The 72,089-nt window shown below is 45.4% G+C and overlaps 2 protein-coding genes across 2 annotated transcripts; one reads left to right on the plus strand and one right to left on the minus strand.

The window, feature by feature from the left end:
- Window positions 1–38,284: 38,284 nt before the first annotated feature.
- LOC109767009 (uncharacterized) lies at window positions 38,285–39,355 on the plus strand. The gene has a single exon (XM_020325761.4). The coding sequence runs from the start codon at window positions 38,412–38,414 to the stop codon at window positions 39,060–39,062; it is 651 nt and encodes a 216-aa protein (XP_020181350.1). The 5' UTR covers window positions 38,285–38,411; the 3' UTR covers window positions 39,063–39,355.
- A 12,810-nt stretch (window positions 39,356–52,165) lies between these two features.
- On the minus strand, window positions 52,166–53,877 carry LOC109767018 (uncharacterized). Its single transcript, XM_040402618.3, has 3 exons — window positions 53,432–53,877; window positions 52,962–53,267; window positions 52,166–52,881 (listed from the first exon to the last, which is right to left on the minus strand). Exons 1-3 carry the CDS (start codon window positions 53,786–53,788, stop codon window positions 52,519–52,521), a joined length of 1,026 nt encoding a protein of 341 aa, XP_040258552.2. The 5' UTR covers window positions 53,789–53,877; the 3' UTR covers window positions 52,166–52,518.
- Between the last annotated feature and the right edge of the window lie 18,212 nt (window positions 53,878–72,089).

Genomic DNA, 72,089 nt, shown 5'->3' on the forward strand with positions numbered 1-72,089 from the left:
CTTGTATTGCTTCTGGATGTCGACAAGCTTGTTGCACCAGATGGCCGAATCGTCGCGCTCTTCCTTCTCTCCACCGTAGCGAAGGTGCAGTCGGCGCTGCCGATGAAACGGGCGAATGCTCCAGAACCTCTCATGGCCCTACAGAAGTGGTAGATGAGAACCTCGTCCCGCACACATACCTGGGCGACGGTGATCCGCTAGACCCTGTCAGGAGATGAATGGATGGGCACAAGGTCTAGTCCTGCAACCTTGTGCTTTCTCGTCCTGTAGGTACTGCTTGAACTCAGCGAGGCAGAGCTTCACCGAGTCTGGATCGTTGGTGTACATCACATTCAACTTGGTGCAGCCATAGGACTGAACGGCGAACTCAAAGGGGAACTCCTTGCTGAAGTCCATATCTAGCAGGCTCACCCCTCGGATCGCCATTGGAGTCTCTTCAAGTGAACGAGTGTGTAGGCGGCGGCAGCAGTTCGTTTTTCAGCTCTTGGGGAACTGGATTCAATAGTAAACTGAGTGTGTACAGGCGACAACAGTTACTACCCCTCCCTCGTCCGCTGCACGCCCGGCAGAAGATGCACCCTCGACGCATTCAAATGCCTCCATTAAGAAACCTACTCCGGCCACACGTCGGTTCACGAGCGGGTCTGTATTGGTACTATAATAACAGGAGTTAGTGGTCACTTTAGTTAAATTTAATTAGCTTTAATAGAAATTTATACTTAAAACAAGCAATGCATTGGCTCGTTCTATCAGTGCCATAGGATCAACATGCACAACAATTAGAATTATTATTCTCAGGACGCACATGATCAGCACATTTGTCGCACTTTCACAAAGATAATACTACCAAGTTTGAACTGTTTGTTATGGTTGTTGTCCTCTGCATCATCATGTCGTGTTTCCCAGCTTGCAAGATTCAGGACCAACAATTAAGATCCAAATAATAAGTACAACAAAGATGCCTACACATCTCATTAATTCCCAGCTTGCAAGATTCAGAATCAACAAATAAGATCCAAATAATAAGTACAACAAAGATGCCTACACATCTCATTGATTCCCAACTTGCAAGATTCAGAACCAACAAATAAGATTCAAATAATAAGTACAACAAATATGTCTACACATCTCATTGATTCCCAGCTTGCAAGATTCAGAACCAACCCATTAGAGCCTTTTGATAAAGTGAATATCGGGATTAAATCCATCTTGGCTAGCCATGTCATACAATCAAAGAACTTGGCGAATGCTCTTGACCGTCACAACATCTGTAGTTGAGTATTACTGTTTGCACAGCACAAACCAGGAGAGCATGATTTCACTTTAATAGTGGCCTCCTTTACTCAACCTGCAGCTCCACTCAGATGAGGCCTGCCTAGACTTCCATGATTCAATTCATGCGCCTTTTTCTGCAGTTCACCTGAAATGAAGCAAAGATTGCATCATTCAGCTAGCAAGAAGTACTTGCTCTCGTGAGCTGGCAGATTCTTCTTTAGTAGTTGCACTAAAATTGAGGAACATTAATGTTGGCTGTCCGGCTCATGTAAGGTGCAACTATAATTTTCTTATCCTTTTCTGCAGTTCCACTAAAATAAAGTGACATTGTGGTGACAGTGACGGCTCATCTTGCAAAGGCTAATAAAATGTTGCACGAGATTACCAGCAGAACTTGACGGAGATTTTGGAAACTCCAATCACCATTTTGTGCAATTCCACCAAAATTGAGAGATGTTGCCCACGTGACATTTTAGTTGAACTGCACAAGACACTCATTCCAAAAAAAGTGTTTTGTGCAGTTCACCAAAAGGTCACAATAGCAACAAGGTGAAATGGATATCCCTATCTGCACAGAAAGATAGAAAGTAAACAGTTGCTGGTCAATAAGAATATACGAAACATATACGAAATGAAAAGAAGCATCTTAATTATGTTCATGGCAATCACGCAAGGACAGTAGAAATTTTAAAACGTCAGCAATGCTTCATGTTACCAGAAGCATTACGATCAACAATGAGATTCCTCAAATATGGGATTACTTTAATGGTGGCATTGCTTGTTTACCAGATACAGTAAATCAACAGCAGCTAAAGAGTTGGTTTAAGGGCATGGGACCGTGGGGACACCAGGACACTCACCAGCGTAAAGGAGCAACTTACTTATCATACTGGGGAAAACAGCAGGAGTGCCATTTGTAACACAGTTTAATTGCATCTTATCACTGGAGGCATTAGATTAACAATAACACTGGTTAGACATGTCCCTAAGGTAACAGTGTGATTGCTTCATTTTACATGCGCCCTTACATTAACAACAGCAAAAGGTTGGTATAAGGACATGCGACAGTGGACGCATCAGCACAATGTACCTACAAGGAGGCATAAAGTGGTGATGCAGAGTTTGTTCATGCTATGTGAGGGTAGCAAATCTAATCCTGGAGACCTTTTACTATGTGAGGGCAGCAAACCTAATCCTGGAGACCTTGTACTATGTGAGGGCAGCAATTCTAATCCTGGAGACCTTTTACTATGTGAGGGCAGCAAATCTAATCCTGGAGACCTTTTACTATGTGAGGGCAGCAAATCTAATCCTGAGACCTTTTACTATGTGAGGGCAACAATTCTAATCCTGGAGACCTTTTACTATGTGAGGGCAACAAATCTAATCCTGGACATACTCTTTTGACTTGTCCACCAGCCGCCACTTTCTATCCTTTTTTCAACTAATAATAGATCTGTTCCTTATCCAGTTTGTACTGCGTTTTCCCATTATTTCCCTTTTCAACCAAGAGACCGGTTTGGTATCCGGTCTCTACTACTTTCACCATATTATTTCCTCTTTGAATCAAGTCCTGCATTCATGCTACAACTTTCCCCCCTTTCTTCGTTGTTTGAACAAAGCCCTAGATTCGAATGCATGAAGTAGCTTTACCTCTAATAATACTAAAAATTTAGGTGGCTTTGGAAGAGCTGATGGGAGTAGAAAAAGATGCACATGCAGACATGTGGGGAGCTGGGGCAGTAGAGCAAGGCCGCATTTGAAGAACTTATACCTGAGGGTCGTCGGGATGTCGGCGGCGGTAGGTCGGATCTGTGGACAATACGGCAGGGAGGAACAAGGGTCGGAGGACCTCCCGAGCCAGCGCTGTGTCGGAGAGAACGACACGGGCAGAGGATTGGGCCCGTACGGCAGCTGTGGGTTTCCTCCCTCGCCGGCGATGACCGCGTGAACGATGCACCTAGTCCTCTACACACACCAGCCGAAGGGATCCGGCCGGATCTGTGACAGGCGGTGAGCAGAGAGAAAATGTCGCTACCGCTGTCTTGTTTATATCTAGAGAGGATGAGAGAATGAAGAGAGCAACCCTAGTAAAGCAAGCGCTCAGGCCCCTGCATACATATATAGTGGAGTGATTATCTTTTTCTCTCCACAACAAGCGTTTCAATTTGTGTACGTGGCATTAAAGAAAAGAAACTCTCTATTTAAGGTGACTACCTGTACGACTCCTACTTACTACTACTAGTGGTAGTATTGTTCACTTGTGCTCCCCGGCCCTCCATTCATTGAACAACCCCACGGGTGAATAAACATACAGCACTAGTATTTATATAGAACGAACAAGCTCGAACTATTTTCGCGTAGTTAAAAGTTGAGGGCGGGGCTTTTCCCGGGCAGTATGCGCGACAGTTTTCACGTAGGCGGTTTGACAGAGAGGCGAGGAGGGTGAGGGAGTAGCGGATTCAACTTACTTACTGCTTGAAAGGTGGGGCTATGCGATTTGATGGCGCGTTACTGTTTGGATCCATGTGTTAGAGTTAGTTTGGGTTAGTTTGAACTCAACTAACCCAAAAATATCCAAACAGGAGGGTTAGTTTGGGTTACTGTTTGGATCCACGTGTTAGAGTTAGTTTGGGTTAGTTTGAACTCAACTAACCCAAAAAAAATCTAACCCACCCAACAGGTGCTTATTTGGGTTAGTTCTTCTCGGGACACTAAAAAACACATTTTTCTCTCGCTCTCCCCGTAGCAGATCCCTCCCCACTTCCTCGAAGCTTCTCGTCCTCTCCCTCCCTCCCTCCCTCTCGCACCGCCCATGAAGGCACCTCGCCGTATCCGCGCTCCATCTAACCCTGTCATCCAAACACCTCTTTCGCTAGAGTTACTTCATGGTTAGTTCAGGATTAGAATCTAACTCTAACCTTTAACTGAGTTAGAGTATCCAAACAGGGCCTTTGAGAGAGACGAGGAGGGAGAAGCGATACGGGCAGCTGGATTACTAGAGATAGGTGTCGCACGGAAGCCAAGAAATATGGTGATAGCGTGGGTTAGCCATGTACTAGTATGATGTAACTACACTGGGTTGTCGTGTTTTGTACTCTTCCAGTCCACTGTGGAGATGATTGGTTGACTTTATATCGCTGAATAATATAAAATATTATGAGTGCAGATGCTCCACCTCGAGGTTCCTTGCTCCTTCTCGGTCGTCGGGAATCTATGTTCTTCCACTCTATTTTTTTACGTGAGCTTTGTTCATCCTTTTGCCAACACGCGACACATCTAGCATCAAGGTGCACGTGTCATGCAAGGATCGTTCCATCTATATGAAGAACACGTGGGACTGGAACTACGAGATGGACATGTACCCAGGAGTGGACGTGCGAACCTGTGTAACGTAGCGCAGTAAGTGAAGTAGAAAGGCACAAATAGTATGAACATGCGTGGCATATAGGCATTTGTCTCTTACTACCACTAAATGTTGTACGTGCAATGCCCGGTGATGTTATGGAGTACGTGACTAAGTACTCTACTACTACTATATTAATTGGAGGCACATATTAGGTTTTATATTTGTTTACGTGTATGCCTCGAGACCTTCCAACTAGATGTGTCTTTCTCTCCGGGTCGCACTTTGTATCGTTCATACCACTAGTACAGTAGTACTACTACGTGTGGTCTCCGACCCAGAAGTGGAGACGCTCTACCACGCTGTTCATGTCCCACTCCTTTCGCTGACGTGTGCGACATCTAGCACATGCCGTGTGTTTGGCACTCCTTCGTCGTAAGAGTTGAAACGCTAGCATTCATTAGAAATAAAAAATAAAGTGATACTATACCACGCGGTTTCCTTGCTCCTCGATATCGGAAAGAATACTTCCTCTCGCCGACATGTGGGACGTCGACCATCCTGGTCCACTTGCCATGCCCGCAGAACTCCAAGGGAGAGTCACCCCGGTCGTCGCGCCACAGTAATTACTAATGAGTCGTCAAATCACAGGCCCAACCTTACCCACTGTGAAGTCGCTCGGACGAAGGAACCATCATGACTTTGAATTCCACTTCTTGAAGAAAACTACAGTACCGGCAGTACTGCTAGCTACAGTAGTTACTCCAGCACAGGCCTCCTTTGGTTCATAGGATAGGAATTTTATAGGAATATGAAAATCATAGGAAGTGAGATGACATGCATCTCAATTCCTATAGAGAAAGATATGCCATTTGATGCATAGGATAGGAATTTTTCCATTGAGTCTAGGCTAATGTACTGGTAATTTTCTCTAAAAACTATAGTAGTAACTAGTAGTACTGTTACATGCTCGTAATTAATTAAACAAATGTACGGGCGACACAGACACACACACTAACTACTAGTACTACTACTTCTCACATGCTGGCCAGACGCCGTCGTTCTCCTTCCCGGCTTTGTCGGCGACACCCCACCGTACTTGGATCTCCGCCGACCTCTCCGCAGCCGCGCGTGCGTCCTCTTCTTTCTTGCGGCGGCGGGCCTCTCTTTTCTTGAGTGCTTTCTGACTTTTTCGCTCCCTCTGTGCGGCTTTGGCCGCCTCTTGCTCTACCGCCCATTCGGCCTTGGCAGCTTCAAATTCCGCCCACATAGGTGTGAGGTCGCGAGCGGCGATGAACTCGGCACGATGGGATGCCACCGCTTGCCTACCATTCTGTGTGCGGTCGTGTGCGGCGAGGAACTCCGCGCGGCGGGATGCCATCGCTTCCTTACCGGTTAGTGTGCGGCGCGATGGCATGAACGACGCTTGGTGACAGCTCTGGGGTGGAGTGGCCGGACAACCGTAAAGTGCATTGGTTTGTCAAGAGCTCAAGGACAGAAGACGAAGGAAATTTGGATTCCCCTTCAATCCTGGTCATTTATTACCGAGTAAAATGCATTGGCGGTCATTGAACTTGTCTTGATAGCTCACTTTGATCATTGTATACGAGATATGGTGATTATACGGTCACTGGCTCAGCGTATAGCTCCGTATTTGTCTGGTTGACCAGTCAAACAGTACGCATGCGCCTCATCAGCTCGTGTTCTTTATCTATCTATCTATGCGGGCCTACCTGTCAGTGGAGAAAGAAATAAAAACCAAAATTATGCGTATGTGACATTACTGTTTAGACGTTTGCTGGAGGCCTCCGTGAACACCGAGCATGTATTCACCTGGCTCAACACCAACGGTCATACTCGTGACTCGGCGCCTTGCTCATGTATATCGTCCATCACAACGACAATCTATAAAACAACCTAGCTAGAGAGGATACTATGGTGCGGAGTATGTACTATCGTGAGCAACCGATCATAGTGCCACTGCACACGAGTGTGTGTCTGATCGATTCGTCCATTATTCGTAAGTTATGTATGGTTGTGTGGTGTCTAATGGTGGTCATCGAATGCTAGCTGGCGACAAGAGTGGTTGCATGGACGTCTGGTTGTCAATACGTGCCGCATACGCTTCAAAGGCTCATCATCCATGAGTTCACATTTTACCACCACGCCAGCGTCTGACCGCCTTGGCCTACCAAAACCCCTTCCATCGCTAGCGCGCGCTTCCCGCCTGAAACGATCACCGTCTCTCCAGAACGTCAATGCTGCATTCACCGGCCTTAACTGCATATGCAGTTGGTGTGTCACTGACATGCGGGCCTAATGCCCGTTGGGCCCACATGTCAGTGAGACAACGCACCTGCGGTTAAGTCACTGAAGTAGCGTCCGCATTCACGCCCGACGCGACCTCTCACTAGCGCCGGCATTGCAGCAGCGCGACGGCCGAGAGAGCGCCACCCGCGCTGCATCCCGGTGCAAGCGACTTCTCCGCGTTAATGACACCACGGCTACCGACGAACCTACTCCGGTGCCAGCAGTCCATCCGTTTGTCACAGCTCATTGCCATTCGACCGCTATATTAACTTGAGCCAAAGCTCCCAGCCATAGCCAAAGACCCACACTCATTCTCCTCCGGTCCCTTCCTTCTGTTGGCACCACTCCAACCATGGCCTCCGGGCACTCCAGAGTTCTCTTGGACGTACTGTCGCAGGAGCAGATGAAGGCATCGGTGGCTCCGCTCCGGACGCGCTCCAAAGCTCTCTTGGACGTACTCTCGTAGGAGAAGACGAAGGAGATCGCTGGCTCCCCCCCCCCCGGCCGCCCTCCGCCGCCACGACCACTAAGCTGGCGCGCGTGCGCGGGCGCAGCCGGCAACGAGGAAGAGTAGTACACGGTAGGTCGCCACCGCTCTGGTCCCAGGAAGGCCACCGCTCCTCCACTCAGTCGATGCCAAGCTTGGTAGGATAAAAATCGGCGGCCGATTAGCTGCTTGACGGCGACGTGGAGGCGGAAATCTACATAACCTTGTGCTCCGGAGGAGGAGATTATCGAGGCGGATAAGGAGGAGGCAAAGGCAATGGCCGGCTTTCTCGGTTCATGGCCGGACATGGTGGTCGGGGCCCGACGATCATTTAGATTAGGTTTACAGTAGGTTTTAGTACGGTTTGTGTGAAATATGTAATGAATTTCGTCCAGTTTATAGGAAAAGTTCTCGAAATGTAATGAATTTCATCCGGTCAATTTGAAATTTGCTTTGTTTGCACGAATTTCGTCCGGTTAGTTCATATAGTTGTCGAAAGGTATGTGGGCAGCATTGGATGGCATCCACCAGTGTCCTCGGACAGATGCCGGTGTAAATTTGAGGGCCAGCGCTGGAGATGCCCTAACTATCATGCTATAATCGCTAACAGTGTTCCATTATTTCGCAGGGAACAGTTATCACTCGATCAAAATCAGATCCGCCGTGTTTCGCACTCCTCCCACGTAAGAGTGTAGACTCTTGCTTACATAAAAATGGAGCAAGTGGACGGCACTATAGCACATCATATCACTCAAACTAGCCCGCCTAACGTGCGGGAAAGCACCGCCCTTGTCATTTTGTTCTGGATCTCTATCAATCGATCGCACAAAAATGTTACGCTTTGCAAGTTCAAAAGGAAAAGGTAGCACACTTACAACTCGTACGCATCACGTTCACGTCGCACCCCCGACAGTCCGGCTCGCACGCCGCTCACCAGAGGGGACACGCGTTGTCCTGCATTTTCACTGACATGTGGGACTGCAATTGAATAAACCATTGATAGCCGAAATCTAATCACTCGGCGGGCGTCGGCTGAGAGGAGAGAGATGGGGGAGGGAGAAGAGATCGCCCGCCCGCCGTGCACGGACTCCAAGAAATATGTGGTGATAATGTGAGGTGGGCCATGCGGGAGTCCGCACCCCTTCCAAGCCCGCTTCTTACCGCCCTGGCCCACCAGAACCCCTCCCCCACCCCACCACCTCCCCGCGCGCGCTCCCCCTCAGAGGCCAGTTGCCCGCATTCATAGCAAGTACTACCAGTAAAATTCTGGGCTATAAAGGGCATGTACAATGGTTGATGAGATAGTCTTATCATAAGTCTTGCATGTAATTTAGAGATGACAAAAAAACATGTGTACAATGGATCATCTCTTAGCCTTATCTTCAATAACTAGTTATTCCTAAAAACATGGTGAAACATATTGTGCTAAGAGATCATCTCTTGTCTTCTCGACAAGCCCACTTATGTGGAGGAGAGAGAGGCATTGACAAAGTCAAGGAGTGGGATCTGCAGGAGCTCGTCTCTACACGTGCTCCTAGGTATAAAAAACTAATTCTAAAAAAAGAGGCATAAAAACAATTGTGTCTAAAAAAGAAAGGTAAAAACATTTGAGAGGAAATAGATAGAGAGAAAGTGAGAAAAAGTTGTAACCTTATAGTCAACACTATGGTAGTATTACATGAGGAAGGAGGGGGTGGTGCACATGCCAAGTTCACTGGGCTGCCGTGTTTCACACTCCTCCGTCGTAACAGTGGAGACAATAGGTTTCATCCAAAATAAACAATGAATACTCGTTGCTCGTCCACTATATCGGAAAGAATACTTTCATTCACCGACATGTGGGACGTCGACCATCCCGGTCCGCCTGCCATGCACAAAATTATCCTGGTCGTAGCGCAGGCTCAACCTTTCCCACAGTAAGTTAGTCGGACGAAGGAACCATCATGACTTTGTTGAATTCCGCTTCTTCAAGAAAACTTACTCTACCCGCAGTACTGCTACCACACGCGAAGACTGGACGGCAATGTACCACGTCATATCACTAAAACCCACTAGGCCAAACTAGCCCGCCTAGGATCTGTACTCCCTCCATTTCGAAGTTAGTAGTACAAAGTTGACTCATCTATTTTGAAACGGAGGGACGTCTCTGTACTGCTATGATTTTGTGTTGTAGGTCTCTGTACTTTTGCTACGATTTTCCTAACCTATGAACCAAATGAGGCCTGAATGTATCCGTGTCAACTATTGTCTGAACGATCGCTAAGCCTACAATTTTAGGAGCTTGGGCTATTGGCCGATCGACGACGGATCAGTATAAGCGTACCATGAGCTCATCAGCCCCAACATTTCTCTTCGGTGAGTGTTTTGCAAGTACTATAGCTCGCACAGTAGCTAGCCTACTAACACCAAGAATCATCAAATAAGCCCTGCTGATATGATAAGCAGTTCAAACTTACATCTAAGCATGCCATATATTACATCAAAAGCTGGTGAGGATACATCTGTTTCCATAACTCGGAGAGGGTTCGCATGATTCACTATCAAACAAAAGTAGCAAGTACCGCCCACACAAGACAGTGCACTAGCCCTACGATGGTTTGATAACACGCATTGTTCTGGTAATTAAACATAGGGCAATGCAAACTACCCTGAAGGATTAGCGCGACCAACTATTTCTTGTCATCGATCTCTCGGGCAATGACCACGGCACGGACAGCGGCATGGGAATCGATCTCTGGGGCGATGTCCACAGGACTGACCGTGACATCGGAATCGATCTCTGGGGCGATGTCCACGGGATGGACAGCGGCATCGGAATCGATCTCCGGGGCGATGCCAACAGGACGGACCGCGACATCGAAAACGATCTCTGGGGCGTTGTCCACAGGACGGGCCGCGACATCGGAATCATCAAGGACGTCCACCGGCACCTGCACAACCCTAACATATTAGCAAGCACATTGCAAATAATCAAAAACCACAACTTTCGGTAATAAGCCATTATTTTTTTACCTTGTGCAGCTCATCGGGGGATCCCATCCCTCCGGGGGCTATCTCCTCATCCTCGATGGGGGGCCATCACCTTGCCAGGGGAATACTGCTTCTCAACGGCGACTATCTCCTCAAACTCGGCCTTGAGCCTCGCAAAGGTGGCCATCAGAGTTTCTGGGGTAGGCACGGTGGGGCCCTTGCTGTTCTTCCAACTTTCTTTGAGGAGTTCGTCCGCCAACATCGTCAACTCTTTGGGCAGTGCTTGTTTCTTGGAGTTCTTCGTCTCCATGGGTTGGCCCACCAACATGGTCAACTCGTTGGTCGGTGCTCGCTTCCTGGAGATCGCTGTCTCCAGTGGGTTGTCCGCAGGCAACTCTTTGCCTAGTGCTCCAGGATCCATCAATGAACTGATAAACAAAAAGCAATCGAAAGGAAACCACAGTCGCAATGAAAACGGGAAAAGAATAGGCTATGAGAATCGGTCGGTGCTTCGCAAAAAGGAGATTCTTGGAATGAAAATATAGCAGCATCACTGATTCGCCCACCTTTCCTTCGTCGGTACAGAAGAAAAATGGCAGAAGTGAGTAGCCTGGAGTGAGGTTTTCTTCAAGAAAGGGGAGAAAGGGCTTCAACGAGCGTTCCAGTGAAATGATGGTTACTTCGTCCAGTCCAACTTTGAGGCCACTTTACCACTGCTGGTAAAGGTGTGGGTTTTGTGATATGACGGGTCATGACGGCCACACCGGGGTGACCAGTGAGTTTCGACTGTAGCACCTCGTTGTGATTTGGTGGATGGCATGCGGGCCCGGATGCTTTGATGTCCCGCATGTAGATAGAGCGGCTAGTCATATAGGAGTGGTCAATATTGTGCACCGCGACCAAGGCGGAGAGGAAAACGAGAGAACTACGTAATTAATGCATGAGTTTAATTAGGGTAGTTTTGTAAAGTATGAGATACATTCCTCCAATCGCAAAATGCCTTGGTTGATGAGATTTGAGATTTGAGCCCTATAAACCGGAAGGGAGATTTGAGATTTGAGATACTGCACGCGGTGTAGTCTAGTCACCTGTTGGAATCTCTAGAAAGACTTATACCGCATGATTCTTTGCTTCTTCTTACTACTACGTACTACTTCGCCGACATGTGGGACAGCCAGCAGCATCCGGGTCGACGTAATACGTGTCATGCACCAGATTAGAGTGCGGAATGGAAGGGGGCATCACCCCGGTCGATGGCCAGCCTCAATGCGGAGCAGTCGGTGCACCGGGAAGCGGCGCTCTCTCGGCCGTCGTGCCGCTTCAAAGCCGGCGCCAGTGAGAGGTCGCCTCCGCTCTGGCCGGGCATTAATGAGGCACTGACGCTCCAGGGCGACGCTGACCGTTTCACGCGGGAAGCGCGCGCTGGCAAGGGAGTATAGGTTTTGAACCGTTTCATTTGTAGTACTGGTAGTTTGCAAAACTACTCAATTATTGCACTCAGTTTCCTAAGAAATTGTGGTAAAAAACGTTACTCCACAGCCTACTTCCCTTCTCCTTCCTCTTCAACCGCCCGCGCACGTCCGCGGGAAGCGACCGGTCAACCCTTATATAGGAGTGCTAGCACAAAAAGATGCATGCATGACCACTAAAATTTCCAGATTAAACAGCCGCTCCGGCGGGAGTATGGCGTATGTTGTTACCTTCGGCCGGGCCGGGCGACGGCGACCAGAGAAGAGGCGGCGGGAGGGGAATGAATGCAGCTACTGTTTGGGTTCGCCGTCCGGCTTAAATAAATGTGCAGCACCACATGTACCCGCGGGTGCACAAATTGTAACATACGTGTCTGCTTAAGTGGGCGTCACGTAACTGGTGTGTGTGTGTGAGAGAGATTCTGAGAGACAGAGTGCATGTGTGTGACTCTACTCTTCGGACATGTACTCGACCTTTTGCATCGGGATATAAGTATAATGGTATTTACTTTAGCTAGTGATTTACGTGGCCATGTTAACGTGGTTGTGTAAAAAAATGTCACTTCCTGCTCGTGATTTGCGTTATATAATTACAAGCAAGATGCTCGTGCATTGCACGGAACATCAATATGCATTTTTTTACAAAACACATGTTGTGATTTACCCATGCAGGAGTAATCCCATGTGTAAAAACTAATGATATTTCGAGAATTTTAACGGAAAACGGGTATCTCGAGAATGTAATCGAAAAAATGAAAGATGAGAGATAAGGTGAGGAGGAGTGGAGCATGGTGGTGACTGGTGGTCTGAATGGGTGGAGGCATGGGGATGGACGGCGCCGGCAGGCGGCAGCGGCCACCATGCTTAATTGTTCCGGAGACTTACTTTTTTAATTGCTCAGCAATGAGGTGTGGGAGATAAGGATGTGGAGAGAGGTGTGGCTATCTTTTGTAAAATTATCATAGTTTGCTTTCTATCCGTCAGATATAGATCAGACGATCTATATTACAAGATGGCAGTCACACCATCATCGCCAACTCGGTTTTTTATAAGGGTACAAATGATAAGTTTGCTAACTACTAAAGTAAAGTGGAATTTGTCCATGTTATACAAGTAAATTAAGGTGATTGTTTATCATACGGGTAAGGGTGGATGAAGAGTGGTAGGAACAAATGCTCCGCCTAGAGCATGTGTGTGTGAGATGGAGTCTCAGTGTGTGTGTGTGGGGGAGAGAGAGAGATGGAGTCTTAGTGTGTGTGTGTGTGATGGAGTCTTACTGTGTGTATGTGTGTGGGTGGGTGGGGGGGTGCGTGCGTGCGTGCGTGCATGTGTGTGTGTGTGTCGCGGGGTCCTCGGTGGCGGATGTAATTTAAGTGTGCATGGCTTCATCATAGAGAGGTGATGTGTATGGCAGAGGCCACCAACGATGGGGTGCGAGAGAGAAAATGCCCGTAGAGAGGGAAGAGAAGGTGTGTGCGCGTGAGAGTAGTCTACATCGAGAGAACGTGTTTGTTCGAGAGACAGCAATGAAGACTACTATATATCGATGGTGCATGTAGGCGGGAATTAAACGAAGGGATGGTCTTATTGGTTTCGGGGATATAGGGGAAGAGTGAGATGGGGGGTAGCTACAAGGAGATTGTTAAGTGTGAGTGTGTGGTTTACCCATCCAGGCGGAAGTTATGTGCACACAAGAAGAGAACGATTCGATGTGGCGTTAGGGTTGAGGGTAATTAACTACGTATGGGGATATAGAGACCTTCAACGTGCATGTGTGAGAGGTATACATGTATACGTGGGATGTGTGTGTGTGCGCGCGCGCATGATCGACATAAAAGAAAGAAGACATAAGTCATAAGCTAAGATCAACGACATGGGAGAGACGGATCGGTATGACAATATGCATGCATGCGAGAATGTAGGGAAGAAGGCCCGATAATTGAGCATGTGTTTTTGTCTTTAAGAGATAGTGGCGTGGGCTGGAGCATGCATCTATGGCGAGCAGAGGGAGTGAGGCACAACGACTGTGCAAAAGAGATCAACCTATAAATGAAATAAGGTTGGTGGAGAAACAGATAAATAGAAAGATAAAGATGCTAGCTAGTGTGCGTTAAAGATAGGAGTCGAGTGGATCAGAAGGCTGAGTTATGGGTGTGGGTGTGAGAGAGATGAAGAAAGGGTGCATGTGACTCATATACAAACAAATATCAAAGAGAAATGAGATCCCGAGAGACGGAGTTTTGTGTCTGCGAGAGAGAAAGATATTCCAAAACGAGAGTGATAGCTAGAGAAACATATGAGGGAACGCAAGATATCTCTAGGGAGAGACAGTGTGTGTGAGCGACATGCAAGAGAACAGTGGAGAAATATGAGACCCTGGGAGACAGAGTTTGTGTTTGTGTGTGAGAAAGAGATATTTAAGAGGAAGAGTTGTAGGTTCTCATACCTAAGGAGCGAAAGACATCTCTGTATTAGGGGTGTGCGAGTGGCACACAGGGGAATAGTAGAGAGAAATGAGACCCCGGAAGACAAAGTTTTGTGTTTGTGTGAGAGAAAGAGATTCCACATGGAGAATCATAGTTAGAGACACATAGCAGGGAGCGAGATATACTTAGAGAGAGATAGAGTGATGAAGGTCGAGGGAGAGAGTATCGTCAGTGTGTTACGAAGATAAAAGATCATTGTCGACATATAGGTCTAGAGAGATAGTCCTATATAAGCATGAGTGATAGTTATATGAGACGAATATCTGGATTAAATGGGATTCAAATATTTAAACTGGAGATCACGACATCGATAATATCATAACGCAAATTGGTGTATCAAACATGCATATTCATTTGAATTTGGGGACACGTGTAATGTTATATAGTTTATCAATATTGGTGATCCATAGATTCTTTAATTAGAAACAATGCATGGTTTATATGCAATTAATGTCTAAACGGGATACACTATATGTTGCGTGTGTGAAACACATTATACATGTTTGAGAAGTAAAAAAAACCCGCATGAAACACACATTAATTGGAGACAGTTAGCGAGGAATGCATACATTGGATTTCAACATAAAGTGGTTTCAAATATTTGAAAATCCAAATTGATGGATACAACCTTATGAATCTGAGATCATGCCATTTGTAAACCATATTTATGTATAAAGGGTGTTGTGCTTTTGAAAGTATATATAAAAATGATGTATATAGAATTTTATTCCAATCGAAAATGGATCCCGCCCGAAAAAAATAGAATACAAACGGGATTCGAATTGAGTTGGCACGGTAAACGTGCACTCTGCAAAATTTGAACGAAGCGGGGAAAGTCGCAGTAACCGCCCGAAACCAAAATCTGCGAGATGGAAATTACAACTGCCTATCCCTGCCACGCAAAGCCTATCTGCTCGATTTCTGTAGGTTTCAATAGGGGTAGGTTTGTAATTTCACTCAAACGTGACATAACCGCCTCTCACCCGGATTCATACACGGTGGGCGCCAAAACACAGTGTGCCCTCGGCCGAAATCGACTCCCTCCCCAATTCATACACGGTGGGCGCCAAAAACAAACTCTCGTCGGCAAATATTCGGTGTATGCGAGATTACCGTCCTATCCCCAACCGACTAATATTGCTGTGATGTAGGAAATTTGAAATGGGGGCTAAGTTTGTAAATTTCCTCGCATTTGAGACAAGCGCACCCCGAAGACATGGTTCCCCCCTTCTTCTCCACCCCCATTTCCCCATTCGTACTCCATGGACGCCAAAACACCCTCTCCACCCCAGCCTCCTCCGTCCGCCACCCCATCCACCGCCGTCGTCCTCCACCATGCCGGAGCTGATACCCCAACGCCGCCGTCCATTACAAGAGATCGACCTCTCTCATCCACGGCTTCGGACCGGGATCCTTGCATCCCGTCCTCTCGCTTCATCCCCGCCGTCGTCGACCTTGCCGGCGCCGCTCCTACGACCATCTCGTCCACCGCGCCCCGCCGCCATCGTCTACCCTCCTAGATCCGCTTCCACGCTGCCGACAGCCATCACTACCGTAGCACCGATAATTCTCAGCAGATACATACACGGCGCCGCACCAGAGGCAGTACTCTTTCGTATCTGCTCAACTTATTTATCGCAGCAAGAAAATAAATCGCCACTGCTTTACTTTGATTTCTTGTCCATCACTTACTTGCTAGTTGAGAGCAAACATTGGTTGTGAAGTTGCCTTTGTCCGGTTTGCATCTTTAGATCCGCCATGGCACGCTCAACACTATACTCCCAATGCTTATGGTTTTCTCCTTTTATATTCCCAAGTAGTTAAATCACAGTAGACTAAATTTCAAAATTGGGTCAGTCGATTTTTCAGAGCTCGCCGGAGTTCGTCAGTGCGAACGAAGGGGCTCGGGTGGGGACTTTGGTTGTTGGGGGGGCGGTGGTGGGGCCTCATCGAACGAAGAAAACTCGACGCGGGTGGGGGCGGGGGGGGTGCGGGTGGCGGAGGAATACAGGCGGTGGGGGCCGATGGTCCGGCCGGCGGCTCGTGCGGTGTTCTGTATGGGAAGAATCGGAGACGAGGAAGAAGAAGGGTTAGGAGACGTAGGATCTTCATCCAACCGCCTGAAATGGTCGACTGACCCAAATGCAGACATGCCTTTATATTGAGTACCATCATCGTACCTGCTTAGCACTGCTCCTGAATCCATCAAGCTAAACAATGTGCCACTCATAATTCCAAACTTGTTGCTCAAGTACGAATCTGATATGATGCTGATATTACTAAAACAGATAACATTTAATTGGTCAGCTAATGTTCCTAATTTACTTTCGAAAAGCACGTGCACCACATATAGAGAGACAGCAGGGAGTTGCTTTCTTAATGCGCTCTGGTTCATCATGTGTTGGCACTGCGCAACGAACATTTTATTATCCAAAATCTGCTTGCTCTTCTTTAGCATGTTCCTCTTCCGTTCTTCTTTAATAAGTACTCTCTCCGTTCCTATATACAAGTCTTTGTACAGATTCCACCATGGACTACATATGGAGCAAAATGAGTGAATCTACACTCTAAAATGTATCTGGATACATCTGTATGTGATCCATAGTGGAAATCTCTACCAAGACTTATATTTTGGAATGGAGGGAGTATGATAGTAGTACAGTATGTTCCTTGTAGTGAAGATGAGCAGGGACATTTGTAGTGTAGAGGTCTATGAGGTTGGTTGGTATGGACACTTTGAACTCGTCGGGCATCTTTGATTCGTAGGATTTTGTAAACATGGGAATAGGATTTGTAGTGGCCTTCCCACTTGAATCCTATAAGAATAGCAAGGAAATGCGGGGAGCTGTGTCGCCTTTGAGAGTTACACTGATATTAACAGTACCGCACCTTCAGTTGAAGAGAGCTGGTGTACCGGCAATACTAGCACATATATTCCAGCAAGTTCCACTTTGCTGATTTTACTCTGATGCTTACGTTTTCCCCGTTATATCTACACTATGATCTGTGTAGCTGCTTTGTGTCGCACTAGCAGCAGTCCACTCTTGAAGCTAAACACCGCAATGACTTACAAAATTGGCACCAAGGAATTGAGTGCCATTCTGGATGCAATGAAACTCATACGCTCACCACCTGTTGATTCTTGTTCAGAATATGATCCTAATGACTATTCTAACCTCGAGGAGTCAAAGGCAGATGGCCTGCCCTGTTCACCCATCAAGGTGCATGTTCTAATTTGGCAAGGTTTTATTGATTGCTCGTATCTTGCATATGTTGTCTTGCATTTCTTCTACTTTGTTGCACCGCCATCTGCTTAGTTTACTCATCATATATGTGGAGATGCCATGCCCATCCATTATCAATACATATTCCATCTGTCATCATACCATGTTTTTCCACTCAAATGTTGTTCTTGTGCATCAGACATCAAAAAGGAACAGGGTGATTGCCGAACCTGAAGGAGCACCAGCAAAGTCCTTGAAAAACATGGTTGTGCCGGAGAAATCAGACATCACCCACTTATATTGGTTGTACAACCAGTGACACAAAACGTAGGACCGACTCCAGCAGACTGTGCCCATACTTCACTGGGCACACCACTAGCCGCACCACACAGGACCTGCACTCCAGCAAAAGGTATGCCAATTTCAGTTGCCATAGCACCAGCCGTACCATAGAAAAATCCCACTCCAGAAAAAAGTACAGCAAGTCCACTGGCCGAAGACCTATCCCAACTGCAGAGACGGCCAATTCCTGCATATTGGAACCCCATTCCAGTTATTCCCAGTTTAAAAGACAATGCTTTCAATGTTGTTAGGGACTACGTGCATATATTCCCATCATGGGAAGATTATAGTGAAGACAAACACCATTTTCACATCTTCCTGTCCCACTTACCTGTAAGTGCTATTATTCATGATGATTATTTTCCTGTTTTCTGCTGATTGAACACATCAATGATTTACATTACATTGTTGTAAGTAGGCGAGGGTCAATCTGGATAGTCATGACGAGCAAAGCTTGCTTGCGCTTTTCAAGGAAGCATTGCAGCAGTATCGGTGTTACCTGAGGAAATCACACTTTGATGGCAAGTCTATAAACGAATTTCTGGTGAAGTCTCCTGTGCTAAATTTAGAAGACATTGAATGGAAAAACCTTGTTATGCACTAGTCTCGTTCCGAGGATGAGGTAGTGTCTATGATATCGCATGACAATTTGAACTTCTACTTTTCCGCATGTGCCTTACGGATCTTTTTTGCAGGAAATCTGCTCGAAAAAGAATTCCGGTTTGAAAAGAATGGCAGGATATCGCAAATATGTTGCCCGCTGCTTTGCTCTTGTTAGTACCTGTTGTCATGTATCACTGTACTTGCATACATACCTGGTTCATTATGTGACAGCAGTATGCATGATAGCTTGCTTATCAATAGTTCGCTCCAAATTATCTGATCTATCTGAATGGTTACATTAGTGTAGAATATATCCAATGCCAATGAAATTTTTTAGCTCTGCATTGTTCTTGTAAGTACCTGCTGTCCTTTATCAGTGTACTTATATTGACAGGTAGTTGTTCATGTACCATCACTCTGCAGCTTATTTTCCTTTGCCCTCCATTTTCTACACATAAGATCTATATTTACTCTTACCATAAGGTTGGATAACACCGATGGTACTGAAGAAGTTTAGCTCTGTATTGCTCTTGGTTGTACCTTTTGCCTGTATCGCTGTACTTACATTTATAGCTACTTGGTTATGTAGCATCACTCTTCATCTTATCTTAAATATTCTCCATTTTTTCTTATATTGTCACATCTATATTTACTCTTAACAAAATGTAGAATAAAGGCAATGCTTATGAAGAAGATTCTGTGGTAAACTTCTTGAATTGCCCCCCCATCAGCATGGACAAGGGCTTTATAGAGCCTGCCTTCACCAATAATGTAAGTTTGTCCTTCTCAAGCCTTCAAACTTTGTTGTGTATATTTAGTTAGGCATGACTGCAACAGCTGTTTATTTTTGGTGTTTGCATCAAATTGCATGTTTAAAGTTTATTATGTACTCCAGTTCATCAACAAAAGTTTGTCCTTCTCAATTTAAGTTTTCAGTTGTACAACCAAGTTCCTTCTTCATACCATGTAAATTAAACTATACAGAGCAAGTGATCTTATTTTGCCAATCTGAAATGGGATAAATTGACAGCACACTAACCATTGTTACTTATGAGTTCTTGATCTGTAATCCAGTGGTGTCGTGAAGCTGCCAACTCCTTCACAATGTCATTTCCTGCCATGTCTTGACCTGAACAATACCATATTGTGTTAATGCTATTTTAAACTGTGTCACTTTATTCGTCGGTAAGAAATGTGATGAATTGTCAACACTGATACTTATATGTGCAAAACCTGTCATCTGTCTGCTTGTTTATCTTTCAGAGTGAGGAGGATATAAGTGTCAAACAAGTGCAATCTCACCAGCTTGCTCAGCTGCTTGCGTTGCAGCTCCCGAGCAGGGCTAACATTTCTTGAAGTCTATTGAAGTGCTGTTGGTTTTGTATATTATTTTGTCGGCGTGTTTAGTTGCACTGGTGGCGATTTCTGATGCCCAGTGTATGTAATCTGCTGTCTGCTTGTGCTTTATTATCATAGTGGCGAACTTTGATGCCCAGTGGATGTAATATGCCGTAATTTCTTTATTGTATAGTCTAGGTTTTTTTCTTATTCACGATGCTGCAGTTATTTTACTGTATATATATCCTGTCTTCGCAGTAAACTGGCCAAACCGTAAAATTACGGTACATAATTGGGCCGTCATGCAAATCACCATGTATGATCCGCACCATGGGCCCTGTCATCTTGGTCCGTTAACAGGCCTAAATGTAAACTGGACCACTAGTAGATTCGGGCCTTTAATAGGCCGAGTAAACCGCCGGCCCTATTTTCCCAAGAAAACTCAATGGGCCTTTAGGAGGCTGAAAAGTAGGTTGGGCCTGAAACGTGCCGAACAGCTCACGGGCCGGCAGCAGGCCGAAATAGACCCCGGCCCATGAATGTGCCAATCAAATCATGGGCTTATAACAGGCCCAAATTGTCTCGGTCCTTGTTTGGCCCAATCAGATTATCGGCTGCGAGCAGGCCAGATGCAAACCGGGCCGCAGTTAGGCCCAACTTTATGACGGGCTTTTAACAGGCCGAAATTAATATAGGGCCGAAATGTTAAACGGGCCCTTAACAGGCAGAAAGTAATATCAGGCCGAATTACTAAATGGGCCTTTAGCAAATGGGCCCAAAATCGTAGCGTCCAGTTGACGGGCCGAATCTGATATGGGCCATAATTTAGCCCAAGCCTCTTAAAGGGCCGGACCTGATCTGGGCCGTAATTTGGCCCAGAACATGGTAGGCTTTTAACGGGCCGGATCTCATATGGGCCATTATTAGGCCCAGAACGTGGCAGACCATTAATGGACCGAATCAAATATGGGCCGACATTTGGCCCAAAACATGGCAGCCAGTTAATGGGCCGGCCTACTAGGGTCCTCAAAATCTTGTGGGCCTACAGCTGGGCCGGCCCATTAATGTCAGTGAAATCTCATGGGCCTTTAGCTGGGCTGGCCCATTATGGTCCACAAAAATCTTGTGGGCCTTCAACTTGGCTGGCCCATTATGGCCCGCAAAAATCTTGTGGGCCTTTACCTGGGCCGGCCCGTTATGGCCCGCAAAAATCTTTGGGCCTTTAGTTGGGCCGTCCCATTATGGTCCGCAAAATCTTGTGGGCCTTTAGTTGGGCCAGCCCATTTAAACTTTATGGGCCACTTTTGGGCCGGTCCACGTGTTAACATATCATAGGCGCATCTCGCCCATTGGATGAGTGACACCTGTGCCAACACGGAGCTGACACGTGTTTCCTCCAGCCAGTGATGATTTTACATGTGGAAAATCCCCATTGGTCGGGGCTGTTAACGGGTTATCGGATCCAAAACCGGACCCGATAGCTTAACGGCGTTCCGTTACGGTGGATGCCACGTGTCGGTCACCCTTGACGAAAGCACTTCTGTGACGCGCAATTTATCATCATGGAAGTGGACACTTCTGTGATGATAATTTTGTTAATGTCATGGAACACTTCTACGACAGCATAGGTATGACTATCTTGATTCTGTCATAAATTTGTCATGGATGTACATGCATGACAGAAAACGTGACCTACTGTGACAAACACGTATCATCACGGAAGTGTATTTTTTTTTGTAGTGATACATGGTCAATAGTGTGTGCACTCATGGTTGATCAATTTGTTTCACAGTTTGGACTATGAGATAACGATACTTTTGAACATGCGTGATATACCTTGATGTACCAGAATTACAAACCTAAGATTGGAATTTTGGAATTCGACTCCATCGTTATCTTTTGTAATTCATTTAAATGGAGGTACATCTTTTAAGCCGGGATTTCGTGATTTCAAATTCATATATCAAACCTAGAGATATACACATACGGGCATGTTTAAACTTTATAATCATCCACTTTATTCATACACATACTCATTTTTGCTTTTGTCATCATATTTAGGATAAACACATTTGGAATTTCATTTGAATTGGACCGTATAATGGTATTTGCTTGCAGTAGCTCAATGATCCATATTTGAATTGAATGGACAATCTAAGTTTCGAGTTGGAGACATTGATTTTCCAAACTTGCACTTTTTTTGCGTGCAAAACAAACAAATTCTCGGCCATAATATCATAGTCGGCCGTACAAGAGCAGAATATAATTTCAGGCGCCAAAAGCTTTCAAACTTCCCACTCCCTCTTTCCTTCTCCCCTACTCTGAAAAGGAAAGGGATTCCTACTAGGACATGGAAGTCCTAGTAGGACTCCATACTCTTGGCGCACCCCTAGGGGGCCGGCCTCTCTCCCTCCCTCCTTTATATACGTGGGCAGGGGGCACCCCAAAGGGACTCCAAGATTTGTCTTAGCCATGTGCGATGCCCCCTCCACAGTTACACAACTCGGTAATATCGTCATAGTGCTTAGGCGAAGCCCTGCGCCGGTAACTTCATCATCACCGTCACCATGCCATCGTGTTGACGAAACTCTCCCTCGTCCTCAACTAGATCAAGAGCTCGAGGGAAGTCATCATCCTGAACGTGTGCAGAACACGGAGGTGCCGCACGTTCGGTACTTGGACAGGTTGGATCATGAAGACGTTCGACTACATCAACCGCGTTACTAAACGCTTCAGCTTTCGGTCTACGAGGGTACATGGACACACTCTCCTCGCTCGTTGCTATGCTTCTCCTAGATAGATCTTGCGTGATCGTAGGAATTTTTTTGAATTACTACGTTCCCCAACAGTGGTATCAAAGCCAGGTCTATGCGTAGATGATATGCACGAGTAGAACACAAAGAGTTGTGGTTGATAATAGTCATACTGTTGACCAGCAACGTCTTACTTTGATTCAGCGGTATTGCTGGATGAAGCGGTCCGGACCGACATTACATGACAGCGTTGATGAGACTGGTTCTATCGACGTGCTTCGCACACAGGTGGCTAGCGGGTGTCTGTTTCTCCAACTTTAGTTGAATCGAGTTTGACTACGACCGGTCCTTGTTGAAGGTTAAAACAACACACTTGACGAAAAATCATTGTGGTTTTGATGCGTAGGTAAGAACGGTTCTTGCTAGAAGCCCGTAGCACCCACGTAAAACTTGCAACAACAAAGTAGAGGATGTCTAACTTGTTTTTGCAGGGCATGTTGTGATGTGATATGGTCAAGACATGATGAGATATAAATTGTTGTATGAGATGATCATGTTTTGTAAAAGTTATCGGCAACTGGCAGGATCCTTATGGTTGTCGCTTTATTGTATGAAATGCAATCGTCATGTAATTGCTTTACTTTATCACTAAGCGGTAGCGATAGTCGTAGAAGAAATAGTTGGCGAGACGACAACGACGATACGATGGAGATCAAGGTGTCAAGCCGGTGACGATGGAGATCATGACGGTGCTTTGGAGATGGAGATCAAAGGCACAAGATGATGATGACCATATCACATCACGTATTTTGATTGCATGTGATGTTTATCTTTTATGCATCTTATTTTGCTTAGTACGGCGGTAGCATTATAAGATGACCCCTCACTAAATTTCAAGGTGTAAGTGTTCTCCCTGAGTATGCACCATTGCTACAGTTCGTCGTGCCGAGACACCACGTGATGATCGGGTGTGATAAGCTCTACGTTCACATACAACTGGTGCAAGCCAGTTTTGCACGTGCAGAATACTCAGGTTAAACTTGACGAGCATAGCATATGCATATATGGCCTCGGAACACTGGAGACCGAAAGGTCGAGCATGAATCATATAGTAGATATGATCAACATAGAGATGTTCACCATTGAAGAGTACTCCATCTCACATGATGATCGGACATGGTTTAGTTAATTTGGATCACGTGATCATTTAGATGACTCGAGGGATGTCTATCTAAGTGGGAGTTCTTAAGTAATATGATTAATTGAACTTTAATTTATCGTGAACTTAGTCCTGATAGTATTTGCAAATTATGTTGTAGATCAATAGCTCGCGATGTAGCTCCCCGTTTATTTTTCATATGTTCCTAGAGAAAAATAAGTTGAAAGATGTTAGTAGCAATGAAGCGGACTGGGTCCGTGATCTGAGGATTATCCTCATTGCTGCACAGAAGAATTATATCCTTGATGCACCGCTAGGTGACAAACCTATTGCAGGAGCAGATGCATACGTTATGAACGTTTGACAAAGCTCAATATGATGACTACTTGATAGTTTAGTGCATGATGCTTTACGGCTTAGAACCGGGACTTCAAAAACGTTTTGAACGCCAAGGAGCATATAAGATGTTCCAAGAGCTGAAATTGGTATTTCAGACTCATGCCCGAGTCGAGAGGTATTAGACCTCTGACAAGTATTTTGCCTACAAGATGGAGGAGAATAGCTCAACCAGTGAGCATGTGCTCAGAATGTCTGAGTACTACAATCGCTTGAATCAAGTGGGAGTTAATCTTTCAGATAAGATAATGATTGACAAAGTTCTCTAGTCACTATCACCAAGTTACTGGAACTTCGTGATGAACTATAATATGCAAGGGATGGCAAAAACGATTCCCGAGCTCATCGCGATGCTGAAATCAGCGAAGGTAGAAATCAAGAAAAGCATCAAGTGTTGATGGTTGACAAGACCACTAGTTTCAAGTAAAAGGGAAAGGGATAGAAAGGGAACATCAAGAAGAATGGCAAGCAAGTTGCCACTCCCATGAAGAAGCCCAAAGCTAGACCCAAGTCTGAAACTGAGTGCTTCTACTGCAAAGGAAATGGTCATTGGAAGTGGAACTGCCCTAGATACTTGGCGGATAAGAAGGATGGAAAACTGAACAAAGGTATATTTGATATACATGTTATTGATGTGTACTTCACTAGTGTTTATAGCAACCCCTCGGTATTTGATACTGGTTCAGTTGCTAAGAGTAGTAACTCAAAACGGGAGTTGCAAAATAAACAGAGACTAGTTAAGGGCGAGGTGATGATGTGAGTTGGAAGTGATTCCAAGGTTGATAAGATCACCATCGCACACTCCCTTTACCTTCGGGATTAGTGTTGAACCTAAAATAAATGTTATTTGGTGTTTGCGTTGAGCATGAATATGATTGGATCATGTTTATTGCAATACGGTTATTCATTTAAATTAAAAAATAATTATTGTTCTATTTACATGAATAAAACCTTCTATGGTCATACACTCAATATAAATGGTTTATTGAATCTCGATCGTAGTGACACACATATTCATAATATTGAAGCCAAAAGATGCAAAGTTAATAATGATAGTGCAACTTATATGTGGCACTGCCGTTTAGGTCATATTGGTGTAAAGCCCATGAAGAAACTCCATGCTGATGGACTTTTGGAATCACTTGATGCTTGCGAACAATGCCTCATGGGCAAGATGACTAAGACTCCGTTCTCCGGAACAATGGAGCGAGCAACTGACTTATTGGAAATAATACATACTGATGTATGCGGTCCGATGAGTGTTGAGGCTCGCTGCAGGTATCGTTATTTTCTAAACCTTCACAGATGATTTGAGTAGATATGGGTATATATACTTAATGAAACACAAGTCTGAAACATTTGAAAAGGTTCAAAGAATTTTAGAGTGAAGTGGAGAATCATCGTAACAAGGAAATAAAGTTTCTATGATCTGGTCGGGAAGGCAAATATTTGAGTTACGAGTTTGTCCTTCATTTGAAACAATGTGGAATAAGTTTCGCAACTCACGCCACCTGGAACACCACAGCGTAATGGTGTGTCCGAACGTCGTAACCGTACTTTATTAGATATGGTGCGATCTATGATGTCTCTTACCAATTTACCATTATCGTTTAAGGGTTATGCATTAGAGACAACTGCATTCATGTTAAATAGGGCACCATCTAAATCCGTTGAGGCGACACCGTACGAACTGTGGTTTGGCGAGAAACCTAAGCTGTCGTTTCTTAAAGTTTGGGGCTGCGATGCTTATGTGAAAAAGCTTCAACCTGATAAGCTCGAACCCAAATCGGAGAAATGCGTCTTCATAGGATACCCAAAGGAAACTGTTGGGTACACCTTCTATCACAGATCTAAAGGCAAGATATTCGTTGCTAAGAATGGATCCTTTCTAGAGAAGGAGTTTCTCTCGAAAGAAGTGAGTGGGAGGAAAGTAGAACTTGATGAGGTAATTGTACCTTCTCCCGAATTGGAAATTAGTTCATCACAGAAATCAGTTCCAGTGATGCCTACACCAATTAGTGAGGAAGCTAATGATGATGATCATGAAACTTTAGATCAAGTTAATACCGAACCTCGTAGGTCAACTAGATTACGGTCCGCACCAGAGTGGTACGATAATCCTGTTCTGGAAGTCATGTTACTAGACCATGACGAACCTATGAACTATGAGGATGCGATGATCAGCCCAGATTCCGCAAAATGGCTTGAGGCCATGAAATCTGAGATGGGATCCATGTATGAGAACAAAGTATGGACTTTGATGGACTTGCCCGATGATCGGCAAGCCATTGAGAATAAATGGATCTTCAAGAGGAAGACGGGCGCTGATGATAGTGTTACTATCTACAAAGCTCGAATTGTTGCAAAAAGGTTTTTGACAAGTTCAAGGTGTTGACTACGTTGAGATTTTCTCACTCGTATTGATGCTTAAGTCTGTCTGAATCATGTTAGCAGTTGCCGCATTTAATGCAATTTGGCAAATGGATATCAAAACTACATTCCTTGATGGATTTATTAAAGAAGAGTTGTATGTGATGCAACCAGAAGGTTTTATCAATCCCAAAGGTGCTAACAAAATGTGCAAGCTCCAGCGATCCATCTATGGACTGGTGCAAGCATCTCGGAGTTGGAATATACGCTTTGATGAGTTGATCAAAGCATATAGTATTGTACAGACTTGCGGTGAAGCCTGTATTTACAAGAAAGTGAGTGGGAGCACTGCAGCCTTTCTGATAAGTATATATTGTTGATCGGAATTTCCTGGAAAGCATAAAGGAGTGTTTGAAAGGAGTTTTTCAAAGAAAGACCTCGGTGAAGCTGCTTACACATTGAGCACCAAGATCTGTAGGGATAGATCAAGACGCTTGATAAAGATTTTTTCAATGAGTACATACCTTGACAAGATTTTGAAGTAGTTCAAAATGGAATAGTCAAAGAAGGAGTTCTTGCCTGTGTTGCAAGGCGTGAAGTTGACTAAGACTCAAAACCCGACCATGGCATAAAATAGAAAAAATGAAAGTCATTCCCTATGCCTCAGTCATAGATTCTATAAAGTATGCCATGCTGTATACCAGACCTATTGTGTACCTTGCCATGAGTTTGGCAAGGGGGTACAATAGTGATCCAGGAGTAGATCATTGGACAACGATCAAAATTATCCTTAAAGGACTAAGGAAATATTTCTCGGTTATGGAGGTGATAAAGAGTTCGTCGTAAAGAGTTACGTCGATGCAAGCTTTGACACCTATCCGGATGACTCCGAGTCTCGATCTAGATACATATTGAAAGTGGGAGCAATTAGCTAGAGTAGCTCCGTGCAGAGCATTGTAGACATAGAAATTTGCAAAATACATACGGATCTGAATATGGCAGACCCGTAGACTAAAATTTAGCTCACAAGCAAAACATGATCACACCTTAGTACTCTTTGGGTGTTAATCACATGGCGATGTGAACTAGATTACTAACTCTAGTAAACCCTTTAGGTGTTGGTCAAATGGCGATGTGAACTATGGGTGTTAATCACATGGTGATGTGAACTATTGGTGTTAAATCACATGGCGATGTGAACTAGATTATTGACTCTAGTGCAAGTGGGAGACTGAAGGAAATATGCCCTAGAGGCAATAATAAAGTTGTTATTTATATTTCCTTATATCATGATAAATGTTTATTATTCATGCTACAATTGTATTAACCGGAAACTTGATACAGGTGTGAATACATGGACAAAACAAAGTGTCCCTAGTATGCCTCTACTAGACTAGCTCGTTAATCAAAGATGGTTAAGTTTCCTGACCATAGACATGTGTTGTCATTTGATGAACGGGATCACATCATTAGGAGAATGATGTGATGGACAAGACCCATCCGTTAGCTTGGCATAATGATCATTTAGTTTAATTGCTATTGCTTTCTTCATGACTTATACATATTCCTCTGACTATGAGATTATGCAACTCCTGAATACCAGAGGACCACCTTGTGTGCTATCAAACGTCACAACTTAACTGGGTGATTATAAAGATGCTCTACAGGTGTCTCCGAAGGTGTTTTTTGGGTTGGCATAGATCAAGATTAGGATTTGTCACTCTGTGTATCGGAGAGTTATCTCTGGGCCCTCTCGGTAATGCACATCACTATAAACCTTGCAAGCAATGTGACTAATGAGTTAGTTGTGGGATGATGCATTACGAAACGAGTAAAGAGACTTGCCGGTAACGGGATTGAACTAGGTATGAGGATACCGACGATCGAATCTCGGGCAAGTAACATACCGATGACAAAGGGAATAACGTATGTTGTTATGCGGTTTGACCGATAAAGATCTTCGTAGAATATGTAGGAGCCCATATGAGCATCCAGGTTCCGCTATTGGTTATTGACCGGAGATGTGTCGGTCATGTCTACATAGTTCTCGAACCCGTAGGGTCTGCATGCTTAATGTTCGATGACTATTTGTATTATGAGTTATGTGATTTGATGACCGAAGTTTGTTCGGGGTCCCGGATGAGATCACGGACATGATGAAGAGTCTCGAAATGGTCGAGAGGTAAAGATTCATATATTGGAAGGCTATATTCGGACATCGGAAATGTTCCGAGTGATTCGGGTATCTTTCGGAGTACCGGGGAGTTATGGGAATTCACCGGGAGAAGTAATGGGCCTTATTGGGCCATAGGGAAAAGAGGAGGCAGGCCAAAGGGTAGGTGGTGCCCCCCCCCATGGGTCCGAATTGGACTAGGGGAAGGGGGCGGCGCCCCCCTTGCCCTTTCCTACTCCCTCTCTCTTTCCCTCTTTCCTTCTCTCCTACTCCGAAAAGGAAAGGGATTCCTACTAGGACTTGGAAGTCCTAGTAGGGCTCCATACTCTTGGCGCACCCCTAGGGGGATGTCCTCTCTCCCTCCCTCCTTTATATACTGTTGGGGAACGTAGTATTTCCAAAATTTCCTACGATCACGCAAGATCTATCTAGGAGAAGCATAGCAACGAGCGGGGAGAGTGTGTCCACGTACCCTCGTAGACCGAAAGCGGAAGCGTTAAGTAACGTGGTTGATGTAGTCGAACATCTTCGTGATACAACCAATCAAGTACCGAACGCACGACACCTCCGCGATCTGCACACGTTCAGCTCGATGACGTCCCTCGGTCTCTAGATCTAGCTGAGGCCGAGGGAGAGTTCCGTCAGCACGACGGCGTGGTGACGGTGATGATGAAGTTACCGACGCAAGGCTTCGCCTAAGCACTACAACAATATGACCGAGGTGGAAATCTGTGGAAGTGGGCACCGCACACGGCTAAGAAATCAACTTGTGTGTCTATGGGGTGCCCCCTCCCCCGTATATAAAGGAGTGGAGGAGGGGGCCGACCGGCATCAAGGGGCGCGCCCCAAGGAGGGGAATCCTACTCCTACTAGGAGTAGGTTCCCCCCTTTCCTAGTCCAACTAGGAGGGGAAGGAAAGAGGAAGAGGGAGAGAAGGACAGGCCCCCACAATTCGGATTGGGCTTGGGGGGCGCGAGCCTCCACCTGGCTGCCTCCTCCTCTCTTCCACTAAAGCCCATGAAGGCGGTAACCCCCCGGTACTCCGGAAAATGCCTGAACCTATCCGAAACCTTTCCGGTGTCTAAACATAACCTTCCAATATATCAATCTTTATGTCTCGACCATTTCGAGACTCCTTGTCATGTCCGTGATCACATCCGGGACTCCGAACAACCTTCGGTACATCAAAACACATAAACTCATAATACTGATCGTCATCGAACGTTAAGCGTGCGGACCCTATGGGTTCGATAATTATGTTGACATGACCGAGACTTATCTCCGGTCAATAACCAATAGAGGAACCTGGATGCTCATATTGGCTCCCACATATTCTACGAAGATCTTTATCGGTCAAACCGCATAACAACATACGTTGTTCCCTTTGTCATCGGTATGTTACTTGCCCGAGATTCGATCGTCGGTATCACTATACCTAGTTCAATCTCGTTACCGGCAAGTCTCTTTACTTGTTTCGTAGTGCATCATCCCACAACTAACTCCTTAGTCACATTGCTTGCAAGGCTTATAGTGATGTGCATTAACGGGAGGGCCCAGAGATACTTCTCCGACAATCGGAGTGACAAATCCTAACCTCGATCTATGCCAACTCAACAAATACCATCGGAGACACATGTAGAGCATCTTTATAATCACCCGGTTACGTTGTGACATTTGATAGCACACTAAGTGTTCCTCCGGTATTCGGGAGCTGCATAATCTCATAGTCAGAGGAACATGTATAAGTCATGATGAAAGCGATAGCAACAAACTAAACGATGATATTGCTAAGCTAACAGATGGGTCTTGTCCATCACATCATTCTCCAATGGTGTGATCCCGTTCATCAACTGACAACACATGTCTATGGCTAGGAAACATAACCATCTTTGATAAACAAGCTAGTCAAGTAGATGCATACTAGGGACACTCTGTTTGTCTACGTCTTAACACATGTACTAAGTTTCCGGTTAATACAATTCTAGCATGAATAATAAACATGATATAAGGAAATGTAAATAACAACTTTATTATTGTCTCTATGGCACATTTCCTTCAGTCTCCCACTTGCACTAGAGTCAATAATCTAGATTACATAGTAATGATTCTAATACCCATGGAGTCTTGGTCCTGATCATGTTTTGCTCGTGAGAGAGGCTTAGTCAACGGGTCTGCAACATTCAGATCTGTATGTATCTGGCAAATCTCTATGTCCCCTTCCGACACTTGATGACGGATGGAATTGAAGCGTCTCTTTATGTGCTTGGTCTTCTTGTCAAATCTGGATTCCTTTGCCAAGGCAATTGCACCAGTATTGTCACAAAAGATTTTCATTGGACCCGATGCACTAGGTATGACACCTAGATCGGATATGAACTCCTTCATCCAGACTCCTTCATTTGTTGCTTCCGAAGCAGCTATGTACTCCGCTTCACACGTAGATCCCGCCACGACGCTCTGTTTGGAACTGCACCAGCTGATAGCTCCACCATTCAATATAAATACGTATCCGGTTTGAGACTTAGAGTCATCTGGATCAGTGTCAAAGCTTGCATCGACGTAACCATTTACAACGAGCTCTTTGTCACCTCCATAAACGAGAAACATATCCTTAGTCCTTTTCAGGTATTTCACGATGTTCTTGACCGCTGTCCACTGATCCACTCCTGGATTACTTTGGTACCTCCCTACTATACTTATAGCAAGGCACACATCAGGTCTGGTACACAACATTGCATACATGATAGAACCTATGGCTGAGGCATAGGGAATGACTTTCATTTTCTCTCTATCTTCTGCAGTGGTGGGGCATTGAATCTCACTCAACTTCACACCTTGTAATACAGGCAAGAACCCTTTCTTTGACTGATCCATTTTGAACTTCTTCAAAATCTTATCAAGGTATGTGCTTTGTGAAAGTCCAATTAATCGTCTTGATCTATCTCTATAGATCTTGATGCCCAATATGTAAGCAGCTTCACCGGGGTCTTTCATAGAAAAACCCTTATTCAAGAATCCTCTTATGCTATCCAGAAATTCTATATCATTTCCAATCAGCAGTATGTCATCCACATATAATATTAGAAATGCTACAGAGCTCCCACTCACTTTCTTGTAAATACATGCTTCTCCAAAAGTCTGTATAAAACCATATGCTTTGATCACACTATCAAAATGTTTATTCCAACTCCGAGAGGCTTGCATCGGTCCATAAATGGATCGCTGGAGCTTGCACACTTTGTTAGCACCCTTTGGATCGATAAAACCTTCTGGTTGCATCATATGCAACTCTTCTTCCAGAAATCCATTCAGGAATGCAGTTTTGACATCCATTTGCCAAATTTCATAATCATAAAATGCGGCAATTGCTAACACGATTCGGACAGACTTAAGCATCGCTACGGGTGAGAAAGTCTCATCATAGTCAACTCCTTGAACTTGTCGAAAACCTTTCGCAACAAGTCGAGCTTTGTAGACAGTAACATTACCGTCAGCGTCAGTCTTCTTCTTGAAGATCCATTTATTCTCTCTGGCTTGCCGATCATCGGGCAAGTCAACCAAAGTCCACACTTTGTTCTCATACATGGATCCCATCTCAGATTTCATGGCCTCAAGCCATTTCGCGGAATCTGGGCTCATCATCGCTTCCTCATAGTTCATAGGTTCGTCATGGTCAAGTAACATGACATCCAGAACTGGATTGCTGTACCACTCTGGTGTGGATCTTACTCTGGTTGACCTACGAGGTTTGGTAGTAACTTGATCAGTAGCTTCATGATCATCATCATTAGCTTCCTCACTAATTGGTGTATGAATCACTGGAACTGATTTCTGTGATGAACTACTTTCCAATGAGGGAGCAGGTACAATTACCTCATAAAGTTCTACTTTCCTCCCACTCACTTCTTTTGAGAGAAACTCCTTCTCTAGAAAGGATCCATTCTTAGCAACGAATATCTTGCCTTCGGATCTGTGATAGAAGGTGTACCCAACAGTTTCCTTTGGGTATCCTATGAAGACACATTTATCCGATTTGGGTTCGAGCTTATCAGGTTGAAGCTTTTTCACATAAGCATCGCAGCCCCAAACTTTAAGAAACGACAACTTGGGTTTCTTGCCAAACCATAGTTCATATGGCGTCGTCTCAACGGATTTAGATGGTGCCCTATTTAACGTAAATGCAGCCGTCTCTAAAGCATAACCCCAAAACGATAGCGGTAAATCAGTAAGAGACATCATAGATCGCACCATATCTAATAAAGTGCGGTTACGACGTTCGGACACACCATTACGCTGTGGTGTTCCGGGTGGCGTGAGTTGCGAAACTATTTCGCATTGTTTCAAATGAAGACCAAACTCGTAACTCAAATATTCACCTCCACGATCAGATCATAGAAACTTTATTTTCTTGTTACGATGATTTTCCACTTCACTCTGAAATTCTTTGAACTTTTCAAATGTTTCAGACTTATGTTTCATCAAGTAGATATACCCATATCTGCTCAAATCATCTGTGAAGGTCAGAAAATAACGATACCCGCCGCGAGCCTCAACACTCATTGGACCGCATACATCAGTATGTATTATTTCCAACAAGTCTGTTGCTCGCTCCATTGTTCCGGAGAACGGAGTTTTAGTCATCTTGCCCATGAGGCATGGTTCGCAAGCATCAAGTGATTCATAATCAAGTGATTCCAAAAGCCCATCCGCATGGAGTTTATTCATGTGCTTTACACCAATATGACCTAAACGGCAGTGCCACCAATAAGTTGCACTATCATTATTGAACTTATATTTTTTGGCTTCAATACTATGATTATGTGAATCACTACTATCGTGATTTAGTAAAAATAGACCACTCATCAAGGATGCATGACCATAAAAGATAATACTCATATAAATAGAACAACCATTATTCTCTGATTTAAATGAATAACCGTCTCGCATCAAACAAGATCCAGATATAATGTTCATGCTTAACGCTGGCACCAAATAACAATTATTCAGATCTAAAACTAATCCCGAAGGTAGATGTAGAGGTAGCATGCCGACGGCGATCACATCGACTTTGGAACCATTTCCCACGCGCATCGTCACCTCATCCTTAGCTAATCTTCGCTTAATCCGTAGCCCCTGTTTCGAGTTGCAAATATGAGCAACAGAACCAGTATCAAATACCCAGGCGCTACTACGAGCATTAGTTAAGTACACATCAATAACATGTATATCAAATATACCTTTCACTTTGCCATCCTTCTTATTCGCCAAATACTTGGGGCAGTTCCGCTTTGAGTGACCAATCCCTTTGCAGTAGAAGCACTCAGTCTTAGGCTTAGCTCCAGACTTGGGCTTCCTCACTTGAGCAACAACTTGCTTGCCGTTCTTCTTAAAGTTCCCCTTCTTCCCTTTGCCCTTCTTCTTGAAACTAGTGGTCTTGTTGACCATCAACACTTGATGCTCCTTCTTGATTTCTACCTCCGCAGCCTTTAGCATCGCGAAGAGCTCGGGAATTGTCTTATCCATCCCTTGCATATTATAGTTCATCACGAAGCTTTTGTAGCTTGGTGGTAGTGATTGAAGAACTTTGTCAATGACACTATCAACCGGAAGATTAACTCCCAGTTGAGTCAAGTGATTGTGGTACCCAGACATTCTGAGTATATGCTCACTGACAGAACTATTCTCCTCCATTTTGCAGTTGTAGAACTTATTGGAGACTTCATATCTCTCAATCCGGGCATTTGCTTGAAATATTAACTTCAACTTCTGGAACATCTCATATGCTCCATGACGTTCAAAACATCGTTGAAGTCCTGGTTCTAAGTCGTAAAGCATGGAACACTGAACTATCGAGTAGTCATCAGCTTTGCTCTGCCAGGCGTTCACAACGTCCGGCGTTGCTCCTGCAGCGGGTCTTGCACCTAGCGGTGCTTCCATGACGTAATTCTTCTGTGCAGCAATGAGGATAATCCTCAAGTTACGGACCCAGTCCGTGTAGTTGCTACCATCATCTTTCAACTACGCTTTCTCTAGGAACGCATTAAAATTCAGTGGAACAGTAGCACGGGCCATTTATCTACAACAACATAGACATGCAAAATACTATCAGGTACTAAGTTCATGATAAATTAAAGTTCAATTAATCATATTACTTAAGAACTCCCACTTAGATAGACATCCCTCTAATCATCTAAGTGATCACGTGATCCATATCAACTAAACCATGTCCGATCATCACGTGAGATGAAGTAGTTTTCAATGGTGAACATCACTATGTTGATCATATCTACTATATGATTCACGCTCGACCTTTCGGTCTCAGTGTTCCGAGGCCATATCTGTATATGCTAGGCTCGTCAAGTTTAACCCGAGTATTCCGCGTGTGCAAAACTGGCTTGCACCTGTTGTATGTGAACGTAGAGCTTATCACACCCGATCATCACGTGGTGTCTCGGCACGACGAACTGTCGCAACGGTGCATACTCAGGGAGAACACTTATACCTTGAAATTTAGTGAGAGATCATCTTATAATGCTACCGCCGTACTAAGCAAAATAAGATGCATAAAGGATAAACATCACATGCAATCAATATAAGTGATATGATATGGCCATCATCATCTTGTGCCTTTGATCTCCATCTCCAAAGCACCGTCATGATCACCATCGTCACCGTCTTGACACCTTGATCTCCATCGAATCATCGTTGTCGTCTCGCCAACTATTGCTTCTACAACTATCGCTACCACTTAGTGATAAAGTAAAGCAATTGCATGGCAATTGCATTTCATACAATAAAGCAAGCGACAACCATACGGCTCCTTCCAGTTGCCGATAACTGTTACAAAACATGATCATCTCATACAACAAATTATATATCATCACGTCTTGACCATATCACATCACAGCAAGCCCTGCAAAAACAAGTTAGACGTCCTCTACTTTGTTGTTGCAAGCTTTACGTGGCTGCTACGGGCTTAGCAACAACCGTTCTTACCTACGCATCAAAACCATAATGATTTTTCGTTAAGTGTGTTGTTTTAACCTTCAACAAGGACCGGGCGTAGTCACACTTAATTCAACTAAAGTTGGAGAAACAGACACCCACTAGCCACCTGTGTGCAAAGCACGGCGGTAGAACCAGTCTCATGAACGCGGTCATGTAATGTCGGTCTGCGTCGCTTCATCCAACAATACCGCCGAATCAAAGTATGACATGCTGGTAAGCAATATGACTATTATCGCCCACAACTCTTTGTGTTCTACTCGTGCATATAACATCTACGCATAGACCTAGCTCTCATACCACTGTTGGGGAACGTAGTATTTCAAAATTTTCCTACGATCACGCAAGATCTATCTAGGAGAAGCATAGCAACGAGCGGGGAGAGTGTGTCCATGTACCCTCGTAGACCGAAAGCGGAAGCGTTAAGTAACGCGGTTGATGTAGTCAAACGTCTTCGTGATCCAACCGATCAAGTACCGAACGCACGACACCTCCGCGATCTGCACACGTTCAGCTCGGTGACGTCCCTCGATCTCTAGATCCAGCTGAGGCCGAGGGAGATTTCCGTCAGCATGACAGTGTGGTGATGGTGATGATGAAGTTACCGACGCAGGGCTTCGCCTAAGCACTATGACAATATGACCGAGGTGGAAATCTGTGGAGGGGGGCACCGCACATGGCTAAGAAATCAACTTGTGTGTCTATGGGGTGCCCCCTCCCCCGTATATAAAGGAGTGGAGGAGGGGGCCGGCCGGCCTCAAGGGGCGCGCCCCAAGGGGGGGAATCCTACTCCTACTAGGAGTAGGTTCCCCCCTTTCCTAGTCCAACTAGGAGGGGAAGGAAAGAAGAAGGGGGAGAGAAGGAAAGCCCCCCCCCCCCAATTCGGATTGGGCTTGGGAGGGCGCGAGCCTCCACCTGGCCGCCTCCTCCTCTCTTCCACTAAAGCCCATGAAGGCCCATTAACCCCCCGGGGGTTCCGGTAACCCCCCGATACTCCGGAAAATGCCCGAACCTATCCGAAACCTTTCCGGTGTCCAAACATAACCTTCCAATATATCAATCTTTATGTCTCGACCATTTCGAGACTCCTCGTCATGTCCGTGATCACATCCGGGACTCATAAGAACCTTCGTACATCAGAACACATAAACTCATAATACCGATCGTGATCGAACGTTAAGCATGCGGACCCTACAGGTTCGAGAACTATGTAGACATGACCGAGACTTGTCTCCGGTCAATAACCAATAGCGAAACCTGGATGCTCATATTAGCCGTGTGCGGTGCCCCCCTCCACAGTTACACACCTCGGTCATATCGTCGTAGTGCTTAGGCGAAGCCCTGCGCCGGTAACTTCATCATCACCTTCACCACGCCGTCATGCTGACGAAACTCTCCCTCATCCTCAACTGGATCAAGAGCTCGAGAGACGTCATCATGCTAAACGTGTGCAGAACACGGAGGTGCCGTACATTCGGTATTTGGATCGGTTGGATCGTGAAGACGTTCGACTACATCAACCGCGTTACTAAACGCTTCCGCTTTCGGTCTACGAGGGTACGTGGACACACTCTCCCCGCTCGTTGCTATGCTTCTCCTAGATAGATCATGTGTGATCGTAGGAATTTTTTTGAATTACTACGTTCCCCAACCGTATTTTGTTTCGTGTGTGCATGTGCTGCTAACGAGGTTATGTGTGGTTCTCCTACTGGATTGATAACTTTGGTTCTTAATTGAGAAAAATAATTATGTTTACTGTATTGCATCACCATCTCCTTTTCGAAGAAATCCCTACGCAGCTCACAAGTAGCAACGCCGTAGCAGCCGGATCCGGGGTTGAGCGCCACTCCCAGGGAGGTTGACAGAGAGGAGCGGATGGCGTCGGCAACGAAGGATGGGGAGCGCAGCCAGGGAGCGGAGCACGCAAGGACGCCCCCCCGCCGCCCACAGCTGCACAGGCGAAGCCCACATCGGCCGCCGGCGACGGTGGAGGGAGGGGGCGGGTCTTGGACGGAGCTAGCGATTCACCCCCCGATTCGCCCAGGAGCGGACGACGCGGGGTAGAGTGGAATCAATGTAGATGCCTCAAACTACTTTTTGTCATGTAGCATCTTTATCTATATGGGACCTCCAAGGCCGGTATTGTCATTAAAAAACTTTATGCAAGTTCGAAAAAAAACTTTATGTGCCGTCGTAGTGGGCTGAAAATATTAGATGGAAAGTAGAAAGCGGCACAGGAAAATGGCATTGGGCTGCTACTCCCGCGACGCGAGCCCACAGGGCAAGAACGTGCAATAATGATGCAGCGCACTACATTGACAGGGTCCGATGACGACGACGTCTTCCATTTGCCCAATCGCCCCCGGCACCAACCTCCTCAACACGCAAGCGCCGTTGTAGACACTGCCACCCGGACCCACCATATCGGCGTCGCCGTCACGCACGTTCCTCAGACTGGCCGAGAATAACCGACAGGTATGGCCACGATGCAACCCCAAGCAAAGGGACCCACACGTCATGGAGCCATAGCGGAGCCGCGCATCCAGATATTTCCGGGCTCCCAACCCCGCACCACGCGCGATTCACAAAGAGGAGGGGGAGGAGAAAGAAGCCTCTCCTTTTCCAGTAGAGCCTTTCCCCACAACCGCCGCCGCCCATCGCGCACAGAAACCACGCTCCAAGACACCAAAACCCACCGATCCCCCATGGAGAACGGCGACGAAACCCTCGTCTCCCCCGCCGCCGCCGCCTCCGCGGAGGTCGAGAAGGCTGCGCCCAACGGAGACGTCGCGGGCGAGGAGGTCACCCTCGCCGACGCCGTCCACCCCGCCAAGTCCTACGCCGCCGTCGCCGCCAACGCCGAGATCGAGGACCTCCGCGCCACCAAGCTCGACCTCGAGGAGCAGCTCGCCAACGCCAGCCAGGAGAACAAGACCCTCGCCGCGGAGGCCCACCGCCTCGAGGGCCTCTTCTCCCAGGCCCGGGACGACGTCGCCACCGCCGAGCACGCCGCCGCCACCACCGAAGAAGAGGTGGCCTCGCTCCGTGCCGAGGTCGAGCGCCTCCAGGCCCTCCTCGACCGCAAGAAGGCTGACCGTGAGGCCGACGAGCGCCAACGCCAGGAGCTCACGGCCGAGGTGGAGACCGTTCGTCAGGCGAAGCTCAAGCTCGAGAAGGAGATCGACGCCCTGAAGGCTTCCGCCGATGCTACCACCGTGAAGGACAGGGAGGCTGCTCCGGACGCTGGGGTCCCGAAGGAAGAAGGGGTCGCCTGGCAGGGGATGGCAGCGGGGGCGGCCGCTGGTGCTGCCATCACGGCTGCCGTCGTTCTGATCTACCTCCGCCTCAAGAGGTAATCTGGTGCTCTGGTGCGCAGGAAGTTTTGCTCTGCTGCTACAGCTTATGGAAGATTTGATGAGTTTGTCGTGGTGATGCTGTTAGTACCGAACTGAGAGTAATATGTCTTCTATCAGTTAGTTGCTTAATAGACTACAAAAACTTAGGTAATCTGGAGAATGGTTATGTTTCATCCGTGTTTTTCCTTAATCATCTACGGGCTTTTGGTGGTGACGATGAATGTGTACACACTTTGTCAACCGAGCTAGGCTGTATGCTTGGTTATACTATTATCGTTATGGTTGCTGGCTTACTGCTACGGTTCTGCACTTTATTTCTGTCTCTGATCTATCCATTGATGGTTATTAATGGTTTGCATCTCTAGATGATTGCTTGATGGTATGGAGACATCTCTATTCTTACCAATGCGTGAAATGAGTTCAACTGTTTGACATGTTACAACTTATTAGTGCGTTTCCTGCTATTTGATGATTGTTGGATTTAGTACTAGTGGAATCTTGTTATGTTCTAGTATTTGTTTCATCACCCAAATGTATGGAAATTTAGTTGGATGATTTATATTTGGTGCCGTGGTATGCATGATGTTGTTCCTTCTGCACATAAGCAATGAAAATGCCTTGCATGCTGATTGCTGTTTAAACTGAAAGCTACCTTTAACAGTACTTCCTTTGCAAAATGACGATTTTATGGAATCTGGATTTCCCCTTCCGGAAATTCGTTGCTGGTGTGACCTGTGCTTTCTTGTTTACTCATGATGCTTGTTAGAGCATTGCTTCCATTTGGATTTTGTGGTCGTAGAATTCCTTCACCTTTATCCGTTTTATTGCTTGCCTTGTGGATGTTGGTAGTTTAAATATTGTTGTTCACTTTTAATTTTAGACTGACATGTTTTGATTACATGCTTTCCTTGTGTGACCGGTATCTATGCATATGCCTTTCTTGGGCACGTGAATGGTCATGCCCTCCTGCGACTATGTGGTTGGCATTGCTGCTTTATTCCTGCATCACATTTATACATGAGGCATGTTATATGTTTGTTATTGCTGGTTTAGCAACTGTATGCTTTAGGCTTAAGTTATTTGAGGGATGCATTTAATCTGCAAATGTGTTATACAGAGCCATTTGTTGGGGCCATGAATGGCACACCCTCTTGTGATTGTGTGGTTGGCATTGCTACTTTATTTCATTTTGTACTCTTGGCATGCTGTATGTTTGTGATCACTGGTTTAGCAAGTGTATGCTGCAAGGCTTAAGTTACTTGAGTTATGCACATGTTCTGTATAAATGTGTTATGCCGATAGAGCCATATTGATAATTTGTCCCACTGTTTCTTTTTGGATATATCATATATAAATTCATTTTGTATTGCTATTTGGTCGCTCCTGAGTGTCTGCATGTCGTAGTTCCCATCACCAGCCTTTTATCATCTCCTTGGTGGACCGATTGTCAATATCTGAACATGGTTGGATTTGCCTTTATAGTTTGTTGCCATTGTAGAGGATAGTCTTTTCTGTATCATGGTTGTTAGCATATTTTGATTCTGATTTACAGATTGTGGGGACTTGGGTCCATAGTATTGTTTGGTAGAACTCTCATTTGATTTGCTTCTTTCAACTTCATTGTTGTTGAATATGGTTGTCAATAGGTACCACCAAAGCTTGTTCAGTTTTCTAGATTGTCTGATATGCCATTTGTCAGGCTACTTCATTTGATATTTTGTCATCTGAATGTTTATACCGCCTGGTAGCCTTCCATAGCAGTTCATGAGATTATCGTACCTGATCTGTTTATTGGGGGTACCTATGCTCCCCATTTAACTAGGAGTGTGTTTGCATTGTGGCCAAAATAAACCATGCCAAATAATTGCTCACGTGCTCTAGTGGCACAGTCGCAGCCCATATGAATGGTCAGACGCTTGTTTTTTGTGTTCTTTGTGCACTCCTAGTTTCATTCTCTAGAGTTCCGATGATGGTTTTCTAATTCAATACCACTGCTGTTGTGTTTATTTTTCGGCACAGTAGGCTGATGCGTGTCTTTTACTCTCTCCGTCCCAAAATTCTTGTCTTAGATTTGTCTAAATACGAATTTTAGACAAATCTAAGACAAGAATTTTGGGACGGAGGGAGTACTACATTTAATTTACAAGTGGCTCGCTACTTAGAAGAGCTATTAGAGGTTCTCTTGTTTGTTTGTATAATTTTCACCAGGCTTCACTTGCTCGATCTTCTACATAACCTGTGTTTTCCTCTTAGTACACAAGGGTAGTCGAAGTTTGCCCCTAGTGGCGTATTTATGCGGAGGTCTTCTGGTCATACGTAGTAACAGCAATTTGAAGCAACGATAGAAGCCATCAGATAGCGAGGAAATGGCTGTTTAAGTTCGTGAGTCGTGACGTGGTGCAGTAGACTTGGTAGTTTAAAACTAACCTAAAATCGTGACACTTACTTTGGAAATGGAAGGAGTACAAGGCAAGGGACACGTATGCAACGCTGACGTGGACACTGATGTGAGAGTCGGCCATTCAAAGCTAGTGGCATACATCCGCTCTCTTTTTTTTCTTCTAAAAGGTCCGCATATATCTGCACGATAAAAATGGTCATATCTAGTTTTAGTTTAGCCAAAAACTGTTTAAATGCAGCAGTTCTAAGTTAATTATTACACTCTAAAAATGTTGTCCTATATAACCGCCAATGATTGCTTAATAAAATCTTTCTTCAGTTTCTCATGAGTTGTTTGATGTTGATTTTTTTGTGGTTGTATTCTGGTCTAGAAGTTCGATAAGGCTTTGTACAATGCAAGGTGCTTAGAAGAGGTGTTTGGAAAATAAATTAGACTTTCCTTAAGTATCCGTGCTTATTTGTACAGGGTAGACGCTTAATTAGTCGTCTTTCCTGTAGAAATAGATATTGATGCTTAAAAAAAATCAGATTTATTTTTCTAAGCATCTATCACCTAGCATTGTACAAGGCCTAAGATCATCCATGTTCTCCACCTACAACAGCATACTTACACTTATACTCCACCTCCCATAATGTCTTCGGATTCCATTATTTAGCGGGTCCACGAACAATTTAAAACATGCGTGCAAAACTTCAAACTCAACATTCTTTCTGACTGCTATATATTTTAGGAAAAGTGGGACTGAACCTGGCAGTAATATTAAATGGGTCTACCCTTCGCCCACGACCCTGCCCATGGGCGTCGAAGCAAACCCACACCCAAACCCGATTGGTAATCAGACCCGACAGGTTACCCATCGGGTTGCTGTACAGTGCACACCAAAGGCCTGTATACAACATGGCACAAAAGCATATACCAAAGCCTGTACAACAGTGGCACAAATTTATTATAACAGTTATTATTGGCCAGCGCAAATGATGGGCACACCAGCGCGGCAGCACTAAACAAAGTATCACTGAGCTCCCGAGTATCTCTTTATATAGGCAGCGCCCCAAGTTCACTCTCATCGAACAAGCGAGGTGGTAGTAAAAGTTTACCGTGTCCATCTCTGGTAGCAGGCACAGCTAATGCACATGGGCTTTACATGGGCTGTAACAGGCCAATACAACAGCCTATATCAAGTGTTCCAGTATTTTTATAGTTAAATTCGTTGATTCAGAAGTTCGGCCTGCCATGATCACTTGATTGATATAGGCTGCAACGTGGTAGGTTTGATGGGCCTAGGATGCTGAGAAGTGAGAAGGCATGTCACGGTATTTTCAATGACAGCGATCTAAACACCATATATCTTCAAAGGTTGAACTAATTGGCATGTATCTTCACTAAAAATGTTCATGTGTCATCTAAAATAAAATATATTTTAATTACTAATATTTATCGGGCGACCCACGGGCAGGACCTTATGCCCATACCCTACCCATGATTAATCGGGTTACCCATCGGGCTTACCCATGGGTGAAGATGGCGACCCATACCCTACCCATTCGGGTCGGGTGCCCATGGGCACGGCCGCCCATGGGTCAGATTGCCGGGTTGAGTTGGGTCAGAGATGGTCTTGACAAAGGTAGCCCAGGAAAGATAGATACCGTCAACCATATAGTAGCCAGGAGGAGCTTTTTCTTCAGCCAGCCTAGCAAACAATGGTGATCGCTGCAGCACATTAATGTCATTGTGGGACCAGGGCATGCCAGAAAAGAACGTGCCAAATCCAAAGATCATGTGATGTAACTGCTTCAAAAATGATGGTGGAACTGAAAGAAGAAGGGACAAAAAAATTAGCACGAGTATTTCACCGAACAGTTGTCGGGCATGGTGAGTGTCGTAGAGGCGGATGGTATCTGTGCGGTGGACGCGGGAGAGGTATGGAACAGTGGTGGAGGAGAAGCGGCATGAAGCTTGGATATAGCGTTGGAGGAGACGGAGTCGTTGAGTTCCGGCAAGGGTGTGGCGGGGCGGCCGGGGTGGTAGAGTGGCAGCGGAGGCAAAAGAGAAAACAGATGCAAAGAAAGATGGGAAGATGGACGTGCAGGGTCTGGAAGGGGTTTTGGGTGGGCTGGGGGTGTCAGAGTCCTACGTGACCTTGTTTTTCTTTTAAAGAAATTCAAAAAGGCGTGAAGCCTGGATGCATCCCCGGCCTCTACATCGCATGAGGCACACAACCATTTTATTGCACAAAGTTCCACGTTCAAAACAAGGTCTCAAACAAAACGACGAAAATAAATTGTCACAACCGGTGAAAATAGGGTAAGATGGTTAAACACCTATTCTATTGTTGGATAACCATCCAAACCGATTGTAAGTGTAACCTATGTGACCATATTCAAGCGATTGCACCAAATATCCATAAGCTCCTTGTGATCCACATGACTGAGTAACGACCACGTACGGGTCCCAGCAGACGCCCTGAAGATAACTTGCAAAAAAATTATGATGTTTTGTCCGTTAAAGGCAACATCATTCTGATAATATCATATGACCCAAAATAATGCACACACTTCAACTCGAATATGTACCTCCATCTTAGGCTCTACGTGGCTGTTGTCCAGACTCCTACAAAGCCCTTCAAATTTGTTTCGACTTTACGAGAAAAAACACGTTCAGACCAATCGGCAATCCCATACAGTCCCACAGTGGATGGGTAAACACCGTCCGGACCATACTATCCGGATGGTTGCAGGTGATTTGAGCGTCCGCTTTGAAGATTCCCCTAGGTATCATACCATTGTATAAACTGTCATTTGGGCCACTTTGGCCAAAACACGCTTCTAGCAAATGCTTTATAGGTATTGTGCCCAATTTTTTTGCAACAAGTGATGCAAATATACATAAACTTTGGTTGCTGCAGCAAAACCATTTCAGCTGTCGGGCGAACCCTCCCGTCCACATTGAACCTTCATCCCCGCAACTGCCTTGTCGCCCTCGGCAGCCGTCGATTCTAAATAGCTTTACGCCGTTTCACCAACCCGCCGGCGAATTCGACTGCCTGAGCCCCCGCAACAGCCAACATAGTCGTCGCCTGAATCCGACCGCCCATCCTCCCGCCGCTAAAAGTTTGTCCTCTCCGTCGATTTTGTCCACCCTGATTTGATTCAGGCTGCCCCTGAGGTTCTTCGCCGCCGAGCTTCTCCGCCACCGTGCCGGCCGGCGAGCTCCTCCTCCACTGGCTTGGGAGATGTCCCAGCCTTTGTGTCATGAGGCCCCGAGCTCCATGCCGTATCGCGGCATATGCTCCGGTCGTTGGGGCCATTACGCAGTGGAGATCCGCAACCCGGATATAGAGTAGAAGAAGTGGCTTGGCACCTTTAACACCACAAAGTTAGTGGCACGTGCACACGACGCGACGACACTTCGGCACTTTCGAGACCAGATGGTGCTCAATTTTTTCAAGGACGTCAAGTACATGAATTTCCTCGCCCTTTAAGTTCGGATAGTCTCTCGTAAAGAGGAGAAGGCACACCGCCGGACCAAGGTGCATCACAACGCCGAGGCCAACGATGAGCTCTATTGTGAAGCTCATCATGGCCAATCAGGGCTCCTAGGTGAGAACATTGCATTCTCCTAGCAGAAGGAGGCGCGACATAGGAAATTGCAAGAGAAGGAGGATTATCACAAGAGGGATGCCGAGGTCGATGAGCTATTCGACCAACTCGAGATGGACCTCTCTGATGACGAGGAGGAGCAAGTGAAGCCATGGAGTAGGGGCCAGTTCTTTTGGGGCTTATGGTCGGCTGTGAAAATAAGTTGCCCCCTCCCCAGCTTATTCTAGAAGCCCAATTTAAAATTTTATTATAGAAGCCTACTGATTCAGGGTTTAAAAAATACATGTAGACGGTGGTCTAGCAAGATCTGGTAATGGTGGATTGGTGGCAGCAGTATGCAGGGATTCTTCTGGACATTATTTGGGTTCATCTTCCCTGGTGATTCACGGCGTCAGGCTGTTGCATCGCTCGAAGCCATTACTTGTAGGGAAGCTCTTTCCCTAGCGGACAATCTCCTTCACAATTTTGTGGTGGCCACGATTTGTAACATGTTGCTAATGATATACCTAAGGGCTGCAACCAGATCATTTTCTTTTAGAAAAGGAGGATGACCACCGGCCTCTGCATCTGGAGATGCATGCGGCCACTTTATTGATTTATTTTCGAGGATCTTATAAAGTATTACAACAATATGCCTGAATCTGCCATCTTGGTATCATATGCCACTACTCCTATCCATATGATGAAAGGACGCTAGCTGGGCCAAATACCCAGTCCACTCACCTAAGCCTATCATCAAAAGCCAAAAGCCCCAGCCGAGCCACATACCGGGTCTGGGGCATAAACTGGTCTGACGCACTCACATGAGTCGTCGCCGCCATCTTCCACTGGTCCGTCTTCAGAGCAGATATTGAGACTTCTACCTTGTCAGGCCACTTTGCCATCGACGCCACCATGACGCCAGACAACAACCTCCTCCTGCGCGAGTCCAGCGCCGCGCATTGGGCGCCGAGTCTCCACAGCACCACGCCGCCGAGATCCGCCGTCATCAATGTGTAGGATGAAGCATCGCTCCACAAAAAAAGCCGCCCACTGGTCCCTCGAACCCGTGTACGCCTCCAAGAATGACGCCCCCAAGGAGGAAACGACACCAACGCGCCGCCGTCATCTGATCTACTGATCTAGGGTTTCCCCCGGAGGTAGCGGATAGAGGTCTGGAACTTATCCACGGCGATGCCTTCAAGAAGGTAATGACACAAAAGAGTGCCGCCAACGCCGGTCTTGGCATCAAGCCGAGAACTACGTTTTCACCCGGATCCGCTCGAGGAACCTCCATCAAGCATCGTGTGCACGGGTCGCCGCCGATCTGAGCCGCCGCATCGGCCAGACCAGATCTGTCCGGAGGACAAACCACACATGGCGCCGACCCAACCACCAGGCCCTATATGCCACCACCGCCGAACCGAGGTCAGATGGTCCATCGCCGCCGACTCGGCCGCCGCCGCCGAACGCAGCCAAGGCCGCTGCCCGAAGCAAGGCCAGCCGCCACACCCGCCACCATCCGCCCTAGGCCGAGGCGGCCGCCGCGCCGCCGCCGGAAGGCAGGCCCGCCACGCCACCAAGGCCAGATCGGCCGTGCCTCCACACACCGCGGGGCTCCGCACCGCCCCCATGGCGCAGGAGAGAGGGAAGGCCCCCGCCCCCGCCGTCAGCCCCCGGGCTATAGGCCGGCGGCGGCAGAGGGAGGGGTAGAAGGACGGGGAGCCCCGGCGACTAGGGTTGCGTCCCGCCCGAGTCGCCCGAGCGGGGCGACGCGGGGGGTGGGGGGTGGTGGAACACAGCGGGGGTGACCAGATCATATCTGAAATCAAACTTCGAGCTTTAGATTTTAATCGTTCTTTCTGTTTCGAGGGTCAGACGTTGAATATCAAAACTCATTTACTAGTTAAGTTTTCTCATTCGTTAAATCCAGGGCACCATGTATGGTTGGGCCAACCCCACGATCTTAGTTGTATCCCCCGTAGGATGTGAACTAAAAACCTAATTTAGGAGCAGTTGCGTTGGTGCCATTGGGGAGAATATCAGGTAATACCACCACTTGTATGCTCCCATGATACCAATTTAAAAATGTCAAAATTAAATGTTTCCAAAAATTCTCCCGGTGCCATTGTTTGTCTAGCCAGTCCACAAACTTCAAGCGCAAGTTCTGATCCAGCCCCGGGCAGTCGGGCAACGTTCTGATTTCTTAATGTCGCGACACCTCCTCGGCCCCACTACGATCCCCATCCCACTTTCCCCTTTCCAGTCAAAAACCCTCGCCACGCCCCAAGCAAGTCCCAACCCAGCCCGAATGGAGAACCCGCTGCTGGAGATGGTGATCAGAGGCCTGCCTCTCCTCGTCGACGACGTCGACCTCGCCCAGAGCCTCCTCGACCTCGTCCATGCCGAGATCGACCGGACCGAAGCCCGCCTCGGCGAGGTGGCGGCCCAGCTAGAGCAAATCCAGGGCCTGGCCTTGGAGTTGGAGGGAATGCGCCTGGCCCTCCCCGTGGCAACGGAGGAGCTGCTCGCGGCGAACGAGGCCAGCTTCCACGCCCTCCTGCGCCAGCAGCGGCATCTCACCCAGGCCGTCCAAGTGCTCCTCGTCCTCCGGGCGGCCGCCTACACCAGGAGCCGCTCGCACCTCGTCCCCGGCGTGCTCCTCGCGGCCGCGTCGGCGGCGGTGGCGCCCGGGTTCAGGACCTTCGTCAGGTTCTCCGTCTTGGTGCTGGGTTTCCTCTTCGCTTCTGGTCGTGGAGGGTAATGTGGCTCCAGAAGCGTCCCTCACTTCGTATAATCGATGCCCGTTAATTCCACTTTCCTTGTCATGTTGTTTGCTCTGTTGGTGATACAGATCTGAGACATGGTAATTGCTGAATGCTGACACACACCATTCGAGGTTTTGGGGGGTTGAAAATTTTCTTTTGTTTGGTGGTGTTGGGGGTGGGTCGCCCATCATAAAGTTGCCGAAATTTCGATTATGGACAAAAAGGCATAAATTTTCATTTAAATTTAAGTGAAATTCGAGCAATGTCTTGTGAGGATTTGAATCGTGTTCAATTTAACTTGAATTCACGTGTTATGGATTTTGTTTTAGCTGAAATGTCTATATTTTGGTACCAATGATAGGACCAATTCCAAACATTTCAGTAAACATTATATTTCGCATCCCTTATATTCTGGGCCGTCTTTCATAATTTACATCAAGTTGATTGGGACCCGGATTTGGTGAACATGGGTGCACGCGCACTCTTTATAAATAGTAAATTTAAAATAATGCTAGAAAAAATTAAAAATATCTGATTTTTAAAATTATACATAGTCAACCAGTATACTCGCATATGAAGTTTCACGAAGAAATCACATCCGTGGTAATCTGGACAAAAATGACAAAATCGAAGCTATATTAAAAAACATCGTGGCCGCATTTGTATTTTCTTCACTAAGAATACGATGGGTGTCAATACATCATGAAACTTCACACGTGAGTAGAATGATCGACTCAGGTTCATACCGCAAAATTTTAGAATTTGTTATTTTTTCTAGTATTTTTTATGAATTTACTATTCACGTGGGTGCGCGCACACCCATGTTCACCTTTGTATTTTCAAGTTGATTGTTACTATATTGGCTATAGGTCGTGAATAGTGAATCCTATCTTTCTCGGGTTTGTTATACCGCTACTTGGATTCTGCTTCAGTTTGTTGGTAGCTTCCATTGACACTACTTGGCGCATATATCTTCTCCATATCCCATTTAAAATGCTCAAATCCCCGAATTTCTATTCCAACCCCCAAACATGCGCTTGGAAGCATTAAATTCTGAGATGACACCGCCACCACCATCGCCGAACTGGAAGTGGTGGAGTTTGGTAACCTTGAGCTTGAGGAAATTGTAGAGGCACTTCGGGAGGCCCAGGGCAAGGAGGAGGCGTACTTATTGAACCGTGTCAACCACATTATCAACGTCGACCTCGATAACGCGCCCGCAATTGCCTTATCGCCGCACTCTTTCGTGAAACACTCACCGAGCTCTGTGGCGAGGACATTTCCTATAATATCCATCGGGTGCTGAATTGCACCGCCGACATGATGCCCGTGCTTTTGGGTGTCAAGCAGGAGGACCCGCACTTCCACGTTCATGGGCCCAAAGGATGCACATGACAACATTGCAGATCTCACGGTGTGGTGGATGGAGGCAAGGTTTAGAATTTTAAAAGGGCGAAAAATCGATGAACCTCTAAATAGTCAAAAATTCTAGAATTTCAAATTATTTGGAACAAATCAATGAATTTTTTGTTTGACATTGAATGGATTCGCATTTAAAAAACTTGATTAGAGATACGCATACGCACAATGGACGTGGCAACTATCCATCCTTATGATTAGTCCAATTAGGTCATCTTTGAATTTGGTTAGGTTATACTACCTCCGCCTCAAAATATAAGATGTTTTTGTAGGCTGTCTAATATTTTGAGACGAATGTAGTATTTTGTTCTGTGAAAAAATATATTCTGTGCAAAATAGTCAAGATGTGAGTGTCACATGAATCAAACTCTAGACCTAGTAATAGGAGAACAGTGACCTAACACTCGCCCACCGAAAGGAAAATTAGTATTGAACGACCCAAGTGTTTCTTTTGGCATACAAGTTTGAAAGTACCGATTTTTTTTTGAGCAAAACGTAAAATATCCGCTCAGCCTGAAAACACTCAAACAAATTCAAAATTTCTCACAATGAAATTTTAAACCTTGGATGGAGGCAGTTGGTACGGATCGTCATGGGGCTAGTTGTCAGATCCGGAGATGGATGTGACGACATCTTCGCTGGATTTGCGGAACCCTGAACCAATGAGGAATATTTGTTATAAACTATACATTTATACTAAAATACAATTAGTAAAAGAACCCAAGTTTCCATTTATACCTCTTTATTCCCCGGGGGATAGCTTATATAATGGCTCACAACGGTCAACAATAGTACTGTAAGAGACAAGTCCAGTTAAGCGGAGTTGCATGACGATCACTAATAATCCGACAAGTCCAGTTAAGTGAAATGGTATGTCTCTGGTTGATCGTGGCTGCTTGCATCTCATCTTCACCCCGAGTAGAGTAGTAGTTCAGGTTTCTGAATCCTAAAACTAGTCCCCACTCCCCGTCCGAACCTTCACTAAGGGCCTGTTTGGGACTACTCCACTCCAGGAAAACCAGCTTCACTCCACCGACTTCACTTTAGAGCAGTTTCACCCAGAAGTTGGAGCTCCACTTTATACTGTTTGGCTTCCAGTTAGCTCCAGCTTCAAGAATAGGAATATTTGGTGGGAAAAGTCTATTGTGCTCCTATTTTATTATGGATGATGTTTTGAGCGGGCTAACATTTGTGCCTCTTGAGGGATTGTTTTTTTCTTCAAGTTTTGTACTTAAAAAATACAATATTACAAGTGAACTCATGTGCTCACGGTTTGAGTGTTGTATGCATGAACATGTCGCCGGATTACAAAGATGTAAAATGATGTGAATTAATACAACCAATATATATCCACTGATATATAAATTAAAGTTTGACATAAATATCCATCGATAGATAATTAAAAAGTTTCACATGAATGTGCGACGATACATTGTTTGACTTCCTTGAAAAGAAACGAAAAGAAATGATTCAAATAAGAACCTGACCATCTTTGATTAGAACATAGCTACTTCCAACCAGAGGCAATAGCGGTGGCTAACTCGTCACGGAATTTATCCATGGTCGGAGCATCCGGTTCCGCAGTAGATCTATCTGAGGCAGCAACAAATTTGTTATACCTATCTGGAATTGTAGGCACATAATCAGGATCACGGTCGAACCGCTCAAAGTCCAAGTCTACGCTGTTATGCTCGCGGATAAAGTTGTGAAGGACCATAGTGGCAACAACGATCATTTTTTGTTTGAACATCGGGTACGGTCGCATCTTATAGAGAATCAGCCACTTCATTTTTAGCACTCCAAATGATCGCTCAATAACATTGTGGATAGATGAGTGAACACGATTGAATTTTTCTGTTGGAGTCTTGGGCTCCATACCTCTATGCCATTCTGGCATATGATACCTCTCACCCTTGTAAGGAGCCAGGTATCCCGGACGATTGGGATATCCCGCATCAACAACATAGTATTTGCTTATAAAGGGAGGAGATGATATGAGCTATTTTGTAATGGACATTTCATGTTTGAACAATTAGTAAATTGTACGAGTTTATGCAAACATGTTTACCTTTTGGAGGGTGTGGGAAGAAACTTTCATCAACACTTATTGCATTGTATAACACACTAGTGTCATGCATAGCTCCTGGTTGCCCCACGGACACATAAGTGAATAGCATGTCAAAGTCACAAATTGCAAGAACATTTTGAGTCGGTATCCCTGATTTCCCAATATATCTGACACTATCCTCAGGAGACAGAGACACTGAAATATGCGTGCCATCAAGTGCACCAATGCAATCTTTGAAGTGTGGATACACCCGTCTATCATCTCTTATCCTCTTATGAACAGTTGGAAAGTTGGGGGTTTTAGGTCTAATGAAATCTTTTGCCATTTTCATCAAACAATTCAGAACCTCATCAAATTTCCTACTAATGGTTTCGCCCGAGTGCTTGAAACGATTTTGAACTCTTCTGTTGGACTCATTTCCACCACAAATGAAGAGGAACATTGCAAGACTTTCATAGGTGCTCACATGCATGGATGATTCTAACCCGTACCTTCGCACCAACAAGTCGTGAAGGTCCATGAATACTTCTGTGCTCATGCGAAGTTGTGAAAGGCATTCACCTGGAGTCCTCAAAGTCTCTTGCAACCATCCCATACCACTTAGAATTGATGTCCTCGGTGGATTCTTATCAAGATATGTATCACAATACACTTGTGCAAGTGTAGCAGCACCCAGAACAAGATTGCAAAACTTCATACTCTCATCATCAGAATCATCGTTGTCACTATCAAACATCTGCATACATAGAGAAAATATTTCGAGTGACATTACATAGGGAAATAATTCAAGTCACATACAACGATACAATAGTTCACTCCAACATACATAAAACAAATAGTTGAAGTGACATACGATGATAAAATAGTTCACTCCAACATAGATAAAGAAAATAGTTCAAGTGGCATACAATGACAAAATAGTTCACTCCAACATACATAAAGCAAATAGTTCAAATGACATGACGTAAGAAAAATTCATGCGCCAACACACTACTTCTTCAATTTCCATACTTGTCGTTGTATCTCCTCTTAAGCCAATTGAACCTAAACTCTTTAGGAAGGGTCTTGAACATTTCCCGTTGGTCCTTCTTCACAAATAACTGTGTGGCAATATAATGCTCATCGGAACCGTGTACGGCCCCACATTCCAAGACCATATCCATGACTTCCTTGATTGTCACCTCTCCTTGCTTCATTGAAGTAAAAGAAGCGGCGGATTCAGCTATCTTTGTGATTTTATCTTGGATAACAAGTGCTGTGCTTGACTTTGGCTTCTTATTTTTTTCAAAAAGAACACGAGGTTTTTTCTTTGCATTAGCAATGCAAGGTGAAACCTCATGAACCTCATCCTCCTCACCTCCAACCACATTACCAATATCATCAGGATGTCATGAACCTCTTCCTCTCCAATTCCAACAACATTATCAGCATCAACAAAATTCTCTTGACTTGGGGGTATGATGGGGTTGTCACTCATGGGATTCCAATGACCTTGTTCATCATTCAAAATATCACCAAACATTTTGGAAAGATGCTCCAGATTTTGAAGAGGCTTTTTTCTAAACTTGCCACATCCAGGAATGTCCTAAAGAAAAGAAAAATCATCAACATAACATGTTTATGAATTACAATTACCATTATAATGTAATATATGACAACACTAACCTTTCTCGCCTTCTTCCACCACTCATTGTCCATGACAATAACTCCCTTCGAACTGTCCCAACCTGTCCCAGTTTGCTTCCTCATTAATTTATTCCAACAAGACCAGTCGCCCTTTAACTTATCCCACTTGTTCTTCAGTTGTGTCTTTGATAAACTAATTCCGGTCATCTGGTAGAACCTTTCTGACACAGTGTTATAGCCTAAAGGGTTCAAATGAGTGTTGGGACGATTCCCCTGTCCCACTTGTTCAACCATCAAGGAACAAACAATTTGGACGTACTCATCAGTCCACTCCATTGAATCACCCTGACCATGATAGTTCAGTATATATTTCTCAACAAATCGTTGCTACAGACATACTACTTCAATCTACATACTGTATCTAATTATTTGTCCAAATTCAAGACCATGGTCGTGTATTGTGGAAACAAATCATCTTCAATAGAACACAAGTGGAATAAATGGTATACCTGCTCTTCCTTAGTGGCTGAGCATGCTGCACGTCTCTTGGTCGGGGCGCCGGTCTGGCCGACGTTGCCGCTCATGCCGGTGGTGTGCCCGACCGAAGCTTCAGCGTCCATGGCGGACGCTGACTCCTGGCTCGCAGGAAAGGGTGCTGTAGGGGTCCCCCCATGGCTTGCTGGCGTCGGCCTAGAAGAGGCGGATGCCACAACGGACGGGGCTGCTGCCGTCGAGGACTGGTCGGGACGGGAAAGGCCGACCCTCATCACCGGGGCCATGGCCGTCCTCGAAGGTACGGGATTTGGATGGTGGAGATGGGCAGAGAAATTGGAGGGAGGAGGAGGAGGACCACCGGATCGACCCATTCTGGTGGTCTCCTCGCCGGCGTCGTGCTCCGGCCGGCCGATGCAGGTGGCGGCGGCGGCGGCGGTAGGTCTCTTGTCCGTGCCTCGTGAAAGCGAAAGGATAAGCTGTTGAGATCTCTCGTTCGTGATGGCTATAAAAAAACAAAAGAGTTGGAAAAAAACGAAGGGGTATGACTTATGGGTGGCAGTGGTGGGTAATTACCCACCAACTCCACTAGTACTTTCGAAACTCGAATTTTTGGAGTACCCCTCGAGTAGCTCCCCAGAAAGTGCGAAGTTGACTCCCAGATTCGAGTTTTTTTACGGAGCTGCAAATCGTGGAGCTACCCTGTTTGGCTTATGATTTTGGGAGCGGAGCTGATTTTTATGGAGCAGAGCAATCCCAAACAGGCTCTAAATGCAAGTAGTTCAGTTTGGTTTGCAAGTGTCTGCCTGCATAAGAGCGGCCTTTTGTGATGCATAAGTGGGGAGTACTTGGCAGAGCAAGGCCGTTTAGGATTCCTGATCAACTTCCTTCACAAGTCGAGCCGATCACAGCGCTGTGAAAGTGTGACACCTCGGCCCCACTGCCCCCATCCACTTTCCCCTTTCCAGTCCAAAACCCCCAGCCCAGCGCAGGCACACCACGCCTGAAAACCCCACGGCGCCGCCCGCCCCAACGCCGATGGAGAATCCTCTGCTCCCGGCGGTGCTCGACAACCTGCCCCACCTGCTCGACAACCCCGACCTCGCCCAGAGCCTCCTCCACCGCGCCTTTGCAGACCTCCAGCGGAACAACACCCTCGCCCTCCAGGCAGCGGTCTGTCTCTTGGAAGGTTTGCGCTTGGAGGCCGAGCTCCGGACCCTCCTCGCGCCCACAGAAGCTCAGAGGCTCGAGCACGCCGTTGTCGCCGTGGTGCTTGATGCGCTCGTGGCCAGCATCGAGTCCCTCTCGGAGCAGCAGTGGGCGCTCATCCGGCTCGTCGGGCTGCTCTTCGTGGTCCGGGCGGCCGCCTCCGCCAGGAGCCGCGCGCACCTCCTCCCCGGCCTGCTCCTCGCGGCCGTCTCGGCGGCTGTGGTCGTGTACGTCTCCACGGGCGGCGCCGTGGTGCCGGGGTTCAGGAGCTTCGTCCGGTTCTCCCTCCTGATGCTGGGTTTCCTCTTCGCCTCCGATCGGCCTCGTGCTCCGGGACGTGGTGGGTAAATGTTGGTTTCCTCAGAAAAAAGGCAGGGCCTTGAGAGTAGTTAATTTCGTCTAATGGGTCGTTTCGTTAGTTTCATTTGCTAATGGTAAAATAGACATCTGAGACATGTCAATTGCTGGCACACTCTGTTCAGGGAGGTGATGTCCCACTTGTCGTTCCTAAGATCTGTCTTCACAAAGCTAGTTAACTTCGTGTCGCTGTTGGTTAATTCCACTTTTCTCGTCGTGTTTGCCCGTCTGCCGAGAATGATAATTGCAAATGTTGATACATACAAGGTTCGACATTTTTGGGGTTTGACGCCGGTAGATTTAGTTTTTTTTTTATGAAAATGCGTTTTTTAGGAACATAAAACGGACACCCTCACAAACACTCACCCCCTATAAACACGCTCCCTGAAGTGTCGAAATTGATAAATCACGAAAGGTCTGAAAGTTTTGTTTATGTTTGACTTATAGTCCAACCAATATCTCACGGGAAAAAATGCATTATGTTTGAATTTTACTCGAGCTCAATTATCATTGAATTGTCACGTCAATTTCTCAAGTTTTTATGAATACTACCATACTTTAAGATGATTTTTCTATATATTTATATTCTCTGGTCAGTTTGTTTCTATGCACCGTAAATCTGTATCTTCAAACCCTCTAACTCCAGTAAACGGCCTCTCACCCAGAGAGGATCGTTTTGACTACCAGACTCAAATGAGCCCTGAAGTGAATAAAAAATTCGTTAAGACAATTAAATAAATCCACAAAATTCCAAAAAAAATTGCGGAGAAAGATGACTGAGTGCTTAATGTCTGTGCTAAATTTCAAAGCATTTGAATATATGAGTAGCTCTCAGCAAAAATGATAAATTTAAGGTCTGTTAAAAGATTACTGTTTGTGCATTGTTTGGACTTGATTTTTTTTGCGAGAGCCACTGAGATGTCCAAATGATTCGAAATTTGGCACGCGCCTCACGCACTCAATCATCTTACGCTCATTTTTTGCATTTTTAAATTTTTCTAGTATTTGTATTGAATTTACTGTTCACTGGGTGCATATGAGCCCGGGCTTAGAATTGGATATCCCCTCTGTCGGTGTTAAATTCGGCAAATCTCGGGTAGGGGGTCCCAAGTTTCATGATCTGAGCTAGATGGTAACAAGGAAAGTAGGGACACGATGTTTTACCCAGGTTCGGGCCCTTTTGAGGAGGTAAAACCCTACGTCATGCTTCTTATTATTGATAATTATGGGGTACAGAGTATAGATTGATCTACCTCGAGATCATATGAATATTGTCTAAGCTCTAAACCTTGCAAAGGTGAATGAGTGTGTTTCTAAGGACTAAACCCCACGACTTATATAGACGCCGGGGGTATCTAGGGTTTACAAATGGACGGTTACAATCTTTGATAGGCATGCCGGTTGAAACATGCTTAAAGTAAACGCCAAGTCTTCAAGAGATCTTCGTCTTGATCGTGCCAAGGGCCCAGGTTGGTATGGACACTTCAACAGTCTTCAATGGGTCCTCGGCCCGACCCATTACTCGCGGGCCAACTTGGCAAGTACCCCCTAATCCAGGACACCAACACCCTCTTACCCACACCTACTTTCTAATGCCTACTTTATTTTGGCAAACTCTCCTTCACCACCGCTCCGGCATGTCCACCTTATGATCCTAGAAATTGTAACTGTTGGAGATACGCCCTAGAGACAATCATGTATGATGATATTTCCTATGTGTTTATGAATAAGGATAGTCCTTGGACATTATCAATGATGTGTATCAGCAAGTACGTGACTTGTTTGTGAGACTATGCATTGTATGATGACTGTCCTTAAAGGTCCCTAGTGGAAAAGGCTGTGTGGACATGTAGCCGACTAGACTAGCATATGACACGATGGATGGCTCATCTCACTAGTCATGGAGCATTGAATGCTACCAGATAATATGGACTCAGAAGGATCTGGTCGGATCCGAGTCGAGATAAGGTCCGAATTAGACAGACCCAACTATAAGACGCAGCTATATGTCATATGTGAGCCTCTAGTACAACATGTGATCTATGTCCTTAGACCTGAGCTGTCGCATGTACTCGGGATGGTGACCGACCTGCTTTGGGCCGACCAAATGCTACTCCGTAACTAGGTAGTTATAAAGGTAGGTTTCGGGCTTGTCCAGAGCCATGCTGCGAGACATGGTCGAGCAAGATGGGATTTGCCCCTCCGATTAGGAGAGATATACTCTGGGCCCCTCGTGTGATCCGACCAAGATAAGCATTGCCATGCGACAAGGATTATGAGATAATCTGGTTTGTGGTTGGCATCACTGGAACGAGAAAGAGGTCGGGCTAGCACAAGGATTACACACTCGCCTTGAGCCCGACAACATATGTCGTGTGGCAAAGGGAATGGAAGTGTGATGTACAGGTTCGTCAACCAGCTTCACGGTATGCTTGGTGGTCGGCACTCCTTGCTAGAGGCCGCTGCTAGCCAAGCAGGTCGGAGGTGATCCGACCTGCGACCAAGACGACTTGAACCTAAGGGGTCGCGTGCTTAAGAGAAGGAACCTACGAGGTCGGATCCGAGGACACTGGCCGGATGTGATCCGAGCTGGACTTGGATCGTGACAGAGTAGACTTGTGGGCTTTAGGATCTGTGCGAGGCCCAAGTGTTGAGCCCGAGACGGATGCCTATAAATAGTGGAGGTGCGGCACGCTCATTGAATTGATCACTTCGACACTGTCACTAGGGCTTTGCATGTGTTGCAACTAGCCACCTCCACTCACCGCCGACTGTGTGATTGGACCTAGCAGTTCGTCGCACAGTGTTCCTCCTGCACACGCAGATACCGTTAGAGGTGGCGCACTTGCGCCGCTCCGGCGAACCTGTTCGTGGGATCCGATTTGCTACATGGGAGATCGACGAGGAGGAGACGACTCCGGAGACGCGCTGCCCCAACTCTACTTCCGCTGCACGGCACTGCGCGTCTAGTGGTAACGATCCATGATCCACCTCCCTTAGCATGCTCCTGGATGTTCTATGGGTAGGAATTTTTAATTTGCAGTCGACGCACCCTACCGTAGACACTAACAGTAACGAGGTCTCCACACTTTGTTACACCTTTGTCATCATTGTGCTTCGAGGTTGTCTCTGTTTCATCGGCCGAAATGTTAGATATGAAATTATATGGGTACAATTCTTACTTAGGGAACTTGGAGTCTCATATATAGGAGGGAATGCATATGGTGTTGCAATTTATAAGTAACCCATCCTCAGCAAACTATGTCTTCTATGGTACCAAGAAGCATATTGAAATTGACATTCCATTTTGTTAGAGAGTGTGTTGCACATAAATCTCTTGAAATTTAGTTTATTACTTCTAAGGTTCAAGTGACCGACGACTTCACCAAGGCATTACCTTTTTGTTTGCTTGAGAACTTCAACCAAAACCTCAACCTTTCCAAGTTGTGGATGAGAGCGATTGTTAGAGTTCGTAATTCTCACGTCTAACAACTAACTTGGATCAATATGGGAGAATGTTGAGTTTCAACCCTATTTTATCTACATCTAATTGATCTCAAACCATATAAGGCTCATCTTGATTCCCCCCCACACACACCACTCTGAAACAGGCTTTGCCCCGCTATATAAATAAAGCAACCACCACATCCGTACAACAAGTTCAAGTGGCGCACCGGAAATAAAAATAGCCTATTTGAGTATCAGCACAAACACACACAAAAACAACCATAAAAGAAGGGGGAGACCACCAAGTGGTCGATAGCTCAGGAGGTCTTCGGCGAAGCCAAACATCGTGCGGCTGTAGTCTCACGCCCATCATGTGGCGAAGCCGGTTGCGATCCCGTTGTATAGAGAGCGGGTGCCAGTGCTCCAAAAATGCAAGGAATTTGAGGATAGTTAGAGGCCCATCTAAGAAAGACCGCCCAATAATCATCTTGTTACGCATCGTCAACAGGGTCCAAGCTAGCGCGAACACAAGCCAGAACAGGTGTCCCCTCCTCTCGGTCTAGTTGGCACGGGTGATGTCACTTGAAACTACGTCGGTATTTCCCCAAAGAGGAAGGGATGATGCAGTACAACTACGGTAGGTATTTCCCTCATTTATGAAACCAAGGTATCAATCCACTAGGAGAACCAAGCAACACTGTGTAAACGGTACCTGCACACAAAAAAAACAAATACTTGCAACCCTACACGTAAGAGGGGTTGTCAATCCCTCTCGGGTAACGGCGCCAGAAATTGGCAAGTTGACGGGAAAATATTTGTGATAGATTGATAGATGCAAATAGAATAACGGAAAATAAAATTCAGCGAGGTATTTTTGGGTTTTTGATAATATAGATCTGAAAATAAAAGATGCAAATAAATAAAAAGGCAAATAGCAATGTAGATCTGAAAGTCTATGATGGGAAAATAGACCCGGGGGCCGTAGATTTCACTAGTGGCTTCTCTCAAGAAATAACACATGGTGGGTAAACAAATTACTGTTGGGTAATTGATAGAAGATCAAATAATCTTGACGATATTCAAGGCAATGATCATTATATAGGCATCACGTCCAAGATTAATAGACCGACTCCTGCCTGCATCTACAACTATTACTCCACACATCGACCGCTATCCAGCATGCATCTAGTGTATTAAGTTCATGGAGAGACGGAGTAATGTAATAAGAACGATGACATGATGTAGACGAGATCTATTCATGTAGGAATAGCCCCCATCTTGTTATCCTTAATAGCAACGATACATGTGTGTCTTGCTGCCCCTTCTGTCACTGGGAAAGAACACCGCGAGATCGAACCCATCACAAAGCACCTCTTCCCATGAAAAGAAAAATTGGTCTAGTTGGCCTAACTAAACCAAAGATTCAAAGAAGAAATACGAGGCTATAAGTAATCATGCATATAAGAGATCAAAAGAAGACTCAACTAATATTCATGGATAGAAACTGATCATAAACTCGATCTTCATCGGATCCCAACAAACACACCGCAAAAAGAGTTACATCAAATAGATCTCCAAGAGACCATTGTATTGAGAATCAAAAGGAGAGAAGAAGCCATCTAGCTACTAACTATGGACCCGTAGGTCTATGGTGAACTACTCACGCATCATCGGAGAGACACCAATGAGGATGATGAACCCCTCCGTGATGGTGTCTAGATTGGATCTCGTCGTTCTGGAATATGGTATGTGAATATGAATGCTTCAAACTAACCATTTTTTTGTGACAATTCTTCACACCCCAAAAATAAACAAAGTTCAATATAAAGTTCAAGGGTGATCAAGTTATTGCAATACTTGGACACGATTCGATGATGAAAAAGCATGCATTGAAAATTAAGGTGACAAACTTTATTGCAAGGTTCACAAGTAATAGGATAAAGAGAACATAATTGTGTAGCAAATTCATCAATCACTTTGAGTAAAAAATTGGTTCTATCATGTTTATGCTTCTTACAAAATCTATCATCCCTATAAGGCATGTCTTCACAAAGTCTTTCCACTCCACAAAAATTGACATGCTTATAAGAAACATTTTGTCATGACTAGTGCAATCATCATTAGCATTTTGGATATTCATAGAATTCATACTAACAATATTGCAATCTTGCTCATCATTCATGTCAAACGTTTTACTGAATTGTTCTTCTATCAATTGAGCACAATTTTCTTTTCCATTATTTTAAAGAAAGACATGATAAAGACGAATAATATGAGGCCACCTCAATTCCATTTTTTTGTAGTTTTCTTTTATAAACCAAACTAGTGATAAAACAAGAAACTAAAAGAGTCGATTGCAAGATCTAAAGATATACCTTCAAGCACTCACCTCCCTGACAATGGCGCCAGAAAAGAGCTTGATGTCTACTACGCAACTTTATTCTTGTAGACTCGTGCTGGGCCTCCAAGCGCAGAGTTTTGTAGGACAGTAGCAATTTTCCCTCAAGTGGATGACCTAAGGTTTATCAATCCGTGGGAGGCGTAGGATGAAGATGGTCTCTCTCAAACAACCCTGCACCCAGATACAAGAAATCTCTTGTGTCCCCAACACACCCAATCACTACAAAAAAATATACTTCCGTGATGATACATGTTTGTCACAGTAGGTCATGTTTTCTGTCATGCATGTAAATCCATGACGATTTTATGATAGAATCAAGATAGTCATACCTGTGCTGTCGTAGAAGTGTTCCATGACATTACCAAAATTATCATCATGGAAGTGTCCACTTCCATGACGATAAATCCTGTGTCATGGAAGTGCTTTCGTCAAGGGTGACCGACACGTGGCATCAACCGTAACGGGTCGCCATTAAGCTATCGGGTCCGGTTTTGGATCCGATAACCCGTTAACAGCCCGGACCAATGGGGATTTCCCATGTGTAAAATTCTCATTGGCCGGAGGAAACACGTGTTTGCTCACCGTTGGTACAGATGTCATCCACTCATTGGATAGGAGGCGCCTATGATACGTCGACACGTGGAACGGCCCAACAGAGGCCCATTCCGGTGAAAAGGCCGGCCCAGCTAAAGGCCCACCATATTTTTTCAGACACTAGTGGGTTGGCCCGTTAATAACCTGCCATGTTTTGGGCCAAATTGAGGCCCATAGCAGATCAGGCCCGTTCACATCCTGCCGTGTTTTGGGCCAAATTACAGCCCATATCGGACCAGGCCCGTTAACAGGACACTGTTCTTTTGGGCCCATTCTAATACAGGTTTGTATTTCATCCTGTTAAATGCCCGTTAACCAGTTCGGCCCGATAATAGTTTCGGCCTATTAGCGGCCCGTGGTGCATCTGTGACGTTGTCGGCCCGGTTTAACTTTAGGCCCTTTAACGGCCCATGCAGAAACTAGGCTATTTCTTGTCCGAAGTAACTTTAGGCCTCCTAACGACCCGTAGTCTTCGTGGATAAATTTTAGCCCAACAGGCCTATCGGCATGTTAATGGCCCGTGGAACAGTTGGCCTGTCAAAGTTCGCTACCAGTGATAATAAAGCACAACGTGACCGCGGATTACATACACTGGGCATCAAAGGTCGCCACCAGTGCATATAAACGCGCCGACAAAAGAATATACAAAACTGAAAGCACTTCAGAGGGCACTAGGCCTGGCCAGGACAGGCCCGGCAAGCAGCCGAACAAGCTGATGAGACCTCAGTTGTGTCAACGATAGATGCTCCATCCCTGTATGGCACCATAGTGCGCAAGGCAGTCCTCTGACATCTTCTTTGCATCTTTGACTTCAAGTCAGAGCTGAGCTGAAGCAAGCCTTTCTGCTTTAAGTTGAGACTGAAGAAGTCGAACTGATTGAGGCAGCGACTGGATAGAGGTTGTCCCACACCTGCTGGTGAGTAGCTTCAACTCACTGTCTTCATCAAGACAGGACCTTGGGGTCATCTCGCTGTCCTCAATATGATTTGGCTCACTATCTTCCCTAAAGTTCTGCCTGGCATAAGAGATATGACTCTGAAAGAGAAACAAGGAGACACGTAATAGGTTTCACAATTATATAAGCAAATAAATGGATCTGTTCTGCATAAGGAACATGTTTTTACAACTACAATTTAAAACTGGTAGTTGTTGCAAACATCCAATTAGATGTAAACAGCAGTGGAGGAAATGATGCCTAGCTATCCAACTCTATACTAGAACAAAGTTTGAAGGCTTGACAAGGATGAACTTACATTACATGTTAACACGGGCTGGACAAAGCCCTTCTCTATGTTGATGGAAGGATAATTCAATAAATTCCCCAAAGAAAATTCTTTATAAGCGTTGCCATTATTCTACATTTTGCAAAGAGTAAATATAGATCAAATAATATTGGAAGAAACAGAGGATAATGAAGCTCAGGTGCAGACTGATGATACATAATCAAATAGCAATTAATTAAGTACAGGGTTACAAGGCAAAAGGTACTGACAAGAGGAATGCAGACATCAACGTGTGCAGTGGCATTGGCTTTATTCAACATTTTGGTAAGAGTAAATGTAGATATGATAGTTTGGAGAAAGTGGAGGGCAGGGCAGATAAGATGCAGAGTAATGCTAGACAATCAACTATCTCACGATGCAAGTACAATAATACCACCACCGTCCGTTATTACTTGTCGCTCCAATGGATGTATCTAGCACTATTAAGTTCTAAATACATCCAATTGATCAACAATTAATTCGATACAGAGGGAGTACATGACAACAGGTACTTACATGAGCAATCCAAAACTTCATAACCATTGTGTTAATTCTACATTTATCTAAGAGTAAATATAGATCTTATAATTTCAAGCAAAGGGAGGATAAAGAAGCGAACATTTACAGTGATGCTACATAATCAAACAGCAATGAGTGTAAGTATGCTGACAAAGGGCAAGAGGTACTCACAAGAGCAATGCAGAGCCCAGTATTGTTGTGAGATCCTATGATCCTTTGAGCAAGGAGATTCATCTGAAATTAGTTTTCATACAAGAGAGAAGGTAAGGCACATGCAGAAATTTAGGAGTTCAAATTTTGAATTGATATCATAGACAGTACCTGACGCTGGGCTCTCAGCAGTTCTAATAGGGGTTTGGCCTGTGGAGTAGGGGTAAAGTGTGGTACAGTTGGGCCTGTATTTTCTGTGGCTGCTGATCTATCTGATTTATCAGGTATCACTACCTTTTCCAAATACCTAGTTTGTACTCCTTGAGGATCTGCACTCACCCTCTTCCTTTTGGACATCTATTACAAAAGAACAACATTTGACTGGAAAAACATAGTATGACGACACATGGAATAGGTACAGAAAATGGATAGGTATGGCATATACTCATATATGATGCTTAAACTAAGCAGATTGTGTAACAAAGTAGAAGTAATGCAAGAGGTTAGATGCAAAATATGTGCGACCAATACTACCTTGCCAAGTTAGAGCAAGCACCTTGATGGGTGAATAAGATAGGCCATCCTCCACCATGCCAAGTTTGTTAGCCAGTGGATAGTTCCGCAATATTCCTCTCGTGCGCCCATTCTCATATTCATTTTGATAATGTTCAATACCTGACATGCATGAAAACATAAAACAAGTGAGATTATCTTTGTAATGCAGAAGTGATTCTAATCCAATACTGCAGTATCATGTGTTTACCACCAGTTTGTGCAAACGGGGCCAGAAGATTCATAAGAGGGTCGTGAACGCTGTTGAGCAGGCCGTTCCTCGTTATTTGAGATGGTCTGAGCAGCCTATTCTGTGGAGTAGGGAGGATCACCCTCCCCGGGTTGATAATCCGGGTCACTTGGCCTTAGTGGTGGCACCTCAGGTTGGTGGATATAAGTTCATGAAAGTACTCATGGATGGAGGCAGCAGCATCAACATCCTCTATTATGAGACTTTTCGTCGCATGGGGTTGACTGATAAAAGTCTCAAGACGTCCAATACTGTTTTTCATGGAGTAGTGCCCGGTAAGTCGGCATACCCAGTAGGTAAGATTGAGATGGAGGTAGCTTTTGGGGATGAGCATGATTCCAGGGCTGAGAAGCTGACTTTCGAAGTGGTCAAAATCAAGAGGTCGTATCACGCCCTGTTTGGACGGCCGGCTTATGCAAAGTTCATGGCACGGCCGTGTTATATTTATCTGCAGCTCAAGATGCCGGGTCACAAGGGTACCATCACAGTGCATGGTAGTCGGAAGATAGCCTTGGAATGTGAGGAAGCAGATGCTGCTTACGCTGAATCTGTTTGCGCGACCGAGGAGTTGAAGTTCTACAAGGACAATGTTGACCCGGCAGATATGACGTCTTTGAAGAAACCAACCACAGAACATGAGCCGGTGATGAAGTTTAAGTCGGCCGATGACACCAAGCTTGTTGACTTTATTCCAGGCGACTCATCTAAGCAGTTCAGTATCAGTGCTAACCTGGATCCCAAATAGGAAAGCACGCTCATCGAGTTCATCCGTGAGAACCGGGACATCTTTGCATGGAAACCTTCTAACATGCCGGGCGTACCGAGAGAACTCGCTGAGCACACTCTCAACATTGATCCAAAATTTAAGCCGGTCAGGCAGTTTCTTCGGCGGTTCAATGAGGAGAGGCGTAAATGTTGGGGAACGTAGCAGAAATTCAAAATTTTCTATGCATCACCAAGATCAATCTATGGAGTTTACTAGCAACGAGAGGGAAGGAGTGCATCTACATACCCTTGTAGATCGCGAGCGGAAGCGTTCAAGAGAATGGGGTTGATGGAGTCGTACTCGTCGTGATCCAAATCACCGATGATCCTAGCGCCGAACGGACGGCACCTCCGCGTTCAACACACGTACGGAGCAGCGACGTCTCCTCCTTCTTGATCCAGCAAGGGGGGAGGAGAGGTTGATGGAGATCCAGCAGCACGACGGCGTGGTGGTGGAAGTATCGGGATTCCAACAGGGCTTCGCCAAGCGCTGCGGGAGGAGGGAGATGTGTCACGGGAGGGAGAGGGAGGCGCCAGGGCTTAGGTCTTGCTGCCCTCCGTCCCCCCCCACTATATATAGGGCCAAGGGAGAGGGGGGGCGCAGCCTTCGCCCTTCCTCCAAGGAAGGGTGCGGCCAGGGAGGAGTCCATCCTCCCCAAGGCACCTCGGAGGTGCCTTCCCCCTTTAGGACTCTCCCTTTCCCTTATCTCTTGGCGCATGGGCCTCTTGGGGCTGGTGCCCTTGGCCCATATAGGCCAAGGCGCACACCCCTACAGCCCATGTGCCCCCCGGGGCTGGTGGACCCCCGGACCCCTTTCGGCACTCCCGGTACAATACCGATAATGCACGGAACTTTTCCGGCGACCAAAATAAGACTTCCCATATATAAATCTTTACCTCCGGACCATTCCGGAACTCCTCGTGACGTCCGGGATCTCATCCGGGACTCCGAACAACTTTCGGGTTACCGCATACTAATATCTCTATAACCCTAGCGTCACCGAACCTTAAGTGTGTAGACCCTACGGGTTCGGGAGACACGCAGACATGACCGAGACGACTCTCCGGTCAATAACCAACAGCGGGATCTGGATACCCATGTTGGCTCCCCACATGCTCCTCGATGATCTCATCGGATGAACCACGATGTCGAGGATTCAATCAATGCCGTATACAATTCCCTTTGTCAATCGGTATGTTACTTGCCCGAGATTCGATCGTCGGTATCCCGATACCTTGTTCAATCTCGTTACCGGCAAGTCTCTTTACTCGTTCCGTAACACATCATCCCGTGATCAACTCCTTGGTCACATTGTGCACATTATGATGATGTCCTACCGAGTGGGCCCAGAGATACCTCTCCATTTACACGGAGTGACAAATCCCAGTCTCGATTCGTGCCAACCCAACAGACACTTTCGGAGATACCTGTAGTGCACCTTTATAGCCACCCAGTTACGTTGTGACGTTTGGTACACCCAAAGTATTCCTACGGTATCCGGGAGTTGCACAATCTCATGGTCTAAGGAAATGATACTTGACATTAGAAAAGCTCTTAGCAAACGAACTACACGATCTTGTGCTAGGCTTAGGATTGGGTCTTGTCCATCACATCATTCTCCTAATGATGTGATCCCGTTATCAACGACATCCAATGTCCATGGTCAGGAAACCATAACCATCTATTGATCAACGAGCTAGTCAACTAGAGGCTTACTAGGGACATGGTGTTGTCTATGTATCCACACATGTATCTGAGTTTCCTATCAATACAATTCTAGCATGGATAATAAACGATTACCATGAACAAGGAAATATAATAATAACCAATTTATTATTGCCTCTAGGGCATATTTCCAACAGTCTCCCACTTGCACTAGAGTCAATAATCTAGTTCACATCACCATGTGATTAACACTCATAGGTCATATCACCATGTGACCAACATCCAAAGAGTTTACTAGAGTCAACAATCTAGTTCACATCACTATGTGATTAACACTCAATGAGTTCTGGTTTGATCATGTTATGCTTGTGAGAGAGGTTATTAGTCAACGGGTCTGAACCTTTCAGATCCGTGTGTGCTTTACGAATATCTATGTCATCTTGTGGATGCTACCACGCGCTACATGGAGCCATTTCAAATAACTGCTCTACTATATGAATCCGATCTACTACTTAGAGTCATCCGGATTAGTGTCAAAGTTCGCATCGACGTAACCCTTTATGACGAACTCCTTTTCACCTCCATAATCGAGAAAATTCCTTAGTCCACTAGATACTAAGGATAAGTTCGACCGCTGTCATGTGATCCATTCTCGGATCACTATTGTACCTCTTGACCAACTCATGGCAAGGCACACTTCATGTGCGGTACACAACATAGCATACTGTAGAGCCTACGTCTAAAGCATAGGGGACGACCTTCGTCCTTTCTCTCTCTTCTGCTGTGGTCAGGTCTTGAGTCTTACTCAATACTCACACCTTGTAACACAGCCAAGAACTCCGTCTTTGCTGATCTATTTTGAACTCTTTCAAAATCATGTCAAGGTGTGCGTTCTTTGAAAGTATCATCAGGCGTCTTGATCTATCTCTATAGATCTTGATGACCAATATGTAAGCAGCTTTATCCAGGTCTTCCTTTGAAAAACTCCTTTCAAACAACCCTTTATGCTTTCCAAAAATTCTACATCATTTCGGATCAACAATATGTCATTCACATATACTTATCAGAAATGTTGTAGCGCTCCCACTCACTTCATTATAAATACAAGTTTCTAACAAACTTTGTATAAACCCAAAAACTTTGATCACTCCATCAAAGCGTATATTCTGACTCCGAGATGCTTGCTCTAGTCCATGGAAGGATCGCTGGAGCTAGCATACCTTTTAGCATCCTTAGGATTGACAAAACCTTTCTGATTGTATCACATACAACCTTTCCTTACGAAAACTGGTAAGGAAACTTGTTTTGACATCCATATCTGCAAGATTTCATAAATAATGCAGTAACTGCTAATATAATTCCAACAGACTCTTAGCATCGCTACGAGTGAGAAAAATCTCATCGTAGTCAACTCCTTGAACTTGTCGGAAAACATCTTAACGACAAGCCGAGCTTTCTTAATGGTGACACTTACCATCATTGTCTGTCTTCCTTTTAAAATCCATCTGCACCCAACAGCCTTACGACTATCAAGTATTTGGATCCTCTCTCGGATTTTATGGCCTCGAGCCATTCGTCGGAATCCGGGTCCACCATCGCTTCTCCATAGCTCGTAGGTTCATTGTTGTCTAGCAACATGACTTCCAAGACAGGATTACGTACCACTCTGAAGTAGTACGCATCCTTATCAACCTACGAGGTTTGGTAGTGACTTGATCCGAAGTTTCATGATCACTATCACAAGCTTCCACTTCAATTGGTGTAGGTGCCACAGGAACAACTTCCTGTGCCCTGCTACACACTAGTTGAAGTCATGGTTCAATAACCTCATCAAGTCTCCACCATCCTCCTACTCAATTCTTTCGAGAGAAACTTTTCCTCGAGAAAGGACCTGTTTACTTCCAGATCTGAAACAGGAGGTATACCCAACTGTTTTGGGTATTCTATGAAGATGCATTTATCCGCTTTGGGTTCGAGCTTATCAGCCTGAAACTTTTTCACATAAGCGTCGCAGCCCCAAACTTTTAAGAAACGACGGCTTAGGTTTCTCTAAACGGTGTCGTCTCAACGGAATTGCGTGGTGCCCCTTTTAAAGTGAATGCGGTTATCTCTAATGCCTAACCCATAAATGATAGTTGTAATTCGATAAGAGACATCATGGTATGCACCATATCCAATAGGGTGCAGTTATGATGTTCGGACACACCATCACACTGTGGTGTTCCAGGCGGTATTAATTGTGAAACACTTTCCACAATGTCTTAATTGTGTGCCAAACTCGTAACTCAGATATCTCTATGATCATATCATAGACATTTTATCCTCTTGTCACGACGATCTTCAACTTCACTCTGAAATTACTTGAACCTTTCAATAATTCAGACTTGTGTTTCATCAAGTAAATACACTGAGCATCTACTCAAATCATCTGTGAAGTAAGAACATAACGATATCCACTGCATGCCTCAACACTCATTGGACTGCATACATCAAAATGTATTACTTCCAACATGTTGCTCTCTTGTTCCATCTTACTGAAAACGAGGCCTTTCAGTCATCTTGCCCATGTGGTATGATTTGCATGTCTCAAGTGATTCAAAATCAAGTGAGTCCAAACGATCCATCTGCATGGAGTTTCTTCATACATATATACCAATAGACATGGTTCGCATGTCTCAATCTTTTCAAAAATGAGTGAGTCCAAAGATCCATCTACATGGAGCTTCTTCATGCGTTCTATACCAATATGACTCAAATGGCAGTGCCACAAGTATGTGGTACTATCATTACTATTTTATATCTTTTGGCACGAACATGTGTATCACTGCGATCGAGATTCATTTTAGGTGCAAGACCATTGAAGGTATTATTCAAATAAACAAAGTAACCATTATTCTCCTTAAATGAATAACCGTATTGCGATAAACATAATCCAATCATGTTTATGCTCAACCAAATAACAATTATTTAGGTTTAACACCAATCTCGATGGTAGAGGGAGCATGCGATGCTTGATCACATCAACCTTGGAAACACTTCCAACACATATCGTCATCTCACCTTTAGCTAGTCTCTGTTTATTCCGCAGCTTTTATTTCGAGTTACTAACACTTAGCAACCGAACCGGTATCTAATACCCTGGTGCTTCTAGGAGTACTAGTAAAGTACACATTCATATAATGTATATCCAATATACTTCTGTCGACCTTGCCTGCCTTCTCATCTACCAAGTATCTAGGGTAGCTCTGCTTCAGTGACCGTTCCCCTCATTACAGAAGCACTTAGTCTCGGGTTTGGGTTCAACCTTGGGATTCTTCACTAGAGCAGCAAATGACTTGCTGTTTCATGAAGTATCCCTTTTGCCCTTGCCCTTCTAGAAACTAGTGGTTTTACTAACCATCAACAATTGATGCTCCTTCTTGATTTCTATTTTCGCGGTGTCAAACAACGCGAGTTGCTCAAGGATCATCATATCCATCCCTGATATGTTATAGTTCATCACAAAGCTCTAATAGCTTGGTGGCAGTGACTATGGAGAACCATCACTATCTCATCTGGAAGATTAACTCCCACTCGATTCAAGCAATTTTGGTACTCAGACAATCTGAGCACATGCTCAACGATTGAGCTTTTTCTCCCTTAGCTTGCAGGCTTAAGAAACTTGTCAGAGGTCTCATACCTCTTGACATGGGCACTAGTCTGAAATCCCAATTTCAGTCTTCGGAACATCTCATATGTTCTGTGACGTTTCAAAACGTCTTCGGTGCCACAATTCTAAACCGTTAGCATTACGCACTGAACTATCACGTAGTCATCAAAACGTGTATGTCAGATGTTCCGCAACATCTATAGACGACGCTGAGGTTCAGCACACCGAGCGGTGCATTAAGGACATAAGCCTTCTGTGCAGCAATGAGGACAATCCTCAGTTTACGGACCCAGTCCGCATAATTGCTACTACCAACTTTCAACTAAATTTTCTCTAGGAACATATCTTAAACTGTAGAACTAAAGCGTAAGCCATGACATAATTTGCAAAGACCTTTTGACTATGTTCATGATAATGAAGTTCATCTGATTAATGAACTCCCACTCAGATAGACATCCCTCTAGTCATCTAAGTGATACATGATCCGAGTCAAACTAGGCCGTGTCCGATCATCACGTGAGACGGACTAGTCATCATCGGTGAACATCTCCATGTTGATCGCATCTACTATACGACTCATGTTCGACCTTTCGATCTCTTGTGTTTCGAGGCCATGTCTGTACATGCTAGGCTCGTCAAGTCAACCTAAGTGTTTCGCATGTGTTCCGAGGCCTGTACATGCTAGGCTCGTCAACACCCGTTGTATTCGAACGTTAGAATCTATCACACCCGATCATCACGTGGTGCTTCGAAACAACGAATCTTCGCAACGGTGCATAGTTAGGGGGAACACGTCTCTTGAAATTTTAGTGAGGGATCATCTTATTTATGCTATCGTCGTTCTAAGAAAATAAGATGTAAACATGACAAACATCACATGCAAATCATAAAGTGACATGATATGGCCAATATCATCTTGCGCCTTTTGATCTCCATCTTCGAGGCACGGCATGATCACCTTCGTCACCGGCTTGACACCATGATCTCCATCATTGTGTCTTCATGAAGTTGTCTCGCCAACTATTACTTCTACTACTATGGCTAACGGTTAGCACTAAAGTAAAGTAATTACATGGCGTTTTTCATTGACACGCAGGTCATACAATAAATTAAGACAACTCCTATGGCTCCTGCCGGTTGTCATACTCATCGACATGCAAGTCGTGATTCCTATTACAAGAACATGATCAATCTCAAACATCACATATATCATTCATCACATTCTTTTGGCCATATCACATCACATAGCATACCCTGCAAAAACAAGTTAGACGTCCTCTAATTGTTGTTGCATGTTTTACGTGGCTGCTATGGGTTTCTAGCAAGAACGTTTCTTACCTACGCAAAAGCCACAACAGTGATATGCCAATTGCTATTTACCCTTCATAAGGACCCTCTTCATCGAATCCGATCCGACTAAAGTGGGAGAGACAGACACCCGCTAGCCACCTTATGCATCAAGTGCATGTCAGTCGGTGGAACCTGTCTCACGTAAGAGTACGTGTAAGGTCGGTCCGGGCCGCTTCATCCCACAATGCCGCCGAATCAAGATAAGACTAGTAACGGTAAGCAAATTGAACAAATCATTGCCCACAACTACTTTGTGTTCTACTCGTGCATAGAATCTACGCATAGACCTGGCTCATGATGCCACTGTTGGGGAACGTTGCAGAAATTCAAATTTTTCTACGCATCACCAAGATCAATCTATGGAGTTTACTAGCAATGAGAGGGAAGGAGTGCATCTACATACCCTTGTAGATCGCGAGCGGAAGCGTTCAAGAGAATGGGGTTGATGGAGTCGTACTCGTCGTGATCCAAATCACCGATGATCCTAGCGCCGCACGGACGGCA

Source organism: Aegilops tauschii, chromosome 3 (genome assembly GCF_002575655.3).
Source record: "Aegilops tauschii subsp. strangulata cultivar AL8/78 chromosome 3, Aet v6.0, whole genome shotgun sequence".
Classification (NCBI taxonomy): Eukaryota; Viridiplantae; Streptophyta; class Magnoliopsida; order Poales; family Poaceae; genus Aegilops; species Aegilops tauschii.

Coding starts and splice junctions, on each gene's coding strand:
- LOC109767009 (XM_020325761.4), top strand. CDS start 38,412: ATGGAGAACGGCGACGAAACCCTCGTCTCCCCCGCCGCCGCCGCCTCC.
- LOC109767018 (XM_040402618.3), bottom strand. CDS start 53,788: ATGGGTCGATCCGGTGGTCCTCCTCCTCCTCCCTCCAATTTCTCTGCC. Junction 53,268..53,431: donor CAGCCACTAAGGAAGAGCAG/GTATACCATTTA, acceptor TATCATGGTCAG/GGTGATTCAATGGAGTGGAC. Junction 52,882..52,961: donor GGTGGAAGAAGGCGAGAAAG/GTTAGTGTTGTC, acceptor TCTTTTCTTTAG/GACATTCCTGGATGTGGCAA.